This window comes from Corylus avellana, chromosome ca7, assembly GCF_901000735.1.
Source record: "Corylus avellana chromosome ca7, CavTom2PMs-1.0".
Taxonomy (NCBI): Eukaryota; Viridiplantae; Streptophyta; class Magnoliopsida; order Fagales; family Betulaceae; genus Corylus; species Corylus avellana.
Window position 1 is genome coordinate 6,096,709 of NC_081547.1, and position 71,727 is coordinate 6,168,435.

The following is a 71,727-nucleotide window of genomic DNA, read 5'->3' on the forward strand; positions in this document are numbered from 1 at the left end:
ATCCTTAAGAGTACTTTATCTTCTTAATGTAAATCCAAACCTTAATTAACCAAATAATTAATCCCTAGTAATTAAATTGACTTTCAAAGTTGTCCTAGAACATATTCGGTTGCTTAGATATGTTCTAGATATATATGTGCTATTCTTCTTCTTTTTTTTTTTTTAATATATATAATATAAAATACCATTAAAGAATAATCAAATTGATCTCTCGATTTCAAAAACTATCACGAATGATATAGGTTGGGTCATGGATCGGCCACTTAAGGCCCAACAAGCCTCTAGGCCCAATCTATTGAATGAACTTGCCAGACCAAGCCCAGGTCGAGACTTAGTTGACCCAGCCCGATGCATAGTCGGCCTACCAAGGGCATACTAGTCTTTTACCGAGGGTAGGTCGATCATTCCACATGAAGGGAGATCCACGATCCCTAGATGAATGTGGATAATCTGTACAGCATCCAAACAACCACCCACTTTCAACCGAAAGTGTCAAGTTGTCAGCGCCCAACCAATACACATATACCCGAGGACTACTCGGGTATCCACGTCCGACACCAGCAAGGCAAAACTGCCTATTCCATGATCTTAGGCTCCTAAGATTGTGAAACTGCCAACAACCCACATCCTTCGGCGATGCTGCACAGCAAATATTCAGGGATGTGGGAACTGAGATTCACGGGGTGATAACAACTATTTGATGCCTATAAAAATTGAAGTCGCAACTCATTTTGTTGGGTAATGACAACTTTCTCTCTACCTCTCATTGTGCTTATATATTCTCTCTAAACAGTTGACTGACTTAGGCATCGAAGCTATCTTCTGCCGGCACACTATCGGCAGCTCGGATCTCATAGTTTTCTTCTTTTGCAGTCCGACACATCCTTGGGTATCGTGCCGCATCACCCATCAAAAAACTGTGATCAACAATATATGTATACATCTAATAAACTCTTCGACCCTCATTCACCATTGCCTACTTGTTCTTGATGTTCTTGTTGGATGGTTTAATTTGAGGGGAAGGGAATGATTAGAAGTTCATATATGGGATTGCCCATGATTGTTTTCACATGTTTTAACATGAATTCGTACATGGATGCTGATTTGTTTATGCCTTTGGGGGTACCCAGATAAAATAAACAAACCCTAATGCTTATTCTTTAGTATATCAAATGTACTAAAGAAACCTTTTTGTGGGGGCAATAAGAAAATGAAGAAGGTAGAGTGGCCAAACCTAGAGAGAATGTGGGGTGCCTCATAATGTGAATGTTTTAGGGCAGCCAAGCAACACAAACTAAATTGGTCTCCACATGGGGCATGCGCTCAAAATCCCCCAGTCCCATTAATCATTTATTTTCCAACATTTTTTGTCAAAAAAGGAGGCACATAGTCCAGATGGATCATGGAGGTCAACCCCCGACAGTCCCCCTCTCTCCTTCTCTATCTCTCTCTCTCTTTCTTAATCACCAATCACCATTAAGCTTTACTAAGACCTATTGGGAAAATAAATTTCTACAAAAATCCAAAGTAATGGGAAGAATTCGGTAGATTCTTCCAATATACCAAATCTTCGTAAATATTTGTTTGCGAGGAATAGAATCAAAGGAAACACTTTGGTCAGGTCAAGAGCACAAAAGAAGCTATATGATCTTATTAGCTTTTCTCACCAAATTATTTAATATATATGTAATTTTTGTTAAGTTTTAGGGATCTAATCTCCAATCCTAATGGAATCTTCGAGATCAGATGGATAAGATTATACGATAAGATTATTTCAGCTTTATTTATAATTTACACATTAAAAAAATCTTTTTTTGTTTTTTTTGGGTAGTATTTATGAGAAATAGAGATTTTGACCCTTCGAAGAGCCAAGAGTCATTTCGATGCCCACTGACAATCTATAACATTAATTATGATTATAATGTTATAGATTATGTGGTTAAAAATAAATAGAATTAGCTTATAAAGAAAAAAAAAAGTTAATTTATGAAATATATCACCTAAAAATCTTGATCAACTTTCTTAGTCGGGCTTTGGGGAAGTTTAAATCAGAAGAAAAGCAATTTAATGGGTTTTATTTTATTTTATTTTATTTATATATGAAATTGTTATGTTTATTGATCTTGTTACCTACAAGGTTGTATCCAATCAGGATTTTTTTTTTTTGGAAAAATATGGAACTTTTATTGATGAAATTTTATGAGCATAAAGCTCTTACAACATACAGTATACAGCTCTGAAAAATCATAGCTAAAAGCTATAAAGGTTACAAAGTCATAAAAATGACTTCAAGCTTTCGCTAACGCATGTACAATTACATTTAAGGAACAGATCTGCTTCGTGCAGACTAGATATAGGACAAAGGTAGCCTAAATAAAAAAATAAAATAGAATAAAAAATAATAATAAAAAAAATTGAAAAAAAAAAAAAAAACTAGAAACTAAAAATCTGGCCGTGAAAGTTAAGCCCCAACACCGATCTACTGCATCCTCAACCTGAAGGTCATGACAACAAATCCATCCTCAACCTGAAGGCCAAAACAAACAAAATAAAAAACAAAAACCCCACAAGCAGCAACGGAGGAGCAAGGCATTGTACACATCCCTTTAGAAGACACGTATTGGCCGAAAAAGACGATCAGATCTAAGGTTGAAAATACTAGATCTGGATCTAAAGCAACAACGGAGACTAGTGGAACCTACAGAGAAGACACTGAGCTCAACTACCGTGAAAGGGGAGGAAGGAAGATCTTGATAGGGAAGATCTCGATTTAGAACTTCCCTCCTCTTAAAATTCTTCTTAGTGTTATCTAGAAGAAAAGTCGGATCAAGATCTTGAAACGAAGACTAATTATTTTCATATTTTATAAACCAGATTATAGTTTACAAACCTAATGGTATATCTGTTGCTATGCACTTAAAATTTTAAATGATGTGTCACTATATATGCCGCCATTTAAAAAGTAAAACAAAATCTTGATAATAAAATGGCTACTTTTCCCCCCTCATTGAGTTGTAATTTTAATTTAATTCAATGGGGTGTGACTAATTAATTAAGGGGTTAGCAGTAAATAAAATATAAAAAAGAAACGTCTTGTTAATTAGAAGTATTTCCGTCTTTCAGATAAAGGGATTCTGATTCCAACTTTTGCCTCTCTCTCCTCGTATAGCAGCTGGTAAAAATTGATAAATGAGTTAAGTTCAAAGGTATAAAGTTCCAGGAAGGTGTGATTAGTCAAAAGAGTTGCTTAATATCGAAAATATTCAAAGAATCGGATCCTCCTCTCCAAAAGCGAAGGTAAAGAAGCCTTCAATCCATTTTTAAATCCCATAATCACTCTATGATTGTACATAATGTAATATATATATATTAAAAAAAAAATACAAAAGATGAGGGTAGAGCACCCCACAAAGACTACAAATATTACCGTTTGAAAAAAAAAGAAAAAGAAAAAGAAAAAAGGAACGGGCCAAATACATAACTCAACCGAATAGTTTTTGACACAGGCCAATAAATAGGCCGCTAAAAACAACAACATTTAATGTAATCTAATTGACAGCTAATTGCTTGAAAAAACATTTATTAATTGAAAATGCCACATACTATACTTTCATCTCTTTAGACTGATGTGATAATACCCATTAGTTCTTGAATTAATTATTATTATTTAAAATAAAATAAAAATGGTAGTGAACAATGTCACATCAACTCAATAAAATAAGAGTGAATGGAGATGTATTAGCATAATACTTAGCATTTCTCTTGTTGATCATAAGGACTAACAGATGATTAGTCCAATTACAAAACTATGTAGTAAGGGCATATTAAATGTTGGAGTAATGCTATATACTACACTTCTATTTTTTTTTTTTTTTTTTTTTTTTTTGACATGTCCGCACAAGAGGGAGGAGGGGGGATTCGAACTAGTAACCTCCGCTTCATTAGGCGTGGTCCCAACCGATTAAGCTACCTCTTGGGGACTACACTTCTATTTTTCTGAACTAATGTGACAGTGCCCATCAACTTTTGGATCCGCCATTTATTTTATTTTTTAATAGCCAATGGGTATTGCCAAATCAGGTCGATAAAATGGGGTGAGAGATGAGAATATAATACATACTACTAGTATTGCGAAATAATAGTAAAATATTGAAGTGGCATATAGCATTACTCGTTCACTAAATAATGGTCAAATTATGGAGAAGAGGGTAGTGATGTAATAATGTAGGGGAAGAAAGGGTGGATTATTAGTTGATGTTAAAAGAGTTGTTTCCTGCCTGTGATTAGTGAAACATAGTAGCATAATAGAGGGGCATTTGGTGCTTTAATTAATTATAGTTAAGAATATGATTTGGATCCCACTCCACCACCAAAGCTTTTCTTAATATATCTGAAATTATTCTCCTCCGTGCTCGTATTTACAAATAGAATAATATTGTGAGCGTAGCCATTGGTAGCTTTCAAAGGAACGGTCCTAAATAAACTTCATATTTACATTAAATAAACAAAAATCAAATCATGAGGGGGATTCTCCTCCCCTTCCCTCTTTTCTATTGGTCAAAACAAAAATATAAATCTCACGCGTGCTTTTGTGTACCTAAATGCACACGTGTAAGCAATCGAGGTCATCTCATTACTATAACATTTCCTTCTCATTAAGGCATAATCTCACACTACGCTGGATCTCTTAAATCCCAGATTTCCGACTTGTCATTCATTTCTCCTCTAAATCCTTGAAAATAGGAGAAATTAGACTTTCCTCCTAAATTAAAGCAAACAAATTCATTAAAAAAACACGAACAAACATAGAAAAGAGAAGAAAAGCCAAAAAAAAAATGTCGTGACCCACGGCCAGCTACGGGTCTTGCCCTTTTTCATTTTTTTTTTCTAATTCTTTTTTGAATTTTGTGTTTTTTATTATTATTTTATTATCTTATAGAATGTAGTTTTGTCATTTGAGATGCACAAGGGAAACATTGCAATGCCTTTAGTAGTTAAGAAGGATGCATTTGAAAAATTGAAAAGAAAAAAAAAATTACAAATTGAGTCATAATTTAGGAAATAAATGTAATTTTCAAAAAATATTATTATTTTCAAGAGAAATGCTAGATGTCAATAACCTCCTCATATTTGGCCCATATTTTCCTACAAATTCAATAAATCAACCATTAAATTTGTGGGGTCTACTATAAACTTATGTGGGGTTCACATAAGTCCACAAATCTAATTGTTAGTTTATCAGATAAGATTGATCAAATATGAAAAAAATATTGACCTCTAACATGTCTCTATTTCTAATGACCCGTTAAGTATTCAGTCATCCGAAAGGACCAAAATCCATGGATTAATGTCTTTATAAAGGAAACAAGAAACCCGAAGAAGTAAATATATTTGGTCAACTGCAATGTTTTATGAAATGGAGATTGTTAATTCGACTGTTCTCATCTCTCTCCTTCAATCATTCACATATAAAAATAAAAGCATATATATATATATATGATGCCAAGGGAAAATAGCTTAGGATTTATTACTATAATTATCAATATATCTGACCTAACTTGTTTGGCATAAAAAAAAATTTTCGAAACTTCGAAAAAGAATATCTTTTATACAAATATTGGAATAATGCTATTATTTACACCTATTTATCTTGCTATTTATGTGCAAATGAAGTTGAAAACAAGTTGAATATGAGTTGCTTTGAGTTCACTGCCTCTTTGCAAAAGATGGAAGATTATGACTAATATTAATTCTCCACCCCTTAAAAAAAAAAAGAAAAAAAAGAAAAAGAGAAGAATAATATTCCATAAGATAATAAAATAAATATGCATTAGAAATAGCTCAGGGAATAAAGAGTATCTCATTGTCAAACTTAAATATGGTAATGCTCCTTTGGCATTTGCGAACTGATTAAGTGGTCTCAGATGCCATTTTGCTTTTTATGACATATTCTATTCTATTCTGCAATACCATTAATCACATATTACATTTTTTTTTTTTTTTTTTTATCTTAACCACTAGTATATCGTTTTGTTGGGAGACACATGAATATACTATTTTACCCAGTATATATTTTTCAAATTTTAAACATTATATATATATATATATATATATATATATATATATATATATATAATTTTATTATTATTTATCAACCATTTAATTTAAAAATAATAGTAAAATTTTGAATAAATTTAGCCTACAGAATACCCTGGAAATCGTGAGAGATCTTAATCCATCTTTATCATTTCTAAATAAGTGCTTTACAAATCTATAACAAATCATACATTCCTCTTTTGTTTGGTAATTTACTTTCGGCAATAACAGCACATAATCTCAAATTCTCTATTAAATAAGCGTTTACCTTTTTCATATTTTAGTAATATCCTTGGAATTGTTTTACTCAGCACTTTTGAAACTTCAACTCATTTATCCATATACAAAGGAAATTAGGGGGAATAATTCGAAATTTTGTGTCGGTTTCAGATTATAACGAAACATATGTATAAAATTATATAGGTCAACTTTAATTCAATAAATTTAATAAAACAGATTAGACCCGTCAACTATAATTCATTAATTTCGCGTTGGGTTTAGGTCGAATTAGTGAGTGGTGTCAAAAATTGTCAATTTTAAATATTGCGTGTCGGATTCGAATTATATCGAGACATGAATATAAGATTATAAATGCCGTATCTCTCAACTCTAACTTGTCAGTTTTGTGTTAAGTTTAAGTCAAATTTATTGATCGTATCGAAATTATCAGTTCTATATATGCTAAAATTATGAATCTTCTCTCACATATTAATGAGCTTATTTTTAAATAATCTGGCAATATGGAAAACACACATACGGTTAAATGTTAAAATTTAATCTTAACCATGAAATAATTGATCTAGTTCTTGTAAGATTGGATGGGTTTAGCTTAGTTAAATTTTGGTTCATTTTCTGCTCCGCTATGGGTAGAAACTTTTTGAAAACTTATCTTATTGATGGATAGGCATTTTGATTCTGAGGGAATAGTTAATTAATCGGAGAAAATTCAGTTAATTATTCTTAAAAAGTATTTATATTTTTGTAACAAAATATTTTCCTGTTCAAATATCTGATCCGAGGAAGTATATGTAAATCTTTTTACATTTATTAGACTGTTGTCTGTTGTAGTATAATTATGTTTCCGGTCTTCTTGGGTTGTTGATTTTGTTTAAGGAGCTGGGGAAGTTCATGTATACAAAAGTTGCGAACTTAGAATGTCCTACATTGGGAATTGGAAAACTAGTCGCGTAGGCAAGAAAAGGACCAAACCACGTGGCTAGGCTTAATGAGGTAGGCATTATGACGTGTACGGTAGGACCACAGCCAGATTTTTCTTTTTCTTATTTAATCTTTTTCCAAGACTAAGAGCTGGACCACCAAACAGACCGGAATGGTCAGAAGTACATACTAAGTGTTGTTGATGACTAAAACCCACGCGCTTCTACACAATCCCCGATCGGTTGCGTTAAAAAAAAATGTTAGATTTTTTTTTTTTTTTTTGTGTTTTTTTAATTTTGATTAAATTTTTAAAATTATCGTTAAATTATTTTTAATTTTTAATTTATTAATAATTTTAAAAGTTACATCATAATTGAGAAAACATTAAAGTATTTTCTAAAAAGAAAAGCAGAAGTGATATTTTTTTTTTTTACATGTTCACACAAGAAATAAGAAAAAAAATTTAAACTAATAACGTAATCTACTACTGATTAAACTACCATTTAAGGACAAATATGATATTTCTAAAAAAAACAGTAAAACACTTTGAAAATGTATTATTTTAAGATTTTTCTTTGTATTATTTTCATAAAATGTTAGGTAAGTTGTTTGAGCGCGTGTCTTGCACCCTTCCTCAAAAGCACGAAGAGAGAGTGGGGCACAGTCTGTGCAATTACACGAGTTCTCCCAGGTCAAAAGCCGACCACAAAATAAGTATAATTAAAAACCACCCCAAAAAAAAAAGAAAAAAAAGAAAAACAAAATGCTCTGCCGGATTTACACGAGCCAATACAATTGCCTGCCACGATGCAGACATGGAAAGAGATGGGTGTGTGTGTGAAAGAAAACGGAACGGAGATTTAACTCCGTTATTGTTGAGCCGTTACAGTTTCCGATGCGCATCAGCAATTAGGCTCATGACTGATGTGATGTGATAATTACAGGTAATGAATGCCCGCCGCCGTTACCCGACGGCTGCTTGGTGCTTTCCCAAGTATGTAGTACGGTAATCCCGTGATCCCTATTTTCAGGGTGATTACGATTAAACTAATCAAGAGAGAGAAATATTTTGATGGTGACGGATAAAAATAAAACACTATTCTATTTTTTTAAGAACATATTTCGTTTTGTATTTAGTAACAAATATCCTATTTGGTTGTGTTCATTCATTATTTGATTTATTTATTTTTTTAATAATAGTCGATCCAATAGTGAACTTACATGATCATATGAGTAGTTCCTTTTTTATTTTTTTTTGAAATAAAAACATTTCAATTTCATTGATAATAATCACGAGCATAAAGCTCTTAAATCGCAGGAGCACAAAGGCCTAAAAATGCAAATTATAGCCGAAGCTACAAAGATACAATCATCACTTAAAATCTCCGCTAACCTATGACTAGTTTTCAGTTGAGATAACAGATCTGTATAAGACAGACGCAATCCAATGCATAGGTAGCTCAAATTCCTCTTCGACCCAGAAGCCAAGATAAAGTTCACGTTCACAACTCAAAGGCCTTGACCAAAAATCACATCCACCACCCAAAGGTCTGAACTAAAGTTCAGTTCACATCCAAGCAGGCAGATCGAGGGGCCAAAGCCTTATTACAAACAGAAGCAAGAAAATCGAAATAAAACGTGAGTGAACAAAAGAGGCAGAGCCTTATTACAAGCAAATAACATGACATATGAGTAGTTCTTATAACACATTATTATCCCATGTCATATTATGTAACAATGTCTATCGTCAAAGGATAGGTGGATCGATTGTATTAAAAAATTTTAGAGCGGCAAGGGTGATTTTCATTAAATTATATTCTATGAGGCGAAAAATAAGGAGATATGAACCCCAAATACAAATGTACCAAAGTGGATGGTTCTCCCTTGTAAGTGATTAAAATTAATTAGGATACAGCTATTGATAAGACAAAAAAAAAAATATGAGTGTATACGTAACTCTTAGAGACCATGAGAAAAGGTCTTTGCAACCATATGTTTTGTCCATGCCTAATATAGTTAACCCAACTATTGTGAGTATTTTGTAGCATGGAAGGCAATGAAATTTAGCAAAGATCTAAGAATACAAAATATTATCTTGGAAGATGATGCCCGAAACTAGTACATGTATTCCAATTTTAGAGCAAGTATAGTAATTTTATTAATGATTTGAAGATAATAATGCATATCTCTTGTCATTGTACAATGATGCATATTATAAAGAAATCAAACATGACATTAGAAATAAAGTAAACATGAGAGCCTATAAAAGGGTGGAACTAGGATTTGTGGTGTTGGGGGACGGATTTTTTTGTTGGTTGGAGAAATAGACGAACTTATTTAAATATAAAAGCACATAAATACATATAATTTATTTATGTGTGTTTGTGCGTGTTTATATAAAATAAAAGCATATAAGTCTTAGTGTCTTACATTTAATCTCAAGGCATCACAAATACACAATAGTATAAATAACTATTAAAATAAAGTAAGCATGATCTATAAGGTTCAAGAAAAATGGTACAGTTAAGCGTGTACTTTTTTTTTAACAATCACCTGAAGCACAAAATAACAACAATGATAAAAGTCTAGCCAACCAATGGTAACTAATTGTTTGTTAAAAACCACTCAAAAAACTTAAATCATTTAACTTTTCATTTTATATATTTAATCAGAGTCCCAAACCAAATTGAGCTTATGGTTAGAAGATAGCTAGGATATGGAGAGAAACTAAATGAATTGGGTATTTTTGAGTTTTTATGTTGAGAGAGGGGGCAAAAAAGAAAAAGAATTAAAATGGGGCACAAATAGTATTTCGAGGGGACAAAAATATTATTTTAGGATGACAAATTTATAAAATGAGTATATTTTAAGCAAATTGTAAACATTTTGAAGGACGAATGTCCTCCCAACCTAGGCTTAGGGTGACCTAAGCCTATCATTTGACAATTGCGGCTGTCTAACAATCTTAAAAGCAAATATAGATGGAAAAATACCCTATTTGATAGAGTAGTGCTATAAGACTTCTTGCAGTCTTCAATAGCTAGTTCAGTCGGCTAGGACCACGTCTAATAAAGCGAAGATCACTAGTTCAAATTCCCCTTCTCCCTCTTGTGCGGATATGTCAAAAAAAAAAAAAAATGATGTGGCTTTTAAAATCACTAATATATCAAAATTCAATACATCACATCTCAAATTCAACGATAATTTTAAAAGCTATATTATGATATTATAGTTGAGAGGACCCTAGAATGACTTTAGGAAGACTTATAACATTACTCTATTCGATGATATAAATGAAAGCCTAAAATATTCACCCAAAACAAAAAAAGCCATTTCATGATTCCTCCGTTTTGTAAACATTTAATTGGCTTAAAAGTTTATATGTTACTTCATAATTACATCTTGAGATTTCCATGTGAGAAATATGTAAAGAATAAACTCACTTACAATATCACAGGCGTATTATGTATATTTTAGATTTTTTTTTTTTTTTTTTTGGGAAATAGATGAATTCTCATTGATGAAAAATTAGATGGATATTACTTGTTCCATCAAAATAATATCACGGATAACCCCTGAAATTGTAGAGTTCTAAGTCTTCCTTATGAGTCATTTACAAGCCTCTTGAGTCAAACCATGTGCAGCCATATTGAAAGTGCGACTGACATAACAACATTCCCAACATGGAAATTCACTTGACACATTCTTTATATCTCTCACCAGATGGCCATAGCGGGAGGGTGATCCTTCATTGTAGCACAATGCTATTTCATCTCGTTTGAGGAAAGAAATTCGTGAGAATTCATAAGATTAACGAGAAAAAAAAAAATACATACTTACAAAAAAATAAAATAAAATGCATATATTAATACTCAAAGGAAGTCTAAGGTAAAAGAGCTCAATTTATCTTACAGTGTAGCGTATATACGTTATTTTAAAGTATAAGAGTTCTATTTTTCTTTAATATATCTTTTCTTTTATTTTTTTTTTTCCCAATGATGAACACCATATCTAAAGAGGAAGTGGAAAAATGAGTTTGTAATTGATAAACCTCAAGCTTATGGATCAATAAAAGTAATAGATGGAACAAGTTCTTCACAAAGTATTTGTTAATGTGTTTTGAGAGTGTTTTTTTTTTTTTTTTTAATCGAGTTCGGTTTGTCTCAAGTAAAACATTGTTGAATTTATTTTATTTATCTAACCCAATTATGTTTACATTGGATTCGTCTCGACCGTTTATTTTTTCACAATAAAATGGCCAATAAATTTTTAAATGGGATCAATTTAAACCCTGCCATTTTTTAATCTCAAGCTCTCACGTGGATGGATGGATTAATTGTAAACGAATATGTTTAAAAAAATGTACCGCTTGGGTACATTGGTTCATAAAGCAAGTATTAATAATTATTTCTTTAACATGTTCCTTTCTTATCATATGTACATGTTTCTATTTTTATAGATTAAGATCGAAACACATATGCCTTCAACAGATGTGTTTCCACCATTCGTAGTGCAATCTCTGTTGTTCTTTTTCTATTGTTTTTCCTGGGCTTAGTGCAATATCTCTGTTGATTAGAAAAAAAGAAAAAAGAACTCCATTTATGCAAAGGTGGTACTTGTTCTATCAATTGGGTGAATAGAAAGTTACTAGTGACCACCTCCAAGCAAAATAACTTAGAAAAAAAACAAAAAACCCTTCTACTCTACGGAAATTCTACACAATGTGTATATACAAAAGATTATAATATTATATGCCATTATTATTCAATGCTAGGCTTAAAAATTGGAAAGTAAAAGTAAAAAATAGTTAAAAAGAAAGAAAGACAAATAATGAGATTTGAAAAAATAATATAAAAGAATCAATTTGGCTCGTGAACAGTAACAGCCGTACGATGGGATGGTGAGGAGTGTGAAAGACGGGGATGAGTAATTGGAGGCACTGGGAATCCAGAATCATTTTGATAAAATGAATTTTGTGGGCCAGTTTTGAGTGTTTATCCAGGGTCACTGGAGAAAGGGCAACAGGATGTGATGAAGCGCAGAGGCTAGGGAGGGAGACTAGTACTAGACTTTTTAAGAGATTATATAATACGACCAGAAAAAAACTACAAGTAGAAAGAGACTAGAGAGAGAGAGAGAGAGAGATCGGAGAGAGATAATACGACTCAGAGAGAAGGCAAATTTGGGGATTTGGTAACGTCGATTCAGCTGGCTCGGAAGGCGAAAAGAACCAAACCAACAACAAAGGACAGCATCAACGCCATACACACAAGAGCGAGAGAGGTTCAGAAAGCAAAAAAAAAAAAAAGAAAGGCGGTTTTGGTTTGGGGACCCCTTAGCAAAGACAAAGACAAAAGCAAACCCGGTTTTGTAACGGAAGCAGAGAGCCTCCCAGTCGTTACAGAACAACTGCAGCAGTAACAATAACAACAACAACTGATCATTATTATGATTGCTTGTGTAACCGTTGTTGTGTCTGCTTAGAGGCTTTTTTCTTTCTTTTTTTTTTCTTCTCCGTCTGGGCATTTTTTGCTCGTAAATGGGGTAGCCTATATTTCTGCTATAGCGCGTGAAGCGACGCACAGCTTGGCTTGACCTTCGGCTTGCTTTCTTTTCTTTACTGGGTTTTCTCCGTTTTTCCTTCCACCACGCCGTTTGTTCTCGCCCTTGAATGGCGCATCTGGAAGGTGGCCCGAGGAGCTCGTCGATTTCTCATGCGGAACCGGGTAAGGAAAGTTGGTGGGTAGCGTGGAAATGTCTGTTTGGTTGCCCAGAAAGTTTGGCATAGGGAGAAGAAATGAAGATGCGAATATTTTGCATTCTCTGTTTGGGTCCCGAGAAACGGAGGAAAATAAATTGAAATGAAGATTTCGATCTTTAAGCTTTCTACCATTCTGTCTCTCAAGGAAAAGTGCAAACTTGTACCTACTAAGCTAATTATCTGGTTTTCAAGTCGTAGCCTCCTTAATTGTCCTGCGTTTTCTGGGCAATCAAGCGGAGCAGAAGCTTTCTCAGCCACCAAATAGAGCTGAAGCTCAAGACCCTCTTTTATTTCTCTGATTCACTGTTTTTTTTTTTCTTTTTCGATTTCCTTCGCGTTTTGCAGGATTTGGAGGTGATGATCTGTACGCCGAACTGTGGAAGCTATGTGCAGGGCCTTTGGTGGATGTGCCACGCCCTGGGGAGAGGGTCTTCTACTTCCCTCAGGGTCACATGGAACAAGTACAGCACACTCTTCGGTTTCGCTGTTTTTGTTTTCAGTGTTTCCAAAAATAGATCAAAATCTGCTTTTTAATTTTGCGCGTGTTTTCAAATTTTTATGCCATATTGGGTTTTGTAGTTGGAAGCATCAACAAATCAGGAGCTGAATCAGCAAATCCCTCTGTTTAATCTTTCTTCTAAGATCCTTTGTCGTGTTCATAACGTTCGATTACTGGTATCATACTTCTGATCTTTGTTTCTACATCCATCTTTGTTTTCTGTTTTCTGAAAGTTGGTTTTTATTGTAATTGGTTAATTCATTTTATAGGCGGAGCAAGAAACAGATGAGGTTTATGCACAGATCACTTTGCAGCCGGAACTAGATGTGAGAATTTGTTTCACTTTTGTATTTCTTATATATTTACTTATTTTTTGCATTGTTTGGTTGCTGAGAAAACGTGGAGAAAAAAAGGTGGATGGATTCGAGAATCTTTCTTTTTTTTGGGTTCTCCCAATAAATGGAGAAACGACCTTATGACATAACTTGTTTTGATTCCCTTAAATTGGAAAGTTTAATCTTGTTTATTTATTTATTTAAAAAATAAATAAAAAAATCCAATCTTGTTTATTTACTAGATATTGTTAGTGAGGAAACATATAACGAAAATTCTTGTTCACTTAATTTTCTTTTGCACAATTTTCTGGGTAAATAATTGGTGCCTAAGAATAGAATGAATTTATGTGGTTATGGTGATATTACAGCGAAGTGAGCCTACTAGTCCTGATGGGTACTCACCTGAGCTTCCGAGGCAAACGGTGCATTCATTTTGCAAGATTTTGACTGCTTCTGACACAAGCACTCATGGAGGGTTCTCAGTTCTTCGAAAGCATGCCACTGAATGCCTGCCTCCGTTGGTAAGTACTCCCATTTTGATCGTTTAACGTAGAAGATGGTCTAGTGTTTGATCGAAAGCTTTTCACATGCACTGCTTGCTGTTTTTATATGATAGGATATGACCCAAGCAACACCAACTCAGGAGTTGGTTGCCAAAGATCTTCATGGGTTTGAGTGGAAGTTTAAGCATATATTTAGAGGTAACACATTTGTGCAGTCACAAGTTTACTTTGTGAACCAATGAAGTCCAAGTTTATTTCATTTGAACATACTTCTCTGAAGTACAAGTAGTATTAGATATGTTTCTAGGAACCAAATCCGTTTCCTTATTCTATTGCTGGAACTATGTTTCTCGTTTCTCCTGAATGTTTAGGCCAACCACGGAGGCATTTGCTTACGACGGGATGGAGTAACTTCGTCACTTCTAAGAGATTGGTTGCAGGAGACGCCTTTGTGTTTTTAAGGTAAATGAACTAGATGTACTCTACATGCTTTATTGTGTAGAGTCAGTTGTATGCATCTTGTGGTGGCTTAGCTCGATAACCTGCTGTGTGTAGGGGTGATAATGGGGAATTGCGAGTAGGTGTACGGCGTCTTGCCCGCCAGCAGATTTCCATGCCTTCATCTGTGATATCCAGCCAGAGCATGCATCTTGGAGTGCTTGCCACTGCTTCTCATGCTGTTATGACCCAAACCCTTTTTGTGGTTTATTACAAGCCAAGGTTTGATTGATGTGTACATTTATTTGTAAATTTGGATATGTATATTAGTTGATCATCTTGTTTATTATCTTTGATTTCTTTGGCTTCATGAATTTCTTCAGGACTAGCCAGTTCATTATCGGTGTAAACAAATATGTGGAGGCTGTTAATAATGGGTTTTCAGTTGGCATGCGCTTCAAGATGAGATTTGAGGGAGAAGACTCTCCCGAAAGAAGGTGACAACATAACAAATGTTTTGGGCATTGGGTCCTACCTCTTTTTAATCTTGATCGTTAATTTCAGTGTAAAATCTGTTTGGTCAGATTCACAGGCACCATAGTTGGGGTCGGGGATATATCTCCAGAGTGGTCAAAGTCTAAATGGCGATCATTGAAGGTTGAAAAATGTTTTTTATTTCTTATGTTTTGAAGAAAGTAAATTTATTCCACCAAGGGAAACTACAGTAGTACTGACAGAATAAGCATCTAAGCTGCAGTCTCAAGAACAAAATCTCAAAACTAAATAGAAACTAAATCTCTAATGAATACAGATAAAAGGAAAGGTTGAGAATGGTTATCATTTATGCAATTAAATGCTGATGCATTTATTATCTTGTTTGTCTCAACTACTTCGCCTTTCAGGTTCAATGGGATGAACCATCAACGATTCAAAGACCAGATAGGGTTTCCCCCTGGGAGATAGATCCTTTTGTTGCTTCTGCTTCCTTGAACCTTTCTCAACCAGCTGTTAAAAGCAAGAGGCCCCGACCTGTTGATATTCCATCTTCTGGTATGAGAAGCTATTTTGTTGAGTTCTTTTAATGAACTCTTGGTGTATTATATTTAATCTTTATTTACAATCTATTTGGAATGTAGAGATCACCACGGCGTCACCTTTTTGGTATCATGGATCAAACCAGTCCCACGAGTTAACTCAATTGAGTAGTGCTGCTGAAGTCCAAAGCCATGAAACCTGTGGTGGTGTCTGGCCTACTAGGCCTAAGGACATCAATACCAATGGCTCAAGGGTGAGAGCAGAAGGCATGTGGCCCGCTTCTCCACATATGAATGTCTCTCTAGATCTTTTCTCAGATTCAGCAGAGGATGACAAAACTGTAACAGCACAGTCTACACTTTCTGATTACATCTCTCCAGTTTCATCAAGACTAAGGAATGGTCTGATACATGACCATGTGGAAAAAGGGACAAAATCTGAGGCTACTCTCGGCTGCCGGTTATTCGGAATTGATTTGTTGCCAAAAAACTCTAAGACCAATGCTCCTCCAGACAGGGAACCAGAAATAATGATGCCCATTGGTAAAGGACCAAGTCCGACTGCAGCATCTGAATCTGATAGGGTGAATAATCTGGATGCTTCAAAGTCCTCAAAGGAACAGAAGCAAATTACCCCAGATGCATCAATGCGGGAGACACACAGCAAGCAGGGCTCCAGTCTTTCCATGAGAACTCGTACTAAGGTAAAAAGTATGGTCATTGCTGCTTCATATTGGATTGTTCTGCTACTTGCTAGTATTGATTCCTAATAACAATGAACCTTGTTGATCATTGAAAAGGTGCAAATGCAAGGGGTTGCTGTTGGACGAGCCGTCGACTTGACTGTCTTGAAAGGGTACAATGATCTAATAGATGAACTGGAGAAAATGTTTGAGATTAGAGGGGAGCTTCGTCCACAGAACAAATGGGCAGTTGTGTTTACTGACGATGAAAACGACATGATGCTCGTGGGCGATGATCCATGGCTGTAAGCAACATAAAAATTGGTGTACTCGTGTATTTCATTTCCCCCTCTATAGGGATTGGGTCTAAGTTGTGTTTTGTTTCTCATTGCAGGGAGTTCTGTAAGATGGTGAGGAAGATCTACATATATTCAAGTGAGGAAGTGAAGACGATGAGTACAATATGTAAGCTTACCAGTTCGTCGTTAGAAGGTGAAGGAACTACTATTCTTAGCTCAGACTCTGGAGCCTAGAGGTGATGAAACTTGATAGTTCAGTCTCCCTATTTTTACTTTTTTGGGTTTTGTTGTGTTTTGCTTTCTTTGCTTGCGGTTGGGGTGGATTGGCGGTGGTTTGGTTTGCGCAGAGTTGGACCTTCCACAAAGACAGCCAAAAGAAAAAAGTCTACTAAATGGATTGGGTTTTCATGTAAGGGGGGTAGTAGACTCATGTTGAATTGGAGCAACCAACTTAAAGCAGCGTTGTCTATGGGGGGTGGTTGGTCTACGTTAATCTGCCTGTAAGAGTACATATGTAATTGCATTTTGATGCCAGTTTACTCTGGTTTGTTGTTAGTGTGTTGCTTCATATTCTTGTCTTGTGTTCTGCTTATCATCCATTTTATTTGCCTTCATCTTCGCGACTCAGCACTGTTGTATCATGTCTGCTTGTGCACTAGGCGGCTAGAACTAGAAGCAAGCCGCCAAGGTGTGCTTGCATATTGCAAAAAAAGTATTTAGGGTATGTTTAGGATTGTGTTTGAGGGGTCTAAAAGTGTTTTTAACACTCAAAAAGTCGGTTTTGGTTTGGAAAAAAAAAGAGTGCTCGTTTAATAAAAGAATTAAAAGCGTTTTTAAGGGTTCAAAATGCTTAAAAATAGTCAAAATGCACTTTTGGCTAAGCTTTTGCTTAAAAGCGCTTTTTGACTTAAAAGTTTTATTTTTTAAACGCAATTTCAAGCAGGCTCTTAGTAAATTTGAGAGGAAACTTCACTTTAGCCTTTTGAATTTTTACGCAATTTGATAAATTTTTCTAAACTTTTAAATCTCTCAATTTAGACTCATAAATTTTCAGTTGTTCTCAATGTAGATAATTTCGTTAATTTTAGCCGTTAAAAATACTAAAAAAAGACTCGAATATTCTTGATTTTTGTTTTTTGTTTTTTGTTTTTTAAATAAAAAACGTTTTGAAATCAAAGGTAAAGTTCAAATTTTATATATAAGTCAGGGGTATACACGTTATATAACGTTTAAAATTTGACAGAGGAGTTTATATTGAGAGCAAATGAAAGTTTAGGGGTTTAAAGTAAGATTTGAAAGTTTGAAAGAGGGATTTGTTAAATTGCATGACACTTCATGGGACTAAATTGAAATTTTCTTTAAATTTTAATGGCAGCCCTGGCAAAAGAAAAGAAAAGAAAAGAAAAAAAAAGAAAAAGAAAAGTGTACCAAATAGCATTACATTTAATGAATCAAAGAGGGTTTTTTCCTTTGTAGTTTTGTTAAAAGAACACTAGGACGGAACTTGGTAAGCCAATTGTAAATATGTGGACAAGAAAATATTGGTTGGTGGGTTTCTTAGTACATTGAAGGGAGCAGCAGGTAACATGGTTTACTTGTTCTTTTCCTGAAAGAATATAACCCGAAAGATACTCTTTGAGGAGGCATGGCATGTTATGGAGCAGTTGTGGGCATCCTGACGTGTCAGAGAGAGAGAGAGAGAGTCAATTTCTCTTTTGCTTTCTATAATAAGTTGTCTAAAATGTGGAGGCAAGGGTTGTTTTCATGAAGATTACTACCTCTCGAGGAAGCATTTGTCAATAGGAGGGAGGATTAAAAAGAAAAAGAGAAAAGATCTTTGAAAAGGTGTAAAATCCATTGGACAGCGACACCAAGATATGGTGGCACTATCAAGTTTGCAGCTTCCAACCCTTCATTTAATTAAAAAGAGAAGACAAAATGATGGAACTTTTGCTTTACCAATTACGATTTACGACCATCAGTTTTGTACGCAAACCATATGATGTTATTGTTTGCCTTCAATTCAGACGTAGGGGGAAGCTATAGAAATAGGAGTTGAAAGTAACGTAACTCTTAAAGAAATCTTATATATATTAATTAGGACTCAATAATTTTATTGAAATATGACTAATAATTGATAACTACCGGATTTAGATTATAAATTGTTGAAGCAATTTTTCTGACCGGTGGATCTAGAAATTAAAGAAGATGGTTATCGAAGTCTTTTGATCCCTAGAGCCCGAGGACATGCGATTGAGAAAGCGTATGCGAGAGGTTATTATCTTAGAGTGTGTGTCCCCTTCTTTTAGGAGACTTTATGAAGATGCGGTTATTATCGAGCACAAACCTAGTCACATTTGCTCAACACAAGTTGTGTTTATCTCATGGACATTCAAATAAAGAGAGGATATTTTCAATCAAGTATCTTGTTTATCGCTGTGGGTTCCCATCATTTACAAATAAATAAATAAATAAAAGAGAAAAATATAGATATGGGCTTTTGGTAGACATAGTCAATATTTCAGATCTGTTTGTTGGTTGTGGGGGAATAGTGCCGGATTTGTGTTTATTATGCAGAAAACATATAGAGAGAGAGAGAGGGCCCCGGACCAATTCGGGCTACTTAATAATATACCACATATTATCTTTTGCTTCTTTGTAGGAGCGAATATTGAAAGGGAATTTAATCATATTTATTTTTTTCTCTTTTCTGCTATATTATTATTAACCAGCTGCTTCACTTAATGGCCCGACCACTTTTCTGCGTTCCGTACGGTTGCGAACTACTATTCATGGGTAGATTTGCGTCTTCTAGTTGTTGTCAGGTGCTTCTGTCACGATGTTCTGTCGCGTTCATTGGCTTTTGCCACGTATCCAGCTAGCTCTCTTTGGGTTTTTTCATGACTAAAAAAATGTGGCACTGAGTAATGCTAAAAATCTCATAATTATTATATAATATGTTAAATTTAATTAATTTATATTTTTTTATTATTATTTAAAATAATTATAAAATAAAAATGTAATTTGCAACTTTAATTAGGGTAGATGTAGCACATGGCCCACTTAAAAAAGATTGGCTCAAACACTTGCAACTTGTTAATTTTTTTTTTTTTTAAAAGAAAAATTTAGATAATTCTCATTCTAGAAAATCAAAGTGAGAGGGTTTGGAGTTCCCTCTCAATAATATCACAAATATAGCTGGGGGATTCACTCACCCAAGTTCTGTTTATGAAAGTGTTGACTGCCAATTTAGCCAACGTATGAACTGTCATATCTGCCATACCATTCACATGTTGACAACTCCAATCAGCTTGGTATTGATTGTAGCACCATCTTAGTATCCTCAATAATATGCCCAAACTTACTCCAATTCTTATTGGATGAATTTACCCCTTTCACTATAATGAAATCCTCCATCGCCTACATAGTTGCTCGAATCAGATCATTCGGGGTAATGAATTGTTCTCCATGAATCACTCCATTCCGCCTCATCCAAATACTCTTTCCCACCCTTTTCATATATCTTTTCCACTAACTGTATAAAGTCTTCTCCTGAGAAATTGTATTTCTTGAAAAATATTTATCTGACACTCCAGACATTAGTAGCTGACGGGCAAGACCACAAAATGTGAGTTTCTGTTTCGAACTCAATTCCATAGATTGGACATTTGGGATCCAAAATAATTTTCCTCTTCAACAAATTTTCACGTGTGGGAAGGTTGTTATGATACACTCTTCACAAAAAATTCTTGTCAGCATTTTGGCATATGCATAATTAAAGATTATGGGCCAACCATGGAAAAGGACCAAAACACCCTCACACAACTTAGTCTGAAACCCGAGTGGTTCTTTTCTCGCCGGCCCAAACTAATTTTGTAGATCACCAATTACAATGGGCTCCGCTTGGGTGAAGATAACGCAACATAAGACCGGACCGGAAGCAGCCAACCTTAGTTCTACTGTAGGCCAAATTCAATTTCTTGGATCATACAATGGTAGCGGGTGCTAGCCTGCTAGGGTTCAACTGTTCAAGTCTATTTTTTTTTTTTTTAATTAAAAAAATAAATAAGAAAGATTTCTTAGGCATTGGGGGCATAATAAGGGGGCCAATGCATGCTCGAGGGTAGACCCTTTGATCTCCACGTGGCTCTATCACTAATTATATTCATCTTTCATTTTTCTTATATTTCATTAAAAAAAAAAGAAAAAAAGAAAAAAAAGATGAGTTTGGTTGTAATTGTGCCAAACCAAGTACTACAAAATACAGGGTTATTTATTTAATTTTCATTTATTTTAATTAATGATAAATAAAGTAACATAAATTCAACGAAAATAAGAATAATGGGAAAGAAAGATTTTTCCTTTTGAGATGGGACAAAAGTCAAAGAAGAAATGGATGTTTAGGGTAACCAGCCCATTTTGTTTTTGATAGCTAGTGAAAATGACGGAATGCTGTCCAGTTTTGTCGTTTTGACTTTTTTCACATGTTGAATGAACAGAAGAAATATTAGCTGGATTGATTTATTAAAAGGGTTTCCTGATGATTGTTTGCAGATATGCGATATGCACACCCACATTAAAAGTTGGACTAATTTGGCTTCGCATTGGATTTTTGGGGTGTTATAATAATATAAAGTTATAGCATACGACAAAACACCAAACTATTTCTCTTCTTTTTCGTAAAATAAAATTATTATTTCTGCTCTTTTTTTTTTTTCTTCTTCTATTAATTGTACGCATCCATTGAATTTTGTGAGGGTCACAACTTTATAATTTATTTAATGCCCACTACAGAATCATGAAAGCCTTGGAGTTTTGGTAAATTCGTCAACTTTTAAGTCAATTTTTCTAAATCTTTTTATACATTATTTTATTTCAAACTTCTAGCACATGTTTTTTTTATTTTTTTATTTTTGCTTTACTTTCTAGCCCGGTATACCTAAATATAGGTGGGTGTCAGCCATTCTTACATCGGACTATGACAGTGCGTTTTTGACTTTAGCATTTTTTGTTGTTGTCTTATAATTGGTAGTTAATATAGCTGTATAGGTTTACTTTAATCTGTGTTCCTTTTTGTTTCTGTAACCATCTTGTCTAACTCTTTGAAACTACCGAGTCACTTGTTTAACCAATTTTCTAATTATTGTAATTATTTATGTACTGTTTTAGTTTATTTTTTATCTATTGTCGAGGAGTCCACCCCATTTTCAATTTTAGGATCATCCACTTCTTTAGAAGTGGGAAATATTTTTTCTTGTAACATTTTTCTTATTCAATTAAAAAAAAAAAGAGGATCTAAGCTACCCTACAATGGACCACAATCGTCCTATCTTCTAGTCCTAGACTTTGTTGAAGTGGGATAAATGAAGGTTTTATCCTTTCCTTTCCTTATTGCATTTAATAATAGTAAGGACGAAAATTTTCTCCAAACCGATATGAAAGAAATATTCTTCAACTCATGTAAAATAGTGGAAAGTGTCTATAAACATTTAAAACCCACATTAAATTCTTAATCTTATTAATAGCAGTTTATTAATTTAGACTAAATTTAATGTGTCTTTTAAATATTTATAGACACTTGGTACTATTTTACATGGGTTGGAGGATATTTTTTCTATACCGGCTTGGAGAAATTTTTTGTCCTAATAATAATAAGGGTTAATAACTTTTTTGGTACTTCAGTTTTAATGTTTTTATTTTTTCTCCATAGGTTTTAAAACATGACAAATCTGGTACCTCACCTATAGGAAAAGACGAAATTACTACCTCCGTTAATTTCCGTTAGTCCCAATTAACGAAAGTCTACGTCGTCTACATTTATATCGCAACACATGTCCTAAAAATTAAAAATAATAAAATAATAATTAAAAAAAATGAAAATTCTATAGGGTGGCCGGCCACCCCATTTTGGCCAATGGGGGTGGCTGAACCCCTTGGAGGTGGTTTGGCCACCCCTAGAGGGGCCAGACGGGGTGGCTTCGATTGTAATCAAATATTGGGAATATAATCAAATCAAGGAGATTTGATTACTATACTTGTATTTATACATTGCCCTATAAATATTAACCTTTGTATTGTAGACAAATTAATTCAATGAGCACAATGTAGCCCTTAGGAGTATTTCGAGTGGTAGACGTAGGTGTCTAACACCGAACTACTTGTAAGTTTTTTGAGTTGATTTATTTTTAAATAGAGATTATTTGATATCAGCATTATTATGGAATACACTAAAAATATTATATATTTTCTATATATTCTAACAATAATAATAATAATGAACCCCACTCTTCGGTCTTCACTAAATGTTTTCATGTATAATGAATTGAAATCCCATGGACATTATTGTTCTTTCAGTTTTTCGATTATTTTATTTAAAATTCTGTTTATTTTATACTAAGATATATAATTTAGATTTGGTGGTCGGGGATGTCAGCGCCCCATACCCTCATTTTCAAACTATATCCTTTTCAAGTTTAGAAAAAAAAAAAAGAAAAACGTTTTCATGGTTTATACTTTATATTGACATGAGGAACATATTTTATATCAAAGTTGAAATTGAAGTCTCAGAAAATTGCAAGAGCTTGAAAGAAACATCATATAACCATTAATTTTTTTTCTTCTAAAAGTGTCATTAGAAGGCAAATATCAAGTAGACCCTATATTATCATTAATTGTGGTCCAGTTGCGTAATATTATCATTTAATAATGTCCTTTATCTTTTAGTTAATGATAACAGATCAAGTGAGAATAACTTAGATCCTATATTCAACTTCCCTTTTGCTTAACGTGTTACCCAAAGCAATTTCAAACTAGGCCGTTAAATTATCGCTTATCTTAAAATTTTAATATTTAGTTAGAACCCTAAATTCTTGTTCAGAACTTCAGATATTATATTAAACTTTCATTTATTCTAAAAAATTAAATTCATAATAATTAAAAAATAATAAATTTAATCATTTAATTATTAATTAAGGTAAAACCCAGAAGAATCCAACCGGCTTTGAGTGCATGAATCTAGTTTGGAAGGAACGCCTTTTTTGGTTTTTTCTCTTTTTGTATTGACAAGAAGACCACACGTTTTACATCTAAGAAACAGGTGGCAATGATTAATGACTTGTTTGGAAAGTCATTTAGATTTGAGGGATCAAGTAAAGTCCGCGCTTGAAAAGGAGCTCACCCTCCATCTCTGGTCGGCATCCGATGCACGACGCAAGTAAAATCAGCTACGAGTGCGACCACTCTGGTGCTACCATGTGAAGCCGTACTATTGGTGGAGTAAAATAATTTATTGCCATGTGTTCTCATTTGATTGGGAGGAAAACCATGAACAGAGCTTATTGCTGAAGTAATATTCAGAATTATTATTATTATTTTTTTAATTTTCACCGTACGAAAGGAGATAAGATATTTGCTGCCCTGCCTCCGCCTGCTTCACTGCTTTCACTGTGCTACTGTAGTTCCATTTTTTAGAGAGTAGGTGTGAGGAGTTAGGATCGTGTGCTGTCATCTCCATTATATTTCTTCTGCACTCTATTGTCTGAGAATTCATTTATATTATTCTTTAATTATTTGTTAACCTGCTTTGGGAGAAGTTTGATTCGTTTTAATTAAATAGGTTAAGTTATTTATATAATTTTATATTCATATCTCAATACAACTCAAACTTAGCATTTATAGTTATTTATTTTTGAAATGACCCGCGAAACCAATATGAACTCAATATAAAATTTGCAAGTAGAGGTTGAAAGATCCGATCCTTTTAATTAAATGTGCCAAATTAAAATTAACTTATATAATCTTATATTTCTAACTCAGTACGACCACAATCCAATGCCAGCTGTCCTCCTGTGTGTGTGTGTGTGGGGAACCTCAAGATAAGCACATATGTTTGCTAATTCCCATTTTTCAACGGCAATATAGGAGAGCACATGATAACTACGATAGGGATGCTCTTTTTGGTAGCATTTCCTCCTCAACAAAGACAGTGATGAGTGATGACTGATGAGAGAAAACGGGCCAGCCTTTGCTTTTGAGGGCTTTCCTCCCTCTTCCTGATTGTCGCAAAGTCCTCAGCAGAAAGCAAAGTACCCAGAGACAATAATCTCAGAGAAAGAGAGAGGTATGGGAAGCGCGGCAGAGCCGGCGGGAAGCTTGACGCCAAAGCTACCGCTCTTCTCAGTCCCACTGATGCAGTCAACAGAGCCTTCTGGCATGCTAACCCCGCCATTCCACAGCTCAGCCGCAGTCCCATTTCGCTGGGAAGAAGAGCCGGGGAAGCCCAGGCCCTGCACCGCTCTAGCCAACATCAGTGACTTCGCTACAAAGTGCTTGGAACTCCCTCCTCGGCTGCTGTCGGAGACAAAACTGCCTTCCCCCACCACTGTCTTGGAGGGCCCATATGCGGGCACCAGGTCTAAATTTCAGTCCTCTTCGTTTAGACTTAGCAGGGAGTGCTATGGATCTTTCAGTCACGAGAGAGCCCAGCTTGGGGTGCCTGCGCCTCTCAGCAAGAGGGGTTGGCTTGGCTCTTGGGGCAGGAGGGCTTTCAAAAGCAAAAAAGAGGTTGGAGGGTTTAGCCATGTCTTCCCATCTTCCCTGGATAAAGAGAGTGATTGTGGTAGTACCGCCGGAGAGAGCAACAGTAAAAAGGGGAAGATGACAAGGATTAGAAGGGCAGGGAGCTTACCTAATCTCTCCCACGCCAGGTCTCATTTCTGGGTAAGGCTTTATTATATATATGAAATGCAAGACATAATGCTGCAATCAAATAAAGTTGATCCTTGAACAACTGCTTTATTTTATTTTTAAATCTTTTCTTATTTGCGATGTTTGGATGTTGCAGGCGACTATATACGAGGGCTTGAAGCAGGTGGTTCCATGGGGGAATAAGAAGCTGAAGAAAGATAGGGTTGTGATATAGACTAGCCATTGTCCATTGCTGCTCGCTTCTCTACGCTCTGCAAGCTTTTTTATCTTGTTTTTTTATTATGGAAAGATATTTGGGCTCTAGCAAATCAATTATGCATTGTTGAGCTATGAGAACTTACCAGTATTGGTGAATGTGGGAAGGAAGTTTGTAGTAGATTCTTATTTTCGTGAGAAAAAAACAAAGAAAAGAGAAGACAACAGCTCCCAAAGCACTTAAGTGCTCTTTATTGTATTAGTTTCCATCTTAATCTTATCCTATGAATTTTAGTTTGTTCTGTAATTATAATTGTATGGTTTTAGCTTGTGCATATATATATATATTCCAGCCCCAGTTTCTGGGCAGTTGCACTCATGCATATTCGAACATTAACGAATATGTAGAGCTTTAAGAGTCTTCCTACTCCAGTTTCTGAGCAGTTTCCACTCAAACAAGCAAAGCATAGATTTCAGTCTTCCTATTCAAGCCATGGTGGTAGTAAAACTCTTGCCGGACAAACAAGTCTTAACATTTTCTCTTCGAAATATGTATTGGGAGAATTTCTGCATGTGAGTGCGCACCCAAACACATGTATGTATGTATCATGTATGTATGTATTCCAATTCCAGTTACTGAGCAGTTTGCTACTCATACAGATTCCAATAAAAGCACTAATAACAGTCGACAAGCAAAATTCGATTCAACTAAAACAAGCGAAGTATAGATTTAATAGTCTTCCTATTCAAGCTATAATGGCACCAGAAAATAAGTCTTTTAACATTTTCTCTTCAAAAGATGTATTAGGAGAATTTTCCAATGAGCTAGCAGGAGCAATATGAGCATCACCTTGTAGCATTTAATAAATGGAACACAATTCATCTGGAATGAAACGAACTAGTGTTTAAAATCACTTGAAAGAAAACCATTCATATGGCAACACAAAAATGGGAAGATGTTTAATATGCAGTATCATTTAATTCTCCATAGAGTTATCTTAAAAGCCAGGCTTATTACATTGCTGATTTGCTGATGACAATAAAATTGAGAGGCTGGGCATGACACCATCATACTTATTTCTTACCGGTCATACCTGCAACCACCTGCAAAGATGCGCGACATTTTTAGTATTGCGGGAAAAAGAAAGGAGCAACAAAAAAATATGTTGTCAGTGTTAAAGACTTCTTGTCAGAATGTCGCATTGTGTCTCACACCAACAGCAGCGGTACGAATGGAGCCCACTTTCTTATTCAGTTGATCTAGCCCATCTAGGCATGATAATTACAGCAAATTTTTTCGATCAACTTCTTTTCCTCTCTCATTATTCTTTTATTTTTTAAATATAATAATAATATGCAACTTCTTATATCAAATTACAATGAGGCTGAATTGCATGGATGCGCGGTTGACCTATCAATCCTCAACCATTATGCAGAGGAACTAGTAAAATTTCTCTCTATCTTGGGATGTTCAGGACCATATGAGAAAAACATCCAAATTGAATGGACTTCGAGCAAGTTGAGAAAATGAGCACATAACAAAAAGAAAAGGTTGAGGCAGTAAATGGGTACGGTGTAAGGGTACACTATAAAGGACCATAGGCATCCCTTGCAGCAGATCAGTCCACCCCAAAGTATAATGCTAATCTTGATGCTTATCCTTTTCAAAAGAAGGTTCCTTGAAGCAGCCATACCATGAGCTGTTTCTAAGTGGGGCAGGTTGCCAGTGCAATGATGCTAAGGTCATTCCTTTCTAATCATAACTTCCTACGTACTAAGTATTAATTTTTTAAATACTAGATCATCAAAATGAAATAATTTCTAAGTCCATTAAAAAAAAGGGAGTTTAAATATGAAAGTAATTATCAAAAACTAGCTAAAATTCAAATACCCAGATAACAAGATGCAGGAAAAGAAAAGAAATTGAGATACAGGAATCAAAGAAACATATTACAAAACCAAAGACTTACATCACTTAAAACAGGCTGGGGAACTTGTTTAGATGCTTCGAAGGAGTCAAGAATGGGCCTTACAACAGCTGGAAGGAAGAGGCCTGAAATTTTAGCAAGATAATAACCGGTAAGTTGAAGAAATATTGATTTAAAACCCATGAAACGCCTGATCCTTCAGAGCATTAAAAATTTGATTTCTTTGCATATTACTGAAGAATATTTTCTCCGCATAAAGGCATCTTTCGTTACAGTAATGAAGACTATAAATCAGCGGCCCTTTAAGTCATTGTAAATTGATATATTATGAAAAACCCCATTTAAATAATTGAATTTAATTAAAATTATATCATGTAGCAATAGAACCTATGATCTACCTATATTCCTCCCATACAGCACGACAGAACAAAGTTTCTGCATGAATGCATCAGCTCCAGATGATCATGAAGGCTGTATCGATCAGGGGTCCACACAATGGAGCCAATCAGAAATATAAATTTAGCTGTGTAATAAGGTAGAGCTACTCAAGGTTGAATGACTTTCGACATGGTTATCCAAATCAAGTATTCCCACGGCCAACATAAACAAGCATTGCTGCAGATCCTTCCCGACCCTAAATGTTCCCTATTAACTTTCCTGGGCTCCACCTGTTTAACACACAGAGAGAACCCCAGTTTGAGAAATATTTTCCTAACATACTCCAACAAGCAGCTCAAGAGATGGTATTGTCATCCTCAGTTCAGTGTAATTGTTACTGCCATTCCAATCCTCCACCTCTAGAACCATCAACTCTTCTATTGATAAGGTATCATCATAAACCACTATTATGATGCAAAATAGTCCACAAATCTAATTTGTCTTCTCATCATTAAGCAGTCGAAACTGCTCACTATCTCTTCTAGTGAAAGCCACAAAGTCTGAATCAAGCCACAGAGCCTAATTTGCAGTACACAGCAGACAACTCTTTCTTCCCAGAAATCGTTTCTTATATGATCATCCAAATTTTTACATCCTTCCATTATGAATATATTTTGGAGGTTCAGTCACAACAGAACACTCAGTATCAAGAAACATTTATTGACGCCCTCTTTAGCTAAACAGCCATCTTGTCTGTGTTTTTATGGAGGTCCACTTCTGCCAAAAGACCCATTTGTTAATGCCTTTTTGAGGTGCTTTTTTTTTTTTTTTTAGTATTCTGATGCGTCATAAAGGAAAAACAATTTAGAGCATTTTGTCTTCTAGGTTGTTTGTTAATCTTCTTTTTTTGAAAACAGAAAACAAAAGTGAGAAAGAGAATAGTTTAGCATATAAAGCTAGTCTGGTTTCCGAGATCAAAGAATTCCATTTAACTCCTCTTTAGCTACAGTCAGCTACTAGTTGCTCACTGATTAAAAACGCTTTGTTTGGTTGAGCAGAAACCAAGACATACATTGCTCCTATATCCATAAAAGCACTCCCAAAATGCTAACCAAACGCATGCCCTAACCATTAACCATTCACAATAAAAGCCATTTTCAGTCTACCATTACCATTATCAGTTTCACTAGAGAGAAAAAAAAGAACTACATAAACTTGAAGTAAAATCTCACCGGAACAACTAATCATTGAGCAAAGTGCTAGCAATCATGAAGAAAGTATCCCCACGATTCCACCCAACTGTTGAAAAAACCCTAAAATTTGTCAAACTACGCACTTAAATTACCTACCCAGCTCATCATAAATTCCTAACTGCCCCTCCACACATAACGCATTATTATATTAATAAAAAAGGGGAGAAAAAAAAAAAAAAAAGGCCCAAAATTTAACATAATTTAATCACAGCATGAAACTCCAAAAGTTTGTAATAAGCACAACAGGAAAATTAGATGACCTGAAAGAGGATGAAAGCATGGAGGATTAGGGGAAGAAACGTTTTGGTAAAAGATTGGTGAAGGTCACAGAAGGGCTGCTACTATTTTCCGAGAAACCTTTTCCCCTTCCTTTGATGTAAGCCCACAGAAGGGGAAAAGTGTTCGTGACCTTCACTTGGAATTCCACAGCATGAGCTTTGAGCTTTGTGCATATTTGATCACATAAGCAAATTCGGTCATTGGAATATAAATCGATAATGGCATGCTTCTTCCTTTACATAGGAGGACTGTTTTAATTGATAAAAGCATCAACAAGCTCCACTTGACCCTTGCCGCTCCTCAAGGAACACCAATTAGTGAAACTGGTTGAGCAGAAACCAAATTTTGAAAAAGGAAACAGTTAAAATAGAAAGAGAAGAAAAAAAAAAAAAAAGAAGAAGCGATTTTTTAGCTAAAATGGAGAGACAATTTGCTGAGCGGATATGAATGCTCTAAGGAGGCATGGTTAACCTCGAATCTAACCAAACCCAAATTACAATCATTCATCCAAAATCTTTACATTGAAACCCGATTATTCCTACAAAAAGCTAGACATAGCACTCTAATCCTATGATGCATTAATTAAAAATTGATAATAAAAACCAAAGGCCAAAATCAAATTATGAACAAAACGCATATACTAATCAGAGATTCAGAAGGAAAGCGAAAATCAGATGCAGGTTAGGGATTTAGGAGAGAGAAAGTTACCAACTCCAGCGATGAGGCAAGAAGCTGCGACTACTGGCTCTTGCACTATGAACATCTTCAGCTTCTCCATCACCGCCATCTCTCTCTCTCTCTCTCTTAGGCTTTCTTCAACCTTCGTTCCCTGTCAGCTTGTCTGCGTCTTCGATTTTGCGTAGAAATGGATCTGCTTCTTTTCACTGCTTCTCCAAGCTAACGTACCGGCCCATGAGGAGTCGGGATTGGTTAATGTACTCGATTATGCGACTTCTCGATCCGACCCGCATCCAGATCTGTCTCTCTTAAGTCTAGCTCCGGTGACATGGCACGATATCACACGTACGATTGGGAATAGAGCTTTCTTCGATTTCAATTAAATGGAGACAATCGTTCCAATTACATTTGATAGATTTATCGGTGAATATATTGTCATAACATTTAAAATTTTTAAATGATATAATCTGTAAATCATTAAATATAACAAAATAATATTTTAACAGATAAAGATGATCATAATCTGTAGGTTTGATGACAGGAATAAAACTAAGAGTTCTTTTATTGAAGGGATCAAAGCATGAATAAGAAATATATTAAGATTTAAGATTAAATTAATATATAAAAAATTAAACTAGTATTCATTCAGTATTAACAAAATATATTTCTTTAATATATTTCAATTTTCAATTCAATCACCTATTAAAATGGAATGTAACGTTCTTTTAGATCCTAAAAAATCATCTACAATTGAATTTGTTGAATTTCACAACATTTTCTCTTTTTGATGTATAACATTAAAAAATCAATTGAAAATTCATCTTAATTTTGAAAATATTTATAGTTGAAAATGCTCGTTCTATTATTGCAGTAGAAACTAGAAGAGGAAGTATAAGTACGACAACTTGAAAAACAAGTCGATTCTCTCAATTTTTTTTTTTTCTCAATTTTTTCTTCTTTCTTTTGGTTATTTCTCATGAACTAAAAACCACTATATATATATATATATTATAGTAATCAAATAAAAAATATAAGATATTGTAGTTTGCAATTAAATAACTATAGTTATAAAATAAAAATCAAGTAACTATAGTTTCTCAAAAATACATTTCATTACAAATTGCAGTTTGCAATAAGCAAAAGAGATATAAAGTTTGTGCGAATCCATGATCTAAACAAGGATATTGGATTACTATAGCCAAAAAGGCTCCAAAAGCTTCAAACAATCACCTAAACAATGTGCACATTGTGTTTAGAGGATTCAAACAAGAAATCTTTACATCATGCAAACAATGCCATTTACAAATCAATGGTTTCAAAGGCGTTTGTTAATTGTTCCAAGGCCTACAATATGCTAGACGAAGCTAAAGAAGGTTACGCTAGACGAAGCTTAACAAGCTTTCTTTACGGTCACTTAAACAAGGTGTATGATGTGTTTAAAGGGTTCCAACAAAAAAATATTTACACCATAGAGACAATGCAATTCACAAAATTAATGGCTTCAAAGGTGTTTTACGAAGCTAAACAAGTTTTCTTTAGCGATATGGAATTAACGGAATCATCTCAAGAAAAACCTTATTTAAGCTGTTCAAGATGACACTCAAACTATTTTATATTCAATGATTCTTAAAAAAAAGTTGATTGCTCTTTTATAGAAGAATGTAAGACAAAAAATAAAAGAACAAAAGGTAGAGATAATTTCTCATACAAAATATCATCTTTAAAGAAAGCTACTTTTTTACTAGAGTAAACTTCTTTAATGAACTCTCTCTACTTGCTTCACTTTCGATTAAAGTGATTAAAGTAAAGTTCTTTTTATTGTTGTTAGCCGGCAAATTCCCCACTTTTTATTAAAGTGGTCCACCAAACTTCCCACAATGCCTAATCTCGTCTTTTAGTTGGTTGATAAGATTGTAATATTTTATGCCGTCTAATGAAGGTAAAGGAATGGGGCTTCGACTGTCATCAAGATGAGGTAGTGATTCTACGGCATTTGCTAATAAAAACAAATCGTACCACAAATCATAATTTTTTTTCGTTGCCATATCTTCTAGAAAATCTCCTTAGAGAAAAAAATAAACACTCGAGTGGGTAGGTTTGTGGGAGAGAGGCTACATAATCAATCCCCCCGCGAGTTTGTCTTTTTATCTAGCAGTTTTTCCCATTCGAATGGCATGAAGAAACAAAAGTCTCCCAAGGTTGCACTTCCAATTCATCAATGGAATTTCTTCCTCGCAATTCGTTGCAACTGGGCATCTCTTACCATATAAGGACACTACAAATTTGAAACAACATGGCATTTTAAAACCAAAAACTTGTCTGAGATTCTTTCTATTAGGGAAAAAAGAAAAAAAGAAAAGAAATAGTAATGTGAAACAATTAACTAATGACTAAGCAGAATAAACAGATTATCAAAGACAGTTTTTTCATGAGATGTTTCAGTCTCAGAACATTTCGCTCCATCATTCATATACACGCATGCCATCGTACTTTTGCACAGAAGGTACAAAGTACAACAGAGAAATCACATTAGAGAACCTAGAATCTACGAATATACATGCATACAACATAAATTCAAAGCAGCAACTTCCCCTGGTAAATCAATCTTCACAAGAAGCAGGGTTTTGGTCGAAACTCTGTACACTAGAAAGCAGGTAACATCCACCCTACAGTCCATCCTAGGAGCAAGCCAGCGCCAACAAGACTCAACCCTAATGCAAAAGCAACAGCATACTTTTTGATATCATGTCTGGGTCGCCCTCGCTTGACCCTTCTCCCCTTGGTAGCCTTCTGCCAGCTTTTCCGCTGTTTCCGACCTTTGTAAGACGTCCATGGAACGGCCACAGGGAATAGAGTGGAAATTGACTTGTCTTTATTTTTAATCTGAAAATAAAGGGTTTCTAGTTGCAGCAGTTGGAACCACTGCTTATAGGCAAAAAGATGTGAGGCTTGTCTGAAGAAGAGCTTAAGAATGTGCTCCTTCTCAGCATAGGCCTGCTTTGCTGCCTTCTCAGCTTCCCTAGCACGTGTTTGAGAATGGCAGAGCGCTTCCATCAGCTGAGCTTTGCCAAGGTCACCTTCAGAAACTTGTGGCATCTCTCTTATATCCTTGTGGTTTGTACTATAACTGCTTTTAAATTGCAAGTCCCAACAAAAATCTAAGCAATGTACACAATTTATATGCTATATAAGCTAAACTAAAAGATCAACATAATAAAATTACAAATATGCGTTTGGTCAGGTGAAACAACCAGATCTTATCATGCCAAAGTAAAATGATGGTAATCTAAAATAATACCTGAATGACTTGTCAGAACCACATTGTGAACACCGTTCATCAGATGAAGCCCTCTCGTTTCCATGTGTTTTTAAAGAATCAGGACAGACCTGTACGTGAGTCCTATTGGAAATACCACTAGTTTGGGCCTTCCTATCAAAAGATGATGACAATGCTTCATCATGGTCAAAGCACCCACTAGAAGCATATGGGTGTCTCCTAACATACATTTTCTGAGGTGGGGGAAGATCACAATTCTCGATATGGTTAAGTGAATTCTTCATGACCAACGAGGCCAATTCATCTTTATCTGATGTTCGCCACCATGGCTCGGTCTTGCCACTCCCAATCCATGAAGAATCTGGATCTAAGCAAAACTCATTGGCTTGCTTGGCAACACGATCCATACCCACAAATTCATAATTTCCCCTCATGTCCATTAGTTCGAGATATTCCTCGGGATTCTTACTACATAGAGCCTTTACCTCTTGCTTTCTTACTTCAGGAGCTGTATTCATACAAACAGTAGAGAGACGACCATATTGCATATCAAGAGAAGATTCGCTGTTCTTAGGATCGTCAACATAAATAGTGCCTCCTTTTTGTGGGTTGACCTCATCAAAAGTAGTTGTTGTTGAATTTACAGAGCCAGAGCTTAAGGTTTCCGCTTCAGCCTGCAATGCATTCAACTGTTCATAAGTTACACCCTTTTGGTACCCATAGCTAGGTTGCAATTGGAGCCACCATCTTGTGTCCGGTGATAGATTGGAAAATGAAGGATTCCTGTTAGGCATAAAACCTAAAGCAGGACGATCTGGGCCATCAGCTGTATTGTTAGGTCCAGCATCAACTTGTTCGGATGCTGAAGATGATGATTGGCAGCAAGCTAACTTGGGAGCCCTCTTGGCATCTTCTTGGACAAAGCACCGATTAGCTGTTCTCTGCCATACAACTCTTGCTTCTGCCGCTGCCATCACTCTCCTATTCTTTGAAACATTTTACTGCGTAAAACTAGATTCTGTTAAAATTTGATAAACAACAATTCAGACAAAACTTGTTTTGTGTTTTCAGTTGTAGCAGACAGAAATGATCCTCCTCCAATACCCCCAATCCCAGAAGACTTAAAAAAGAAGAATAATAATTAAGATGCAACAGAAATTATACAAGATGAGGTTCTAGACTTAAATGAAAAATGCGAGATTGTTAGCACATGGGACAAGTCATCAGATTATAAGTTAGAACTTTTGTCAAAGCACACCAGAATCAATTGCTCTTGTAAATGCCTTTCATCATATGCATTTTCATTTCAGCGTATATGATGAGTATTTTTTTTTGATAAGTAAGTAGTTGACTTTATTAAAAGCGTAGGCGCCCCGGAGTACACTGGAAGTATACAAGGAGGATCACCTAACTAGAAAGGGAAAAACGTACAAGGATATGATGAGTATTTAAGAATACAATGTGCCATTTTTCACATTTTCAACAACTTCTGGTCCTCTCAGAGGAGATTAAGTCTCTATGGTAACAGGGCAAAACTAAGAAAAAGGGAAAAAAAATCCATAAATTATTTATTATTGTTAGAAGAGTTAGGGTTTGAGTCATTAGGGTTTTGGGGGTATTTTAGTCTCTATGGTATTTCCCTAATCCTATATAATAGGATGCTTGTATTAGGTTAACATAAGTTGAATAATATAATAGCCTCCGCCTTTTGTGTCTAAAACGTTCATACAAACTATAACATGGTATCAAAGCTTGTTTCGATTCTTCGGTAGTTTAGTTTTCTTCTTGGTGGCAGCACTGCCCGTGTGGGCTAACCCACACGGGCAGTACCTTCAAAGAGCTCCGTAGAGCTGTTTTGTTCTTGTTTTAAGGTGACCGGAACTCCGTCCGGTGAGAAAAATATATATATATATATATATATGTTTGTTTTTTATGTTCTGTGATGCTGGCTGGATGGTTCTGTGGTGGTTTTCTATCTTGTCTGAAGTGGCCGGAGTATTCTGTGGTAGCCGGAAAAGTTGCAGCAGCCATCGAAAAAAAAAAAAAAAAAAAATTCCGACGATTTGATGTTTTTGGTGTTGAAACGTTACTGTGTGGCCCTCTATTGATTCTCTAGTTGCTGTTGTTGAAGTGGTCGGAGTGTTCTGTCTTCTCCGGCGATACTCCGGCGAAGGTCCGGCGAGCCTCCGGTGACTTTTTCTGTTCTGTTTTTCAGTGTTTTTCTTGTGTTTTTAAGTACTGCCGGCCAGTTCTGTGTGTTTCTGGCCAGTTTTGAAGCCCCGACGAAGTTCTGGCATATTTCCAGCAAAGCTCCGGCAAAGTTTTTTGTTTTTCCGGTATCTGTTTTCCGGCTAATCTTGTTGGTTAATCATGTGAAAATTTGTTGTTTGTGATTGATGTATCCGACCGGCCTTGGATTCTCCGGCGAGAACCGATCAAGTGATCGTTGCATCCGACCGGCCTTGGTGTTTTTCGGCGAGAACCAATCCCAAGATCGATGTATCCAACCAGCCTTGGATTCTCCGGCGAGAACCGATCAAGTGATCGTTGCATCCGACCGGCCTTGGTGTTTTTCGGCGAGAACCGATCAAATGGTTGTTCAAGTTACCAACGAGTTTTCGACCGGCGTTGAAGTTTTATTTAATTAACTTGTGTGGTCCAAGCAGTTCCAGCTTGAGGGGGAGTGTTAGAATATGTTTTCTAGTTGTTTTTCGTTTGCTTGTATCTTCCAAGCTGGATTCATATGATGTATATGCTCCAGCTTGAGGGGGAGTGTTAGAAGAGTTAGGGTTTGAGTCATTAGGGTTTTGGGGGTATTTTAGTCTCTATGGTATTTCCCTAATCCTATATAATAGGATGCTTGTATTAGGTTAACATAAGTTGAATAATATAATAGCCTCCGCCTTTTGTGTCTAAAACGTTCATACAAACTATAACAATTATCACCTTCAGAAACATGAGTTTCTCCAGTTCTCTATGTCCCTATTCTGTAGTCCTCAAGAAATATTTCCATATAACAAAATCGTTCACTCTACTTCCAGTAACTAATTCCAATCCTCCCCGTAAGTCATCACGTTGACTTCATAAGCAAGAGCAAATAGTCATGGAAATAATGCAAAGCTAGTAAGCTTTTATCAAATTAGTAACTTCTTTAAACGAACCAGATGGCATCCTTCATTGCAGAAGATGCTTCATCAGACTGTGGTGACGAAATTCTCAACTGTTCAAAGAAATTCACAAAAACAGAAGTAGAACCTAGAAAGATTGATCAGAGTGACTCAATAAAAGTTTAAAGCAGCTAAGCTCTCCCAATCAGTGACTTATAGCACTCGGCCTTAGAAAGCTGGCAATCCTTTGGCATCCTGGTAAGGCTGGCTTTTCTGGTGAACCAAGGCCAAGCCAGTGGAAGACCTTTAATTCCACCATCATATCCTTGTTATAAGTCTTTTGTAAAAACAGTGAATAAGAAAAACTCCTCCACAACTTTACCACATAAAACCCCTTCCTTTAAAAAGCTAATCTCTCTCATAAAGGAGAGCCAGGAGCATACTTCACTTGTAATACTCACAGTTCGTGGATCTTGTAATGAAAGCGAATAACTTTTTATGATAATTTAAATTGGTTCAAGTTAAAATTACATTTCCAAAGGCAAGGAGCCCTTCTGTCTACTGCACGGAAAGCATAACACTTTCTTCCTTAAGGAACCACCATTCTAAGTAAGATGGCTCAGAGCATACATAAATTGCGAAATGATCAACAAGGTTATTTACGTCTTAAAAGTTCATAGAAGATAAAAGTTTAATCAGAACAAATACTCACTAAAGCTGACACCAAACACATCCCATATCACCAGATAAAACTTAATAAAAAATAAATAAAAAACCGAAAAAAAGCAAAGACAAAAAGAAAAAGAAGATCAAATTGACAAAATTCATCCGGATCCTAGTGTCGAAGAAAGACTTATTGCTGCCTGAAAAGAAACCGAGCCAAAAACACTAACACCAAGAACAACGCAACGAAAAACTGATACACAGAATTAGAAATCACCCAAAAGTCAAGCACCCCAACAGCACAATCACACAGAGAAGCTGATATATAACACATGCCACGACCTGGTAAACTAAAACAATCCCGTAAAAGCTAAGAAATAAATCTACAATCAAACAAATATGAAAAAGAAAAGCAGAAAGTAACAAAGGGAAGACAATCAGACAAAGAAAGAAAGAGAACAAACCAGGAGCGAGCGAGTGAGATTTAATTGGGGAAGTCTGACGCAGGGGGAGCAAGTGGGTAGGCATGGATCTGGATGAGTTTAAAGCTACAGGGTGCAAAACGCACCGGTTTGGAGTGATTGAGATCCAGAAGACAATATAGGACCGAGAGAGAAGCTGAGTCGTATCGGAGAAGGCCTTGGCCTTGCTTTTTTTCCTCCGGTTTTCAGTTATCATTTCATTCTCAGCTGTCGGTTTATACACACAGCTTTTAATATTATATTTTATATATGGTAGCGAAAGAGAGAGAGACACAGTACGACGTCGCTTTACTCTGCATTTTTGGCGTTCTTCGTTCAAGTTTGATCGAGGGATGAATTGATTTAATCTTCGGTAGATCCTATATATATATATATTTTTTTTTTCCGGAGCTTATCCTATAGTATAATGTTTTTCTTTGTCTGTCCGTACACATAATGGTTGGAAACGTGGCAAGGGAGCCAAAAAAAAAAAAGATCGAAGGTAGAGGTGGGGTCCACCAAGTAGGTACTACAAGATACGAGCCCTTATCTTGTTTTATAGAAAAGCCACGTAGGAAAATCCTAGGTACTAAGCACGCCATTTATTTTCTTTCGGCTTCTCCTATGAATGAATGAATACAAATTGGAAGAGTAAACGCAAAAAATTACAAACGAAAGCCAGCATCTTTCGGTGGACCCATGATTGGATGCATCTGGTTTTTTTTTTGATCTTCTCACGGCAAATAATTATATAGCTTGAAAGAGAGATGCTTGATTTCTTCAATAATGGCCGTCCCACGATTCAGTGACAACATGTTGATCCGACGGTTCAGATCTCTAGTCTACAAAATCTTCTTTACCAAGATTCTCGTTGAAAACAGAGGCAACCAATAACCCACAGGCCAACAACTTAGACACCATCCACTATATATCCAGTGTGTACCCATTGTATTTGTTACCTGAATATGAATGGAAGTATTCGGATTTGGAATTTGAATTCTCAACAATTTGTTGATCAAAAGGTCGATTAAGTGTCTAGACTGTCCGAAACTTACTTAAATAGATGATTCATATACATTTAGAATTAGACAACGGACCAAATTGTTGACATTTTCTTTTTGATTAGGTTTTTTTCAGATTTGCAGTGAGTCGTGATCCGCATACTCGTACAATAAAATAGTGGGGACACATTCCAAGGGATTGGAGTTGGTTTAAACACTGTTCATTACCATTTTCCAAAAAAATTAACATCAAAATATTTTAATTTTTTTTCACTTTTTATATCACATCATTTACTTTTTATTATTATTCAAATAAAAAAATCACTATAAAACAAAATTTTTTCACTTTTTCATACTATTTTTTTACTTTTTTATATAAAACATTCTTACTTTTTTATATAAAACATTCTTACTTTTTTTTTTTTTTTTTTTTTTTTTCACATCAATCTATATCTACTACAGTATGATCTATAGGTCAAACCATTTACCAAACACCACCTATATTTCTCTATCCTTTTAAGTGCAAGTGGGTTTGATACCCACAGAATGTCTGTCCTGCTATGGTGACTAGGAAGGCTAAGTTTGGCTGTAGCTAATTGGTCCCAAAAATTTGGGGTTTGATTTGATTTGATTTAGCTTTTTTGACAAATTGTTTTGAGAAACGGTTTTAGACGAAGGAAGCAAAGGCGCCGCCACGTATCTCCAAAAAACTGACGCCACCATGGAACGGGTTGACGCGTGGAGATTGTTGGGGCTTGTGGCTATGGGCGGCTATTGACAAAATCCTTGTCGTATTTCCTTTAGACAAGATGAGAAGTATACTTATTTCAAATATTTATCGTTTGATTGATAGACCTAGAATCCTAAAAATCATTTAAATAATTTATTTTTCTTACATAATTTCCTCTTTCAGTACCCATATCACACCCATCACTCGTTCAATTATGCGAGTGCTAACACTAATCAAGGCTACATCCTGTTAAAAGTAATAAAAGATCCATGCTGAAATTAGATGGCTCAACTCAAACCCATTTAACCATCCATTTGGATGCTTAAATGAATGAACTTTTGACCCTCAAAGAAAACAGAAAAAATCTCTAGATTTTATTTTGGCAACTACGATTACCAATAATTAGTAAGTGGCATTAAAGAGAGAGGAGAAAGGAATAATCATTAAACAACTGCCTTTTGAGGCAATTACAAATGTACATTCAATCAACTGATTAAAGAATCCAACAAATTTGGACCACATGCAGAAGAAACAACCTTTTTATGTTTCTTCACACCTACCTATGCAAGCAAAAATTGTATACAAAAATTGGAACTTCTGTTCATGCTTGTTAGCTCGGTGACCACAACACGAAGAATCATAGAAGCAGTATATACTCGACAAAAAGCCTTCATTCCAGCCAAACAACCTGATTGGTTATCTTTCCTTATCACAGTCGATTGAATATTTATTCCATTCAGATTGGTCATTGAACAGGAAAGATATTTTTGTTGGATCCAGAAGGGGCTGCATGAATTACTATGTCCTCTGCTTTCTATCCAGGCAAAAACATTGAGCTGAGAGACATGGAAAGGTTGGTTTGCCAGAAAGGGCACAAGTTCTCCACTTCCTGATGGAAGGAACTTCACGAAAGGTCGGGTGCATTTGAGGCTCTCATAGCAACTCTTTTCAAAATTGAATTGTAGAAGATGTATGATAAATTGCTAATAATAAGCAGCAGAATGAGCAACGTGGAAAATTGCACCAACCTTTCCTTGTGCAAAAATGGTTCTCCATCAACAGTTTGTAAGTGACGTGTCTCACAGTGATTGCTACTATCTGAGCTCTACCATCTTTACAATGCCATCTCCACCGCATGTAAGAAAACCGTGAGAAAAAACTTGTATATCTGTAACAGCAGCCTGTTCAAAAATGAATGTATTTTGCTTTAGAACGGGCATACAACTAAAAGAAATTTCGTTCCAAAACAAAACCAGATTCTATGTTATGTTAACAAATTCAGATTTAATCCTAAAGTTTAACATGAGTGCAAGAGTGAAAGAGTACCCGAACAACTCCACCAAAGCTTCGAGAACTGGGTTGCAAAAAGGTATGTCTTTCATGTAATTTCGACCAGTGATGTACTAACCGGGCTCTTTTGGCATCCCAAAGTTTAACATCTCCATCTTTGCTTCCCGTTAAGAACAGACTAGTATTTGGGATGGTAGATATTTTGGTGATACTCCCTTCAGACCATTTGATTAAAAAAATTAGACCAAATTATCATGCATAGCAAATCACATAAAAAAAACAAAATGTCTGTACCTAAGTGAGCCTTCGGTATATACCAAAGCATCCCATTTCGATTCTGGTCTCCGACATTCTTAGCAACCCCTGTCTGCATGTCAGAACTTGAAGACAGGCTAATGCTTTGTTCACTATTATCAGTGTGCCTGTGCCTTTTAGTCCTACCAGTAGCAATGTACCGGAAGTCATGGAGTCCAACATCACCACCTTTACCGCCAGTCACAATAAGAGGAGAAACAGAACCACTTCCCATGTCATTATCAAACACAGAAAGGGAGCGGGCGCCACCTTCACAAGAATAGGGAGTGGTTGGCAACACAGTAGATGTGAGAAAATTACAGACTTAATGCATGTTTTAACTAATTTCACCACAGCTAAAATAGTCTACAAATACAATAAATATGGAAAGAGCACCTATAAGAGTTTTTTTTTGAGGGGGGGTGGGGTGTTGTTTAAAGTACCAATTCCTTGACTATCTTCAAACATCCACCAATGATGCTGCCAACAATATATGCAATTCCTTGACTATCTATTATATACAGGATAAATGCAATTGTATTTGATAGTAAAATGAAAAGGGAAAAAAGAAGAAGATGAGAGAGAGAGTATTCCAACTTCCAAGTCTAATTTCCTAAATAAAGTAAATTCAATATTCACTTTACAATAATCATAGTTAGTTGTCACTTAGAAAAAAAAAATAGCTGTCATCATAACCCGCACTAACTCACTGTTGGAATATTTTCTTGTGTTCATATTTTTTTGCAACGATTATGTCACCGCCAACAAAATCACCTAATTGTGAAGGAAAAAATTTCAACAGCCTCAATGTAAAAGTCTGCATTGCATGAGCATAGTCACTTAATGAGTTTGGTATGCATTTTCCTATTTTATATGTCAAAAATCCATAAAATTAGGTACACAAAATAGTGACGGGTATCCAAAATGCAGTTTCAAACTTAAAGGAAAACCTTCATGACAAATAATGGAAGCTCGAGAGGTTGAAGGTGGAGCCAACGTATCCCATATAACAACATTAACACCGTTGGAGCTATTCCCAGCAGCAGCAATGATTGATCCACTGGAAATATAAGCAACATCCCTGCAAATGTCATTCGCAGATTTAGTACCATTGAAAAGCACAAAAAAACACATGTAACATCTCAACAAATAGAAAAGTTAGCCGGAACTAGACCAAATCAAACCAATACCAAGTGAATGGTTAATTGTGATAATTAGAAATACCAAGTAAGCAGGAAATATAATAGTGATAGACAATCAATTGTTAGACAAATACTTTCTTCGATTATTCCCAGGTTTTGCTACCACTGAAAAATCAATGCAATGAGACAAATGGGGGGAAACCGCGACACTATAGGTAAAGAACTTCTACCGCAACATTGAGGAAATTACTTCCCTTAGATCCAGAGGGCTGAAGTTATTATTCTTGACCAAGTCAAAATAATGCTCAAACAAATTCCTAAATCTTCTATTTACTTCCCAAACATGGCTAACATGAAAAGAAGGGTGACTGGAACTGCCTCCTAAAACCAACAGGAATATAAAACATACGATGCATGGCTGTTGAAGCAGAGAGATGATTCTGTAGGCCGAATGTTACTTCTTCCTCCTACCTCCAGCTGCCATGTGCTTACAGTTCCGTCTACGGCAGCAGTAGCAAATCTTTGTCCACAGTAGTCAAACTGCAAAGCTGATATCGATGCAAGAGCATATGGTGGGGGTACGTTTGCAGCAGGCAAAACTCCATAAGTTGCAGTAGCTTTATCTTTACCGAACTGCAGTTATTACAATCCAAATCAGCCTTATCCTTATGCCCTAAAAGTGATAATGAGCTATAAACAATTCACAAACTTCATTTTAGATCAATATTCAGACATTTAATGTCAATACAAATTTACAATGTGTTTTTGTTCTTTCAGACTTTTACAGCTTCCTCTGGCTTTTTGGTAGCAATTTCTTGGAGAATAGAAGCCACAACAGAATAATGGAGTAGAACAGACTGCAAAATAATGCATTTCCAGATAAAAATTGCAAATATTACTATATTATAGAAGTTTCTTACCTTCCATAAGTAAATGTGTGTATTACTAGAACCCACCAAGAAGAAAGGCCTAGAGGGGTGACTTGAGAAAGCTCTTGTGCTTATATTCTCAATGGTAGGCGGTGGATCAACAAACTCCTCAAAGTCCTGTTGAATCTCCCAACCTAAGCCAGAGGCACCAATACCAGCATAACCTGGAATCCCAAATGCTCCATCACCTGTCAAGTCCCTGCCGGGCCTTGCCAAAGAGCCCACACCAACAGTTGCTCCACCCAACCCAAGGTGTAACTGTTTTTTGCTCCCCAGACCAACACCAGGAGATACACATGTTGGAACTGGGGTCGACTCAGAACCAGCCCACCCATTCTGTGGCCAATCAGCTTCTGACCAGATATAGTCTGACTGATCACTGAAAGACATCCCATCTTCCCAATTAAAGAATAGTATGCCCTGATTCAGATTGAATTTAATAAGTACTTGCTTATGCATAAAATTCTATGTTGGATATAAGATATATGTAAATGCTAAAATATAATCAAGGGGCAAAAAACTAATGTAGTTTTCTGTGAGCTGTCATGCAGCATAAATCAAGCAGACAAACACTGCCCCAGCCTCCTGCTTTTGATGAAATTGGTAATTTTTATAACTCAGAATGAAATACAATTCATTAACATTTTGAAAAGGAAAAAAAAAACCTCTCTAGGTATTACTTTTAAAAGTTTTTTCTTTCCTTGAAAATTTTGCAACACTATTATGCGCATGTCAATGTAATTAAGACATTCATGCACAGCATTAAGCTGATTATTAGAACAAGAGAGTAGTAAACTAAAATAACAAGATCAAGTTCAAAGATGATAGCGGGATGGCAGCTAATAAAAAAATTAGGGGGAAAATAAAGGAAGAAGAATAAAGAATTTATGAAAGGAAACCGGATTATGAGAGACTATAATAGCATTTACTATGTAGCATTGGAAAAACCAGCTTGATTGACCCATCCAAGCTGTACATACAATATTCTTTTTCCAAAAAGTGAATTTTACAAAGATATAGACAATAAGAGGTAGCAGATTGTGAGAATTCATTTACATTCTATTCCAAAAAGTTCAAACAAGTCATAAATTCAAATATGATTATTTCCCCAAAGAAGCAAGGTTTCAACCTCCCCCTTTTTTTTTTTGTAGAAACATGTATTGGTCAATTGGCAAGCCAGACACCGCAAGCTACATCCATAACTAGGCTTGTCATGTTCAACAAAAATAATATAACCAACTGAAAGTGTCCGCAGAATGTAAAAATATGTATAACAGACATAACTAAACGGTCAGAGACAGTCTGAAAACTTGAAAATATAACCTCGGCTTGGAACCTAAATATTATACAAAGACACAATGGAGCAATCTACAAACAACAAAAAGAGTTTTCACCAAACGCCTGCCAAATGAAATGCTTCCAAACATAAGCTAGAGTTTGTGTGCAGAGACTAACCTTTCGATTGCTAGCAAGTGCAGCTTGCCTTTGATCAATAGAGTTGATACACAAAGCCTGCTCAAGAAATAAGGTTTAGTTACCTTTTTTTTTTTTTTTTTTTGATAAATAGAAATAAGGTTTAGTTAGTGTAAAATGCAATATGAGAGCTATGAAATATGTTGATCTTCGGAACTAGATGCCATCTCCAGATGAAAGACAGAATAAAATAAAATAAATAAATTGTGAAAAAAGAAATATCACCTCCAAAAGCTCCCCATTTCTCTTATATATTTCTTTAGGCTGTTGGAAAGTTGAAATCTCCTTTGTATATGTTGTGTCTTTCCGCCAGGAACTTAGAAAAGCGGGTCCATTTCGAAACAGACTTCTAGCAGGTGATCCAGCTTCACTAGTGGCAAAACTACCATTGTGCATGGTGTCATATGTATAAGATTCCTCTGTTTCATGTACTCCCAGACCAATATATTTATCACTCCATGCTTTACAGGGTTTGTGATCGAAAAAATGTGACAAATTTACTTCTCCATTTGCAAAGCCTTCAGATATTATCTTAGAATCAGCACAGATATCCCAAAGTATTTCAGAAATTGAAGATTCGTCTTTGTTTTTCACATCGTCAATATTTACAGCACCCCGATAAGGGGCTCCAGGATGGGGCTGACTAGATTCTTTTAACCACAGAAGAGTCACTACCTGCAATCCATTCTCTACTTTCTGCCATAGAAATGACGCAAGTTGTTTTACATGATAAGAAGAAAGATGTGTAACTGTGGTCTTCAGTAACTTTGCCAAGCTCAATGAGACCAGCCTGATCTCCTGAGTTACACTGTTGCCATCAGATTCCAAATTTGTGGATCTAGATGCCGTGGAAGAGAGAATTCCGAGGGAAACACCTGGGAAACGTTCATCTTCAAACTTATCAGACACCAAATCTAACTTCTGTTTCATGAATCTGGACATGTGTTGCCACAAACAAGTGCCAATAATTTGCCATCTTTCATCTTCTGGTATTGAATGGATTACATCTCCACATTGTTTATTTTGCACATTATTTGAAGCCTGAAAACCCTCTCCTTTGTCATCTATTGAAAGATTTTGAGCCACCAACTCTGCAATCTGGGGAAGGAGTTTCTTCAAATCCATTATATCAACTTCATACGGAGTATGCCCATTGGTATGAGTGATCAAGAGGGGTTGTACCATCAGAAGGAGAACTCTTGAGTTTTTTTGAAGCAAAGCAGATGCAAAATGTACATAAAACTCAAATAAATCAAGAACAATAAGGAGTTTCATGATGAGATCTTCAGCGACGAAGTCACAAATAATTCTCAAAGTAGCTCTTAAATTCCACAATGACGGTAAAAGACCTTCAAAGAAGTACCCCAAAGCATCTAACTGCTTAGATCTACTACTTTCAGCAGACATGTCATTCTCAATGTAACATGACTTCGGCCGAGAGCAAGTTATACTGCAGGCAGCAATAAACCGTGAAAATAAAAGGGAAATTTCTTTGGTAGCCCTCAAAAGTGGCTCATGCAGAGGAGGGCCTAAGAAGAAACCATCAACTGTATTACTCTCATTTTGTGACTGAACTTGAGAAGTACAACCATGCAACATATCATATCCGATAAATAAGAACCCATGATTGCGTAGTGCGGTTAATACCTGTTGAAAGGGATTAAGAAAAAAAAATCAGTAGATGGGAAGCATCTGTCAGAAGTTTTATTGAGAAGTTAACACATATATTCTACAAACTACATACCATGCTAATCAGACAGGCAGGAACCAAGGAAAACCTCTGCTCAAACTGCGAGAGCCCTATACATAACTTATGCCGAAAGTTTTCGAGTAATTTCTTGTATTCATGAATGTTATTTTCCTTTGAGCAAGTACAAGCTCCAACAGATCCTACAATGGTGTCTGGCCAACTTGGATGCTCTCTCATCAATTTTGAGAAGTACGGAAATGCCAAATCCAATTTATCATGGTACTCCAGATGAAAAGCTACATCCCCAGAAAGCCAGTTAGAGGAATATCGTTGAGAAGGCTTTAGAATCCTATGTAGAATTTCAAAATGTCCAGCATCATCTGACCAGCTATCTTCATCTGTACTCCCAAGAATGCCCAGGGATGATGAAAGGCACTCCAAAGCCTCGAGCTACAATTAATGTGATAAGTATCAGTTAAAGTTTTGTATCAGAAACACGATAACAAACATAGAAAGAGCCTGAGGCTGGTCTAGTCACCAATAAAACAAAATATAAGCTATATCATAAGAATTTAAAAGTTTGGAGCTTAGGTTTGAGGTAGTAGCTAATTAGATAGAGGTTCTAAAAGGAAAACTTAACTCCAAAAGCTCTTCTATTTGTGAGGATAGAGAACCATTCTCACACTTTCCATTCTATAAAAGTAGGTATCACTTTCCACCATTATGGACAGAATCATCAAAGTAAAACATCTTGAGTGTACAATATAACATGTGATTAAACATATAATTACTATATGTGCATAGTACATATAAAGGACATCATAAATAGCATGAGTCAGAAACTATACAACAGCTTTTTCGTATGTCAACCTTTGATTGACTGATGTAGATTCAGAGTCACACAGCACAAGTGAGAGAATCCACGCATAAGTTCAAGTAAAACATTGTAAAATATGCCTAGATCCGAAGAAAAATTATTAAATAAAACACAATTGAAACAATAAATATTCATTCAGCATATATAAACCCATATTACAATAGCATGAACTGTAAAATAAACTTACAGGAAGCCCACATCGTTTTAAAGCAGTAGCTGTCATCACAGTTGCCCACCTACCCAGAACTGCAGTATTTTGCTCCCCTACGGCATTTCTCATGCTACTTTTGTTGGCTAGTGTTTGGCAACAAAGACCAATATTTGGCTCCAAAAAAGCAACATTTTTGGACGAAAGTGCAGATTTTTCAGTCGCAGGATCAACCTGGAAACCAAGGATGCTCAAAAATGATTGCAAGTGATTCCCCAGTTCCCACTGCAGATCAAGGACAGGTCCAAGTTATGACATCATCAAAACCAGGGGGATCTCATACATGCAGCTATTTACAAGAATGTCCTTTTGTAAAAAATAAGTTAAAAGTATTAATATCCCTCAAACCTCCATAAGGCTTGCTAGCCAGTAGTCGCCTTTCTCAATGGTGGATGGAAGCAAATACTTTGTTATTAGATAATGCTGTAATGGTCCACCACGCCCCTCAACAAGCAGAGAAATTACTAGTGCAAGCTGTTCATCTCCAAGGTTCTTTGCACAAACACTGAGGGCAGAATAAGTATCACCTCCAAGAAGAAAGAAAGCAATGGCCAGCTCTAGCTGATGTCTGCCCATTAAAACATAAGCATTCTTCAAAGCAGCTGCCTTATTTTTCTCTTCCTGTAGTAGTAATTATGCATAAATAATTCAGATCATAGTTCATCAAAATTTGATAAGCATCATAGTTCATCAAAATTGTCACACAATGATACGAATTAAGGAATAGGAGAAAGGGGTGGAAGGTTTAAGGAATCAACCTCTTCCAAGAAAGATTGTGGAAAAAGTGCTTCTGTAATTGTTTTCTCCAGATTCTAAGCAAAGTTGCGAAATTAAAAGATAAGTACCTTGAATTTTGCCCATATCAAATCATTCACTTGGTTCTCAATGTTTGTAATCAGGTCCATTAATCAAATAGATTATCCCGTTATATTTTCCATTAATATCCAAACAGAAACCATGTAAAATCTCCATTACACCCCTATTTTTTAAAAAAAAAATAAAAAAAAAATAAAAAGAAAAAGAAAAATTCTAAAAAATAAAAAAACAATGGGAGTGGTCTGTCCACCCCCTTGCCAGCTTTTGAGGGTGGTCCAAGCATCCCTCCAAGGCTCCAATTCAATGGTCCGACCACCCTCTCAAGGTGAGGGGGTGGTTGATGAGAGGATAGTTCAGCCAACTGCTTTGGCATTTTCTTTTATTCAATCCTTTTTCTTCTTTTTTCTTTTGGGTATTTTTTAGGAGTATAATAGAGAGATTTTACAAGCTTTTGCTAGAAAATTAACGGAAGCACCTATAGGAAAAACGGCTGAAACTCATGGAACTGATTGTAAAATTGGGAACCAAGAGAGATGTGATTTAATAGAGGCTCAAAACTCATGGTAGTGAGCTGTTAATTCCCAACAAAATAAATTAATGAGTTAACACCGTATCACTTAGAGAATACCTGAAAATTACGTGCAAGAAAACCCACCAACGGCTTATCCTTCTCATTCTTGCTGACTTTGAAAAGGGCAGCCAATACTTGAAGCCTATTCAATGCTATATATAACAGTGCACAATCCTTAGGATCTTTGTTCTTCAGATATTGTAATCTTGCCAGTTTCTCCATCTACAGTGGAAAAACAAGTGTTAAAACTTTTTAAAGAGTAAAGATACAGACTAGAACTCTGCTCACTACATTGTCTAGAGAGATAGGTGTCACCACAACTGTTCATAAAGACCTGTGGCTAAAAGAGAGGGGAGGACAGTACCATATATTTAACAATCAAAGATCATAAATAAAAAGAAATGACGTATTTTCTGTCATATTGGCTTAAGAAAAAAAAAAGAAAAAGAAAAAAGATACAACATTATTGCAGGATGGTAAGAGAACAATTAACAATCACCTTGTAGACATCAGCTCATAACTTACATGAAATAAACTTCTCTCCTTAAACAACTGAACAGATAGAATCAGAAATTGTCAGCCACGTGAAATATACTTGCTCAGAAAACCAAACTAGTCTACAAGAAGGATGTAAGACTCCTTTGGCAATAATATATCCATCTAACTAAACAACTCAGTTTAATTCAACTCGTTCACACTACTTTCCAAGAGTATAACATAGAAGGTTCTACTTCTATCAGCTGAGGCGTTAACAATGAAGGTGGGGTTACCCAGTGCCTTTGGTGTCAAAAATATCATAGACATTATGCACAAAATAACACTCTGGTAAAAAGGATCGAATCCTTTTCTGTTATTTTATTCAATGATCAAGTAATTTTCCCAATATAGTGTATAGACCAAGAATAATAATAGCTCAAAATATTACCCGTGCACGCAATTGTGTTGTATTAGTAAACCAAAATCCAACTCCCATAGCCCGCATTTCTTGCCAAGACAGTTCATTAGGTAAAACAGCACCATATAGATTTTCCTGACAATCAGAGTGGTAGGCCCATACAATCAACCTGGAGTCAACAACCAACTCATTTATTGATGCTGATCTACCAAACCTTCGGGAAAAATGTAACTGCTGAAACCTCAATGCCACCCAAAACCTGAAGGGGGAAAAGAGAACGAGATTGACATTAAAACCATTAAAAGACTACAATTCCATGAATAAAAATTGAACACAAAGCTGGTGTTACTTTAAGAAAGACAAATATGGAAAATAAAGTCAGCAATCAACCACACATTCTACATGCACAAAATTTAGAGCAAAGAAAGATATTTCAATACTCCACTATTAGATGATATTAACTAATAGAGGCACCAGTGTAAAAAGTCATAACTAAATATTAGTATCTTAATTCAAACAAAAAAACATTTAATTCACATATCTCTTATTGTCAACCGTTAAAGGACTTCTACATTTCGCAGAACCTTTTTTTTTTCCCTCATAAACGACTCCAAGTTCATGGATTTGTAAAATCCATCACATGCCTTCTACAACCTAGAAAAGTCAACAACGGGCATTGAACCACCCACCATGTTAGAGTGGCACATCATGGTTTTTGAGGGTCAAAATTCATGTAACAGCAACAACAACAACAACAAATTAGAAATTTCACATGTAAGCTAATAATCGCTACATACTTTAAATTTTCTAACATAATTTTATTTTTCTTTAAGAACACAGCTCTTAGTTTACTTTTAGGCTTTGTAGCCACGTGAGATTGGGAATGCATTATCTTCAATAGTCAATGATTATTAATAAATGGGTTTTACATTCTCTCAACAATTGTCATTTTAAAAATAGACTCTGTGAAAACATAAAATCTTATGGTAAGTAAATCTTGCAAAAAGGGTATCACAAAAGATCGTGTAAAGCACCATGTAAACAAAGAAATTCATCTGATTCAGATTCAGAATTACCTTCGCCCAGGTTCATCAAGACTTTCATAGGTAGAAATGTGTGGAATACTAACTTCCCCAAGAAGATCTATAATTGCAAGAATTTGCGTCTTCTCCATGTTGGTTAAAGCTGCTAATTGATACAACTTCTCAAGAGGCTCAACAAACCCACTAAGTTCAGATTTTGTGGAAGAGGAAGGGAACATTTCATTGGAAGCAATGGGCTCAGAATTCATGCTGCTCTGAAACTGTGACGATGTTTCGGTCAAATCTCCACTCCATTGAAATCCTTTATCAGTTGAATTTTTCAAGAGAATTCCATCAAAATAATTTGACAAAAGGATTTGTGGGATAATGTGGCTAGACTTGGCAGAGATATTTTCCATCTTAGAAGCAGAACTAGAAGTAAGACACTCAACAAGATGCCTCACAGCCGCATATGCACGTTTCCAATTGCCTAAACGCATAAGCGATAACATGCTTTAATTAACACATTGAAAGAAAAGCTCTACAACTGCAGAGTCCCATCCTAGAGAAGAAATATTTGGTCTACAAATTCCAAAACTAATTTGACAAGGGAACTGATGGTTAAAAAACAGTAGAAAAGGAAGAGCGCACACACACACACACATGTATATGCAGAATAAAAAATGTAGATTACCATGCTGAAGCTCCCATGAAGCATAATGCACCCACAACAAAACCACTTGTAAATACCTTCAATCTAAGAAAATCAGATGATACTTATAATTTTCATGGCAGGTTGTTCCAAATTCTACAACTTCAACAAACTAAAATGTATTGCAAGCAACGATTTGTTAATTGTCACGTCCAACATGAATAAGGACAGTCCATTTACACCATGCAATTGAAAAAGGGTATGAACACAGATATATTATAAGGGAAAGAAAGATTAGAAAAGAGGAGGGTAAGTCAGTATAAATTCTTTCAGGACAGAGCATTAATGTGAAGGAGATTCACAAACCCATATCTGCAAAATCCTTCATTCATGTAACAAGATGAAAATAATTTAGCATGTTTAGCCTTTTGTTTCAATCAAAATATATATTTATTTACTATAACAAATTTTTATTTAAGGGGTTCCATCATATTCATGCTAACAACATCCAAGAAAGTCTAGCCAAACACTTGCAGAAACTTTATTTTGCTTGTAACGGAATATGTAGCTGTAATGTGGCAGGGTAACATAGAAAGATAACTTCAGTTTAGAATAACCAGTCACTAGGTTCCCCTATAACGGAGGATCAAATGAAATCTATGAAGAGTACTTCAGATATTTGGAAAAGAAGCAAATAAACGGTTAGAATATTTTTACCACATGACAGACACAAGTTCCCAAATGCAGCCAACAAGTCTGTAAATCAATTTAATACTCTTGCCTTTGCAAATCTCACCAACAAAAATATTTCTAAATTCCTGAGGCTTGACAATGTTATAGCACTTAAATCAGAGTTTCAAACAAGTAATTACTAACTCATAATACCTGAATATATATTCATAAGTAGCACTTCAGGGTGATAGCTAGGCACACATCCGCTAAACCTCTCCACTACTTCTAGCAGGCTCCATAAACCAAGCTTGGAACCTGAATCGCATTTCCATTGAGCCCTTGCTACAAACAAACTGCTGGACAGGTAATCAATCTTCTTATTCATCTTTACCTGCAGCCCAGACTTGCATTCACCACTACCATCTTCAATTGATGATTCTCTGAGAATGCCAATGTCACAGTCAGTGAAAACTGCAGGAAGAATGTCCTCATTTGTTCCACCATCACAATAAAGGCAAATATCCTCGGTATAATTCGGATGTAACTTAGCCTTGTGTTTTTTACATACATGGAACAACCACTGACTAGATACACTGAAGTAATTATCATAAATAACCACAGCTGCAGCTCTGGGTCCCCAAATGAAGTCATGAATGGGACAGAAAGTATGAGCAAATGCAATGCAAACCCATATATCCATTTTCAAAGATTTTTCAAAGTTCAACAAAGTCTGACCACCACAAGGCCTTGGTGCATATACTTGCAACTCATTCTGCATGCAAACTCCAAGTAATAACTGACCATTTCCTAAAGCTAACCAATTTAAAGCAACAACATCTTTGTCAAGGAATAATGTATCTTCTAGCATAAAAGTCCCCGCAAATTTAAGGTGTACAGAATGCCATATATGAAGGGTGCTGACAGTATTTGAATGATGTTCCACACACACGGTTGCAATCTTCTGACCATAATCGGTCAAGCATATAGCACTAATGGGGCCTTGATGTGCAATAAACATACCCACAAGCTCCCATGGCACGTGAGGAGTTGATATTTTACTAGCAATACTTCTCCACAGTTTCAAACTACCATCAAAGCAGCCAGTGGCCATGATATATGCAGGATAACTACCACACAGATCATTGCTTGAAGCCAGCTTTTGTTGTTTGAGGGTCGGACTGCCTGGACAGACCACAGCAAAACTTGTAACCTGATCATGGGAGTGAGGATCTGGTAGATATGATGAGCAAGGAGTAACACCAAGACAATATCTTTTGCTACCAAAAGCACCTTCAAATTTCCACATGCACCCTGCTGCAGCATCTGTATTGTCAAAATTACATTCACAGCAGCTTACCAATGAATCATAAGAATGAAAGGTCACTTCCCATGATAAAGCCTGGAAGCCCTTCATCCATATCCCCAAAAGCAAAAATTTATTATACTTGAAGGTTTTATTACAAGTGGAAGACAAAGGAATTGAAAAGATATTTGTGGGACCGTCGTCATATGGACCCCAACCAGTGAAAGGTATGGTGAATAAGTAGTGACATAGTATATTTTCTTCTCCATTTTGGCAAATTCGAACTATGAAGCAATCAATTCCTCCAACATGTCCCATAAAGAGAACCAGTTCTTCATCCAATACTGAAGGAGCCCACCTTAAGCATGTGTATTTGGAACATGAATCTTGAGTTACAAATTTTCCAAAACGTTTCCATCTTGGAATCAGCGATGCACGACCCACAATGCAGTTGGAAATGGTGGAGAGTGACCAAAAAAGAAGCAATCCATTAGAATCCAAAGATGCAGCCAGTTCAACTTCACAGCTATAAGGATGCACAGCAACTTGTATGATTTTTCCAGCATGACCACCTAAATTCAAAACTCCAGTGGCAGAACATGATAAATAGTTATCTGTCCTGGATTTATTAAGTGATGAATCCTCTATATTATTTGATGTTTGAGTATATAACAATGACCAAACTAAAGAACCAGAAGGCAATAAGTGCATCAAAGAAAACATAATTGGTGGACCAGACAAGTGGTTCCTTGACATAACGAATTTATTAAGAAGTAATCTGTCTTTAAAATTTGAAAAACTATTCCTACGAAGTTCTCCCTCTTCGAGGTCCTGCAGTTCTAGTCTCTTCCATAACGTAACCCGGGGGAACCGCATTGGGGATATGTCATCAAGACAGTGGATAGCCCAAAAATGTACCAACTTTCCTGGACCAAACCCGACTAACCACTCACATCTGCCTGCCTTTTCATGCTCAGATCCTTCTGTCGAGAAAACCTGGTTAACTCCATCACCAGTTCTGAGAAGGCCCCCAATTTCTGTCGCCCACAACACATATAAATCCATGCCCAGTGTTCCATTTAAGGCCTGGTTAACCTCAATAACAGCAACCACACAAAAAGAACGCCCCGCGGTTTCGTGACTGTTGATGTCCTTGCGCATTTCTCTGATCTTTCCACTATCCACCTCACACCACAACCTTACTGTTCCATCTAAGCAGCACGTTAGCAGAACATCTCTAGGTGAACGTTTCGCATCTCTGATCAATTGTCTTCCTGTTGGCGGCCTCCATTGAAGCATTGACACGGGCAGAGGATGCCGCAGCTCAGATTTCACATACTCAGATTTTCCACTACTACGACATACCAACACGCATTTGCTTGCCGCATCAGCCATTGATCCTTCAATCTGCAGCTCACTAGGATAAGCTGCAGAGGCCAAAGGTCCCTCGATGGACCATGCCGCGGAAACAAGAGTCTGAGGACGCTCTGCTTTAAGCTTCCAAGCTATTTCCCATGACCTGTTGTTGTTTCTCCATAAAACCACCTCGATCCCACCGGAAATTATCCCATCCCCACTGCCCGTCCATTTGAGTGCCTCCACCTTTGTGGATTGTACAAGCACTGCACTCTGGCTCCAACAAAAAGAACCTGAATTAAGATTTCCAGATCAAAAATAAATTACAGTGAATCCAAAATGAGATTTACCACATTCTCATACTTTAGAAACTAAAAGCACAATCAATACAACAATGCTGGTTGTACTCCAACAACGTTAGCTTAAAACTTTCACTTTTCTTGCTCAATTCCCTCGGCAAACCAAACAGAAAATAACTATGAACATACCTTCGGACCTCGCAGAGTCATGCTCGAACAGCCAGACACAATTCTCCGCGGCGGCGGCGAGCTGGCCCGTGGAGGGCGTTTCCGGGGACCAAGAGACGGCGGCGACCTCGGAAGCGGAGGGTTCGAACACCTGGCGGAAGATGGGGCCGAGTAGGTTTTCTTCGGGGGAGAGAGGGGAGGGGAAATGGGAGATGACAAGGAGAGAGGAGGCCGAGTAGGCCACCCATGAGTAGCCTGAGAAGTCGGGCATGAAGTCGATGGTGGATCCTGGTGGTGAGGAACGGGTCGGGGCGGGAGGTATCGGGTCCGATGGGACGAGAGGGAGTGGGAGGTGCTCTATCGGATCCATGGTGGCGATTGGATTTGGGTCTGGCATTGGTTCGGGTCTTGATCAGAAAGAGAAGAAGAAAGGGAATGAAGAGGAGCAGTTTTATATGTACAAAACTGCAAGTAGAGAAGGGAACGTCGTCGTTTTCTTTCTGTAAGCCGTTTATATTCATTTCTTCAAAAAGTCGTTACCTTCTGCTTATTTGCTGTAGTGATTTCTTTCGTTACAGTCTTTCACTCTCAGATTTTTACTCTAATATTCCTAATTTGAATTGTAAAATTATTATTGAATTTTAATGCAATAATACTTTTAAAAGTCACGTAAAGTAAAGGTGTAAAAATTTATTTATGTTTTTTTTAATGGACTCTTACACTTATTTATTATAGAGAAGACATTGAATATGAATGAGCCTTAAAATGCCACTTTTACGGTCTCTACTCACAAACTGACACCTAAGTAAACACAAAATAAATCCACAAAAATATCATACACCCACACATACAATATTTTGAGCTTCATGGCTGGGTGGCGGGTCACTCCAGACCCATGGGTCTGGCTGTAAGTCATCTTCTCTGGTGCTTCTCGGGCGCCGGAGCAACTTTTTTCGGCCTTTAGGGAGATAAAATCTCTAAAGGGTTCACTTTTCACCTCTAGGTTTTAATTTTAAATCAAAAAACGAGTTTTGAGGTATTAGAAACGGGTTTTGAGGCATTAGAATCGGATTTTGAGGTGGGTCACGACGGTTTCAGGAGGTTCACAGCGAGACCCAAGGTGGCGTGGGTCTTGCCAGAACCAAGGTTGGGTCTGGAGGCAGGGTTTTTTGGTCTTTTTCTCACTTCGATTTGCTGTTTTTTTTTTTTCACTTTAGTTTTTTGGAATTTTCTTGAAATGATGATGTGTCAAAAGGGGATTGGAGGTTGCAAAATGCCCATTTGGCAATGGTTCGAACCTAAGGGGCTCTCTTTATTATAATATTTGGGTCATCGTATGGACAAGAAGATCATTAGAGACGTAACAGCGCCACCAAGGTTGAGAAATTATCCCTTATAACGGCGAGTAATTTTTTTTTTTTTTTTTTTGACATGAGCGGCAAGTAATTCTAGATGGCCTACTTGTGTCCCACTAAGAATGATGTGGCTATTAAAATTATCATTTAATCAAAATTCAATAATGATCAATTACAAGCTCAATAATAATTTTAATGGCCACTTTACTTTTAGTAAGACACAAATAGAATACCTAAAATTACTTTATAACGGCATCAAAATTGAGGTTGAAAGAGATTTATGGCAGAGATTTATCCAGGCATGGTTTGCCAAAACTTAACAGTTCGAATAAATGTAGCTGGCCATGGTTAGGACCGATCAATCCCAATGGGGGATGATGGGGATAAAATGATTTGATCCATTCATCCAAGGGCCTATATTGGGCAAACTTGAGAATATGTAACGGCTAGAAGGATTCTTTCTAAAAGAACTCCATACAAGTGGTGAGGAGAAAAATAAATGGTGATCCTGAAAATGAATATAGTAATCACTAAGAGCCTATTTTGGATTGCGGTGAAAAATAGAGCTTTTGAATATAGAGCTTTTGCCTGTGAGCTTTTGTCAAAAGTGCTATTACTGAAAAGCTGTTTACATGTTTAGAAACCGCATGTCTTAAGTGCTTTTTTGATGTTACTGATGTTTGGTAACAAAACAAAAAAAGTGTTTTTAGTTGAAAAAATGACAATAAAGGACATGTATATATATATATAGGCCGAAAAAAAAAATCATTATGTGACACCAAATATATGTCATTTTACGTAAAATCATTACATGTTTTTCAATAAAGGCCTAAGGTTGGTAATGATTTTTTTTTTTTTTTTTTTTTTATATCCCAACATTTTTATATAAAAATGGTTAATGTTAGCTTTCACAAGTAAAAATTATTTTTGTAATGGTTTATATAACAAAACGTCAACATATTCTTTTTTTTTTAAAAAAAAAAAAATTATTTAAATTATTTAACACTTCAAATTATTTAATACACTTTTTAACACCACAACACTTGAAAGTATTTAACACATAAAAAAGAACAACATTCAAGGAAATCCTTACAACATTTTAAGTAGTTTATAAAAATAAAATAAAAATAAATAAAAATAAAACATTAACGAGTCATAAGTAGATTAGCAATATGATCACGCTCAATGTTCATAGAATTTTCATATGATGTCTCTGATTGTTGTATGCTTAATTCATCTTGTGCTTCGCCATCGCCTATACTGTCGGTAGGTAGTAAATCCTTATCATCATCATATGGTTGGAACTCAGCATCCTTTATTGCATGCTTCCGAATGAAGTTATGAAAAGTCATAGACGCCACCACGATTTTCACTTGTTTATCATAAGGAAAACTCGGCATGCAATGCAATAACTTCCACTTATTTTTCCAAACTCCAAACGTTCTTTCAATAGTGCATCTAAGTGATGAATGTGCATGATTAAAAATTTCATGCATACCCCTCGGTTGGCTTCCGCGACGAAAGTTTGGTAGATGATACCGTTCTCCTTTGTATGGCCCCATGTATCCCTTCATATGAGGATATCCTGAGTCTACCAAGTAATACTTTCCTATAAAAAATATACAAATAACAGTCATATATATATATATATATTTTCATGTATAATTTATAATTGTTATTTTTATTAAATACAAACCTCTAGGTGGGTGTGAAAATCACAATTCTTCCTTTCGAATAGCTTTCAAAAAAATGCGTGTATCATGTGCAGTACCTTCCCATCCAGCCCAAACAAAGGTAAAACACATACGAAAATCACAAACAACCATAACATTCTGAGTAGGAGTCCCTTTTCGTCCAATATATGGTATTTGGTTTGATGGATAAATTTTAACTGGCACATGGGTTCCATCAATGGCTCCAATACAATCTTTGAAGTATGGCCAATACCGCTCATCATCGCGAATTTTTCTTGGAACATCTCTAAACTCTCTATCAATAGGATTAATAATGTCAACCGCCATTCTTGAAACAACCATTAAAACATGAGAAAAATGTCTACTAACTGTTTCTCCTGAATGTTGAAACCTTTCTTGCACTATCCTATTCCCAAATCCATGGCCTAAAGTAATCAAAAACATAGCTACCAACTTTTCAACAGTTAATTTCTTAGTACCTCTTAAATGATATTTTTCCTTCAACTCTTTACACAAGTAAATGAATACGTGTATTTCCATTCTGAAATTTTGTTTGCACTTATCAGGATTACCTTGTACAATCTTCATAACCCACTTATAACCTGTTTGAGAAGAGGTCCTACAAGGTTCCTTTGCAATATATGGCATATAATAGTTCTCAACAAATTCTACTGCTGCAGCTGCTAGAATAAATCATTTTCATTTTCCTCTTCACCATAATCACTATCACTTGTGTCATCTTGAGTGCTATAATCACTATTGTCCATGTCTGTAAGGAAAACAAATAAAGAAATAAACACAAAATAAATATATAAGCACCCATAAAAATAAGAAAAACATCATTCAAACATAGTTATGAAATATTATAATATACTCACCTTAGTACACAAATCAACACATAAAAAAATAAAAAATAACACTCAAATAAATCCTTACAGCTTCTCAAATAGTTCATAACAAAACAACATTAAAAAATAACAACATTAATCCATGTTACGACGATTAATTTCTCTATTTCCCATTCGCTTGATAAAATCAATCTACAACCATGGCTCTTTAATAGTCACAAACATCTCTCTATGTGATCTCTTAAGAAATACCTCTGTTGCAAACTTAAGGATATCAATGTCATTTTCTCTTTTAGCAATCCCCCGAACAACAGCCATGACCTCTTCAATATTACATCCAGGCTTATCGTAGCTCTTAGATGTCATTGTTTTCTTACTTTCTATTACTTAACAAATACGACTCAAATGTTGACTAACAATTTCAACTCCTTTCTTTCTTTTCTTACATTGAACTGCAAGACCAAACTTCTTATTTCCTTTATCCCTTGTATCTAAATCAGCAGGAATATCATCAATGCCATGTGTATTGAGATTTGGTTCATCATCCAAAACATCTAAACCTTCTACAACATTGTCATCTTCAGTAAGCATTACTTCTGCACTATCTATGAAACCAATATCATTAGGAACCAACCATATGGATGGTGCCCAAGATCCCTCCCCAGAGTCAGTTATATCTCTAAACAATATCTCCACCTTTATAGCATAAGCCAAACCTGTCGTGCGAAACTTGGTTGCTTCTGGAACTTCCTGTATTTAGGTATATGTAAAAATCAATAATAAACATTTGTGCAAATCATTTAAACAAAAAACAAACAAGTACAAATATAATACCTGCAATTTTTTTTCCCACCAATCATCGGGTGCATCAATTGTCTTTTTCACCGGATCTCATCCAAGGCCAGTTTCCTTGCTATCAATCTCTTCCAATTGTTCCACTTTTTTTTCAAACTATCCCACTTGTTCTTTAGTTGTTTATAGCAATATTGTTTTCCAGTTTTTTCATTAAATTTATCTATCACATTTTTTCATCCTATCTTATTGAAATGTGTTTCTAGGCGGTTACCAGCATGAATCTCAGTAATACATATGTCAAGATAATCTTCTAACATTTTTTCAGTCCAAACTACTTTCTTTATCTGAGTATCTGCAATAGCAGCAGCAACGTTGCTTTGACCTTTTTTACTCATTTTGTCACACAATAAATAAGCTGATAAAAATTATAAATGAAAAAGTATGTTAAACATTATTAAAAATTAATAATTTGTTTAAAGTGCTAGCTTTGATAAAATGCAAAAAAAAAAAAAAAATTAATTAACATATTGACATGAAAAACATGCATGTCCACACACAAAAGGGTACCAATAAGCAATATTATCTTAAAACAAGTAACTACTATTATTAACTAATATTACTTTTTGGAGAACTCAATTAAAAAAATATAAATCAAAAGAGTCAATATTAGTATAAAAATTCACAGTAAAAAAAAAAAAAAAGAAAAGAAAAGAAAAGAAAAACAAGTATATTCTAGAAACAATTAAAAAAAAAAAAGTTGAAGGAAAAAATGACAAATTCGGCACTAGTTCCTAGGCAAGAATACCACTAGAACCATCTAGCCCTCTTCTAGTGCTTTCGGTCCCAGCAACCATTAACACCCAAAGCCACCTTCTTTATCTTCTTCTCCCTTTATCCTCTGTTTTTTTTCTTCTCCGCAGGTCTCTCTTTTATTTTTTATTCTCTTTATTTTTTCTAATGCTCTTCTACGAAGGTCTTATTTCTTTCATCTTACATCTTGCGACTCCAAAGCCATCTTTTTTATCTTCTGTATTTTTTCTTCTCTGCTTTATTTGTTCTAATATTTTTCTCTGCAGGTCTCTCTCTTATGTTTAGCTCTTTCAATTTACATCTTGCAAACTTCTTTTATACATATCAAGATTGGAACAAAAGAGATGAAAATAATCAAAAATCAAACGAACTCACCAAAACGAGATGAACCTCTGCTTGATCCTCTCTCCCTGTAGCGGCTCTCAACTGCGGCATAATAATACCTTTGGTTCAAGGTGATGCTTATATATGGGTATGATTGTCATTTGTTGAAATTGGTATAGGTATTTTTGTCGGTTCATAAATTTCATTGAGTGCAAAGTGCGGCGCGCCTTTCGTTCTAGAAGTCCATTTCACTGAAGCCTCATTTTCGAGCTTCAGCCAAAACGTGATTTTGAGCGTTTCCATTCTCAAAAGCGATGGGGCAATATTTTACCAAACAGTCTATTTTTTCCTGAAATGGGCTTCTTAAGCCTCAAAAGTTCGTTTTTGGCTTTGCAACCGCAGAGCCAAACATGCTCTAAATCCAACTTAACGAACATTAGGGGTGAAAAGACAGTTGCAGTTAATGGTTAATGGCTAAAACCGCTAACCGCATCTACCTCCGCTAACCGCTATGCGGTTAACCGCCCGATTAGCGGATAAATAACCACCTTGCTTTCAACAAAGCCTGCAAACAGATTGATCAAGCTTTTTCAGTAAAAAAAAAAAAAAAAAAAACAATATTTTCAAGCTTTTTCAGCAGATCAATTTGAAAAACCAAAAAAAAAAAAAAAAATCATGCTTGAGAAATGTAACAAGGTATCTCACTATCTCGAATTCGTGCTCGAGTTCGAGGGAGAATGGCGATGGAGGTTGCGTCAGCGTGAAACTGAAAGAGAAGAAGAAAGAGGCGTCTCAGTGAGAAGAAGAATGAGGTGTTTTAGTGAGAAGAAGAAGGAGGCGGCGTCAAAGAGAAGAAGAAAGGAAGAAGGAGGAGGCAACGTTGAAGAGAAAGAAGAAGTTTTCCTAATAATATGACCTAGGATGATTGAGATAAGAATATGAAATGAGACTGGTTCAATCGATACCAGTAAAGTTCTATTCAAAATATATTTATAGATTTACTATTTGCAGTATATTAATTAAAGATAACTATACAAATGTAAAGATCAGATTTACAAGTTCAAAAGTGTTAATAAGATCTGATATGACATCATCTTCAACTGCCCTCATCTTCAATAACAACCTTATCTCTATGAGTTTGAACTCCACTATAACACTTTTGAATATCTGTTTCAACCGTGGCTTTATCCTTAGCTGCTAATATGGATATCATAGATATCATAGAATTTATTCTGTTAACATCCCCCTTCAAGTTGATAGGGAGAGAAAAGACCTTCAACTTGTCACGTAAGAGGATAAAGCGATCTTTAGACATGCCTTTGGTGAAAATATCAGATGGTTGATCATGAGTCGAAATATGTCGAGCAATGATATCTTTGTTAAAAATCTTCTCTATAATAAAGTGATAGTCGACTTCAATGTGTTTCGTACGGGCATGAAACACTGGAGTAGAAGATAAAGATAGAGCTCCAAGATTATCAACCCATAAGCATGGTCGATTAACAAGTGGAATGGTTAACTCTTTAAATAACATGCGAAGCCAATACATTTCAGCAACCGCAAGAGCCATAGACCGATACTCAGCTTCAGTTCTGGATTTTGCAACCACAGCTTGTTTCTTAGCAACCCAAGAAATAATACATGGACCAAGATATACTCCATAACCCGTAGTAGATTTTCGATCATCAGGACTTCTAGCCCAATCCGAGTTACAATATCCATTAAATTGCAAAGAACTTTTTGTATAATGCAATCCATAAGCAGTTGTACCTTTGAGATAGCGTAATACACGCTTGGTGGTAGTGAGATGAAGTGTAGTTGGTGCATGAAGAAACTGACATAATTGATTGACACTATAGGCAATGTTAGGCCTTGTAAGCGTACAATATTGTAAAGCACCCACCATATGCCTATAATCTGTAGGATCAGCCAAGGGGTCTCCATCAAATCGTGAGAGTTTGCCTCCTGATGCACATATGTAGAAGCTAGTTTTGCACCCTCTATTTTGGTCCTGTCTAACAAATCGGTAATATACTTTGTTTGAGATAAAAACAAGTCATGTGGACCTCTTGTAACGTGAATGCCAAGAAAGTATGTTAAAGGGCCTAAGTCCTTAACAACAAATTCACACTTCAACCGAGAGATAAGAGTCATAATAGTAGAAGATGAATTGTTTGTGACTAGTATATCATCCACATAAATGAGCACAAAAACATGAACCGATTTGTGGTGATAATGAAATAGGGAGGTATCAACTGCTGAGCCTGAAAAACCAAGGTCCAAGAGGGCTTGAGAAAGACGCATAAACCAAGCTCTTGGAGCTTGCTTCAAGCCATAAAGTGACTTATGAAGGTGGTACACATGATCAGGAAAGATAGCATCTTCAAATCCTTTGGGTTGCTCCATAAATACCTCTTCCTCAAGAAAGCCATGCAAAAAGGCATTAGAAATGTCTAATTGTTGAATAAACCAGCCAAAGTGAACCGCCAATGCTAAAACCAACCGAATTGTAGCTGGTTTAATGACAGGACTTAATGTTTCATTAAAGTTCGTACCCTCTTCTTGATCAAATCCTTTAGCCACAAGTCTGGCTTTATACCTATCAATGCTGCCATCTGATTTTTGCTTGAGTTTAAATACCCATTTGTTGCGAACTACTTTCTTAAGTGATGGCCTAGGACATAATGTCCATGTTTTATTGGAGAGTAATGCATCATATTCAGCACGCATAACATCAAGCCAACACTGGTTCTTCACGGCTTGTGTATAGGTTTTGGGTTCAAGTGGAAGAGTGATAGAGGTAAGTGCTTGAAGGGGATATTTAGTAGAAGAGTATAATTGAAAGTTGGGATAATTTTTCGGGGTTAAGGAGTTTGTTTGAGATCTAGTAACCATCCTAGAAGGTAGCAGCTGAGCTATTGGGCTAGAGGATAAGTGTGGAGAAATTGGTTGGGTTGTTAATAGGATCAAGTTAGATGTGGTAGGAGGAGATATATTATTTTCAACAACCAAATCAGAATTGATATGAGCATGAGATATGGGAGAATTCAAATTGCTATCAATAACAAACTCGGAAGGTGCAGTACTAGACGTACTATTCTCAACAACAATATCAGAATTTGTATGAGCAGGAGATAAAGTTGTATTTAAATGAGAAGAAGATAAGATACCTGGGAGAAGGAATTGCTATACCAATAGGAGTCTCCGTTGCAAGTTGGCGTGAAGCAGATGTGTCTTTTGCTGGAAATTGGAATTCATCAAAGATAACATGACGTGAAATGTAAACACGATTATCTTTGGGATCAAGACACCTATACCCTTTCTGACTACTACTATAACCAATAAAGATGCACTTTTTACTCCTAAAATCTAATTTATGAGATGTGTATGGCCGGAGTAAGGGATAGCAAATACACCCAAAATTTTTCAATACTGAGTAGTCAGGATGTTTTTGGAAGAGTTTGAAATAAGGGGAAACATTATCCAAAATAGGAGTAGGTATACGATTGATCAAATAAGTAGCCGTTAAAAATGCATCTACCTAATGAGAAGAAGGCAGATTGGACTGTGCTAAGAGGGATAGACTAGTCTCAGTGATGTGGCAGTGTTTTCTTTCTGAGATTCCATTTTGTTCAGATGTGTATGGACACGTCAGTCTATGTAAAATTCCATTCATGTTTGTAAAATTTTTAAACATAGTTGAGACATATTCTCCACCATTATCAGTTTGGAGTTGTTTGATTCGGCAAGAGAAAAAGTTCTCAACTAAGTTTTTAAATTTAATAAAACATGAAAGAGCTTCAGATTTTTTATGTAAAGGAAACAACCATGAGAAACGAGAATAGTCATCAATAAAAACAACATAATTTTTACAGCCACCAATTGATACAATAGGAGATGTCCACACATCTGAATGAATTAACTCAAGTGGATGTGTGGAGATCCGAGTAGAAGTAGGAAATGATAATTTTCTACTTTTAGACACTTGACATGAATCACATAACTTATTGAGTTTTACAGAACCAGAATAAGGTAATAAGGATTTCTGTAAGAGTTGATGAATAACCGATTTAGCTGGGTGTCCAAGTCAAGAGTGTCAAACATCAAGAGGTGCTGTGACTCCTAGGAATGCAGAAAAATGCAATAAAAATTGATTTGACGATAGGAAGGCAGCTTTGGACTTGACTTTATTGGACTGTAGCTGCTTCAAGTAGATAGGATAGAGACCTGCTTCACTCGGCCCTTACAGGAGGATGTCCTTGGTCAGCATATCCTTAATGATAAAACAAGTAGCAGTGAGTATAAAGAAGCAATCATTGTCTCTACAAGATTTTTGTATAGACAATAAATTAGATGAAGCATGTGGGTAATGAAGAATATTGTGTAAACAAAATTTAGATTTGGAAGTGGAGACTAAAGAAGAACCAGTGTTTGCTATTTGCAGGCCTCCTCCATTCCCCATTGTCATGTTCTCATCTCCTTTGTAAGGTTGTTGCAGGCTTAAGTTCTCAAGGTTTGAAGTTATGTGGTGATTAGCACCACTGTCAAGGTACCATGGTTGTTCGGGATCAACATCATCATGAGTGTGTGCGGCCAATGCTGCCAACTGAGGAGGATGACGACCCTGATATGAGTAATTCATCCTATGGTAGCAATCTAGGGCATTATGGCTTAGCTTTCCACAAATCTGGCAGGGAACTCTATTAGGAGGCATAAATGGATGAGTACCAGTGGATCGAGATTCCTGCTGCTGTCGAGATTGCTGCAGACGTTGGGATGATTGTTGAAATGATCGATTTGGCTGCTTGTTGTAAGATTGGAACTTTGACTTCTTGTTGGAATATTGCTGCGGGTATTGAGGTTTGCTCTTGTGTGTAAAGAAGGCAAGTTGACCTCCTTCTGGTTGAATAGCCTTCTGAGAAGTGTCAAGCAAGTGCTCATAATTTAGCAACTTTGTTTGGAAGTCATCAAAAGAAATAGGGGTGTTCCTTGTAAAGAAGCTCAGAGTGGTGATGAAAGGATGGTAGGATGAGGTAAGACCTCCAACCACATAGGAAATCAAATTCTCATCATCCACACACTTGCCAATTGCAGCAAGTTGATCTGCCAAGCTCTTGGCCTTGAGAAGAAAGTCTAAACAGCTTTGGGAACCTTGATGGAGTACTTGGAGTTCACGTTTCAGATGAGAAATACTGGTGCGTGAGTTGGGAACAAATCTTTTAGAAAGATAAGACCAAACTTGTTTAGCCGTATTCATGCCATATACGGTAGATAGGATCCTCTCAGTAAGAATGGAATTGATCTAGGCCAGTATGAATTGGTCCTTTTTTTGCCATTCTAGAAATTCTAGGTTGCGGACGGATGTTGGTTTGCCCTCTGCATCAATAGAATATTCAGGGGGACAAACTTATGTGCCATCCACGATGCTGACAAGGTCATGAGCACGTAGTGCAGGAAGAAACTGTGTGGACCAACTTAAGTAGTTAGAACCTTCGAGTTTGACAAGTCCTGAAGAATTAAGGCTAGGTAAGGAGAAAGCAGTAGAGCTTGCGGAAGCCATTGAAAAATGTTTCACAGAAACAAAGAAAAGATCGATAGAAAGGGGTTAGCCAATATGGCTTTGATACCAAGATAAGAATATGAAATGAGATTGGTTCAATCGATACTAGTAAAGTTCTATTCAAAATATATTTATAGATTTACAATTGCAGTATATTAATTAAAGATAACTATACAAATATAAAGATCAGATTTACAAGTTCAAAAGTGTTGATAAGATCTGATATAACACCATCTTCAACTACCCTCATCTTCAATAACAACCTTATCTCTATGAGTTTGAACTCCACTATAACACTTTTGAATATCTATTTCAACCGTGGCTAGAATTTATTCTGTTAACAGATTGAAACCACCTCGTTTCAAGTTAATATATATATAATAAAAATATAATATTATATATATATATAATAAAAATATATATTATATATATATATAATAAAAATATATATTATATTTTAAAAAAGCGGTTAGTGGTTAGTGCAGTTAACGGTTAATAATAAAAACTGTCTTTTTCACCCCTATACATCTTAAATTGCATACTAATCCATTTCAATGGCTAGAAAACTATTTTCTCTAAGCTCGCATATGAAACAGCCTAGCTTGGTGGACCGAGCTTCTCTCTTGAGCCTTATGCCGAGTCTCTAGGGTTTTTGTGCAAGGTAGCGATGCATCAAGATCAATCAACAAAGCCTTACTTCTCGTTCGACCAAAATTAGTCTTATTCAACTTTTAATTTCCAAAATAAATCAGTGCTCTTCACTTCGATTATTTCTCAGAGATAAATGTTTGGTTTCCAACTTTCGCCCATCTTTTGTTTATCTCCGTACAAGTCCAAGAAATTGATGTGTAACACTTCTCTTTCTCGGGCCATTGCAGAGTGTTTAGCTATGTTTGCCCTCAGCCAGGGCCAGCACTGTAGTTGGAATGGCACTGTTCCAGCTACAGTGCCATCTGACATGTACAGTGCCAAAAATTGACTTTGTAATATTAATTTTTTAAAAAAGCAAAATAAAAAAAATAAAAAAAATAAAAAAAAAAAGAGGAGAAAGATGGGGTGGTTCCAACCACCCCTTGGCCAAAAAAAAAAAAAAGGGATCTAGCGCATTTGGTGGTCCGGTCAGTTGGTTTCTACAATTCCATACTACCGCTGGTGAATAAAACCACTCACTCTCGGTGGTCCGCCACCCCCAAATGCACCCGTCCCTTTTATGGTCGGACGACCTCTATTATGGGGTATCGAACCACCCCCATATCGGCCTGGGGGGTGGCTCCAGCCACCCCATCTTTCTCCTTTTTTTTTTTTTTTTTTTTAATATTTTGCTTTAAAAAAAAATTTAATATTACAAAGTGAATTTTTTGCACTGTACATGTCAGATGGCACTGTAGCTGGAACAGTGCCGTTCCAGCTACAGTGCCGGCCCTGGCCGGGGGCAAACATAGCTTTTATGTCTACCCTGCTTTCCATTTTTAATTAGTCTATGGCGTTCTTTTTCTTTTTTTATAAAGAAAAAATCAAACTAGTTGTTCAAGATCTGGTTCAGTCTGTCTGGGGACTGGAATATTCTACTCCTACAAGCGCCTAGAAAGTACAGGCGCCGGTCTCACGACTCTCATCTGCGCCGTCTTTGTCTTCATGCACTGACTTCCCCTCATGACTTTGACTAGAAAATCGACCAACCATACTATACTGGCATTAGCATACTGCCGTGCCTTGCAAGTTTGAAACTTGAAGAAACCCATCTCTCATCTGCGAACCATTTACTGCTTACATGAATATTATAATATTCCAATCAAGAATTCTGGAAAAATGCTACCAAATATAGTTAGGCGCATGCAACGGCGGCATTCAGTCTCTTCAACCAGTTGCAGGAAAATTGCACCACCTTAAATCTTATCTTCCAACACTTATTTTTGTCTTCTTCCACAGAAGTCCCATAATTTATTGACCTTTATAAGCATATACAATGAAAAATCAAAACATTAGGAAACATAATTTTTTTCCAAGGCCTTTGAAGCTTTTCTTCATGTTTAAAATAATGTGCAAGTGATTGAGTAGAACGTTTTTATTGATAAAAGTCATACAAGTGTACAAAATAATGCAGCAAGTATACAGCAGATAATATATTAATCATGGAAAATAAATCGTTTATCCTAAAGATGATCTAATAATACATCAATTTGATATTTGTACTTCATCTGTCAGCTAACCCACTATAAAATCCAATCACATTCTACAGGAAATTGAAGAGGATCATATGCCATGGTTTCAGCATCCAAGGTGAAACTGTCACGATCAAGGAGAGGATCATTGATGGGAGAGACAAGATCAAGGTGATGAATATTCATAAGAATGTCCAACAGCTGATCTTTTTGTTTCTGCGAATCCGAAACTTGAGCCCTGATAGAATCCAATTGCACTTTGAGTTCCTCAACCATCTTTTGCAAATGGAAAATGGCTCCAACACTCCCATAAACAGGGTCTCTGAGCCTTGCTGTTGCTTCATAGACTATTGCCTTCACAGCATCCTCCCTCTTTGCCTCCTCCACCGTCTAAAAGACCAAAACAACACCCATATATATTAGTCCAATGTTCAAACATCTGATGTGAGTGACGAAGACGGTGTTCAAACTCATAATGTTTGTTCGGATATCATGTTAGATTATTCGTTATCCAGAAAACCTAAGCTAATAAGAAGAGATAAATCTAATAATACCCGAATAATCTTTTAAACGATAATTCAAAAATTATGGCACTCAGCGAAAAGAAATTAACAAGAAGAAAGGATTTCATGTACAAAAGTTTGTCACCTGTATCATTTTAGCAACATTGCTGGCACCAAACACTCTATGCACACCGGCAAACTTCTCCACATCATCACCGGGAAAGTAAGGCGCAAGCAAGCAATTGTTGTCACATTTCCGGCGGAGCATCCTACAAGCGGCACACGGTTGATGGGCCCTGCTGCCTGCTGCCATTGCCAGCACATGGAAGCCCATGATATTTTGGAGGGCAAAGTTGCAGTTTGGAGAAGTTTTATAAGCAGTTATATAAACAGGATGCATGAGAAGTTGCCGGGAGGATGAAAGCTACGGCTAGTTTGTTTGGGTGCTAAAATTTCAAAAGTCAAGCGCATGGAAGATGGGGGAGGCGGCCACTTAGATGATGAATTTGTTGAAAAACGTGATACCTACTGTAGTGGATATTGGAAAAAACAGTTGGTTTTTCTCCCAACCAAGAAATTTTCCACATTATGACATCCAAATTCTTCTTAAATTGCTGTCTAATTTGAAAAAGGGGTGCTGTTTAGTTTGGACTTGGAGAAGTACTTTTTGTTTCTTTAGAGAGCAGATTTAAAGCGTTTTTATTTTCAAAAGGGAGACGAAGTTTCCTTAATGTAACGTCGGCATGCAATTCTTTTATACAATTTACAAATTTAAGACGAATCTAATATTCAATTAGTGAATTAGAGTTGAAGAGTCTGATAACTCTGTCCCATTTTATTAAATGGATCGAGTTATGGTTGACATATATAGGGGTGAGTATCGGTTCAGTCGATGTCAGTAGGGGCATTTCGCCTACCGATTCATAAAAGTCGATTAATTAACCAACTTCATACCGACAAGGAATAGTTTCAACTTTTTCGGTTAATCAGTTAGTCGGTTAATAGGTGGTTGGTTAAGTCAGTTACAAGTTTTTATGTTAAAATTTATCAATTTCCTTATAGTTACTAAATATATAATATGTTTAATAAATGAAAAGAAAAAGTAAATTCAAAAAACATTGATCAAAATGACAACCACAAATCAGTTGGACAAACACAATAAGGAAAGTTAAGAGATAAAATTCAAAATTCACTTCAAAACTCGACTAAGTTGGTTAAGCGATTAAAAAAAATTTATATCGCCTACTGAACCAAACCAATGTCGAAACAGTATTTTTATTCCGCCTACCGACCAATAACGGAGGGAGTGGCCCTGGTCCCCCCAAATCACAAGAAAAAAATAAAATAACATAAAAAATTTAGGCAAAAAAAAAAAAAAAGTTTTTTTTTTTGTCAATTTGTCCCTCCCCAAAAAAATTTTGGTCCTTGATCCCTCCTCAAATTGAAACCTGGGTCCGTCCTTGCTACCGACTGTCGAAAGTTGGTTGTCGGTCGGTGACGTTTTGGTGACGGTCGATAAGCGGTCGGTAGGAGGTAAACGATTAATCTGCCTACCCTTAGACATATATAATATTATACCCATGTTTGAACATGATGTCTAACTTTCTTAATTAAATGGGTCGAATTATAATTAATTTATATAATTTTATACCCATATTTCGACAAGATCGGATTAGACACGCAAACAAGAATTAGGCCCTTAATACAACCATATAATGCTATTGGGGACCCCATCATCAAGTACATTTCAATCCTTGAGATAAGCTCTCCAGCTGAGGCCGTTGGTCAAACTTGTTTTAGGGAATTTGTCTCTTCCTTCTAATTCTTGATGTAGAAAAATCTTACCCGTTTTGATTTTCATGACGATCCTTTTGGTTCAACTCCCACGTGCTTTTACTATTTCGTCATTACTTGTACCGATAACTTGGACTGTGATTAGACTGCAGGCTGTCCATGAAATTTCCTTCGGATTGGGATTTTTTCTCATATGAAGCGAGAAGTAATATGAAAACTTGTCAAGCCGAGTCTCAACTTTACAACTTTGGATGGCAGCTTAAAAAGTAATTAACTTTTCACACTTACTTACCATATTTGTTTTATATATTTGTTTTATAGCGGTTGAGGTGACGTGCTTTAAGTAATTTTTTTTATGTTAATTATTAAAATAAATTACTTAAAATAAGCAACGTGGTAATAAAAATATGTAAAGAGTAACATTACTCATTTTGAATAGAATAATGTTAAAAATTACATTTTTTTCTTATATTTTTTTCATAATGCTGATATGACAGTGTAAACAAATCATTAGATTAGTTATTGTTAGAAAAACGTTTGGTACTCGCCTCAACAAGTCAATTGTCGCCACAACTGCTTTAACCAAAAAAAAAAAAAAATTAGCTTTTTACTCAATGAATTATTCATTGAGGTCTTCTGCAATTTCAAGTTGGAATTGGCTCCAAAAGAATAATAAGAATAATAATAATAATAAAAAGAGATGTGTACCCAACAGAATATAGCTTTTCATCAAGTGAACAAATTCGATATTTAATAAGAAAAA

General features: G+C 35.9%; 5 protein-coding genes across 7 annotated transcripts; 2 read left to right on the forward strand and 3 right to left on the reverse strand.

Annotated features, from left to right (window-relative positions):
• The first annotated feature begins 12,258 nt into the window (after positions 1–12,258).
• LOC132186192 (auxin response factor 18) lies at positions 12,259–17,380 on the forward strand. The gene is made up of 14 exons (XM_059600042.1): positions 12,259–12,980; positions 13,361–13,476; positions 13,595–13,690; positions 13,784–13,840; positions 14,218–14,370; positions 14,466–14,550; positions 14,724–14,814; positions 14,908–15,072; positions 15,174–15,287; positions 15,375–15,447; positions 15,693–15,840; positions 15,927–16,528; positions 16,625–16,812; positions 16,902–17,380. The coding sequence occupies exons 1-14, from the start codon at positions 12,926–12,928 to the stop codon at positions 17,038–17,040; spliced, it is 2,082 nt and encodes a 693-aa protein (XP_059456025.1). The 5' UTR covers positions 12,259–12,925; the 3' UTR covers positions 17,041–17,380.
• A 7,408-nt stretch (positions 17,381–24,788) lies between these two features.
• LOC132186198 (uncharacterized protein At4g00950) lies at positions 24,789–26,005 on the forward strand. The gene is made up of 2 exons (XM_059600051.1): positions 24,789–25,524; positions 25,649–26,005. Exons 1-2 carry the CDS (start codon positions 24,928–24,930, stop codon positions 25,724–25,726), a joined length of 675 nt encoding a protein of 224 aa, XP_059456034.1. The 5' UTR covers positions 24,789–24,927; the 3' UTR covers positions 25,727–26,005.
• Positions 26,006–32,607: 6,602 nt separating this feature from the next.
• LOC132186195 (uncharacterized) lies at positions 32,608–38,051 on the reverse strand. Of its 2 annotated transcripts, none has more exons than XM_059600047.1 (3): positions 37,735–38,051; positions 33,522–34,501; positions 32,608–33,350 (listed from the first exon to the last, which is right to left on the reverse strand). In XM_059600047.1, the coding sequence occupies exons 2-3, from the start codon at positions 34,472–34,474 to the stop codon at positions 32,867–32,869; spliced, it is 1,437 nt and encodes a 478-aa protein (XP_059456030.1). In that variant the 5' UTR covers positions 34,475–34,501; positions 37,735–38,051; the 3' UTR covers positions 32,608–32,866. The 2 variants fall into 2 exon arrangements, with proteins under 2 accessions (XP_059456030.1, XP_059456029.1); XM_059600046.1 differs by having other exon boundaries at positions 32,608–33,353.
• Positions 38,052–39,877: 1,826 nt separating this feature from the next.
• Positions 39,878–55,524, reverse strand: LOC132186191 (uncharacterized). Of its 2 annotated transcripts, none has more exons than XM_059600040.1 (16): positions 55,141–55,524; positions 52,207–54,945; positions 50,724–51,159; positions 49,678–49,906; positions 48,810–48,974; positions 47,714–47,986; positions 47,345–47,590; positions 46,335–46,730; positions 44,816–46,237; positions 44,573–44,629; positions 43,109–43,537; positions 42,598–42,821; positions 41,997–42,127; positions 41,047–41,316; positions 40,789–40,967; positions 39,878–40,643 (listed from the first exon to the last, which is right to left on the reverse strand). In XM_059600040.1, exons 1-16 carry the CDS (start codon positions 55,514–55,516, stop codon positions 40,557–40,559), a joined length of 7,659 nt encoding a protein of 2,552 aa, XP_059456023.1. In that variant the 5' UTR covers positions 55,517–55,524; the 3' UTR covers positions 39,878–40,556. The 2 variants fall into 2 exon arrangements, with proteins under 2 accessions (XP_059456023.1, XP_059456024.1); XM_059600041.1 differs by having other exon boundaries at positions 52,207–54,925; positions 55,141–55,251.
• A 13,091-nt stretch (positions 55,525–68,615) lies between these two features.
• On the reverse strand, positions 68,616–69,506 carry LOC132186200 (LOB domain-containing protein 1-like). Its single transcript, XM_059600053.1, has 2 exons — positions 69,316–69,506; positions 68,616–69,057 (listed from the first exon to the last, which is right to left on the reverse strand). Exons 1-2 carry the CDS (start codon positions 69,502–69,504, stop codon positions 68,719–68,721), a joined length of 528 nt encoding a protein of 175 aa, XP_059456036.1. The 5' UTR covers positions 69,505–69,506; the 3' UTR covers positions 68,616–68,718.
• Between the last annotated feature and the right edge of the window lie 2,221 nt (positions 69,507–71,727).

Excerpts from the sequence above, each read along its gene's own strand:
- LOC132186192 (XM_059600042.1), top strand. The coding sequence starts at position 12,926 with ATGGCGCATCTGGAAGGTGGCCCGAGGAGCTCGTCGATTTCTCATGCG. Across the intron at positions 14,371-14,465 it reads CTGAATGCCTGCCTCCGTTG|GATATGACCCAAGCAACACC; the intron begins GTAAGTACTCCC and ends TTTATATGATAG. Across the intron at positions 14,815-14,907 it reads GACGCCTTTGTGTTTTTAAG|GGGTGATAATGGGGAATTGC; the intron begins GTAAATGAACTA and ends TGCTGTGTGTAG.
- LOC132186198 (XM_059600051.1), top strand. The coding sequence starts at position 24,928 with ATGGGAAGCGCGGCAGAGCCGGCGGGAAGCTTGACGCCAAAGCTACCG. Across the intron at positions 25,525-25,648 it reads ACGCCAGGTCTCATTTCTGG|GCGACTATATACGAGGGCTT; the intron begins GTAAGGCTTTAT and ends TGGATGTTGCAG.
- LOC132186195 (XM_059600046.1), bottom strand. The coding sequence starts at position 34,474 with ATGGCAGCGGCAGAAGCAAGAGTTGTATGGCAGAGAACAGCTAATCGG. Across the intron at positions 33,354-33,521 it reads GGTTCTGACAAGTCATTCAG|CAGTTATAGTACAAACCACA; the intron begins GTATTATTTTAG and ends GCAATTTAAAAG.
- LOC132186191 (XM_059600040.1), bottom strand. The coding sequence starts at position 55,516 with ATGCCAGACCCAAATCCAATCGCCACCATGGATCCGATAGAGCACCTC. Across the intron at positions 44,630-44,815 it reads GAAATGGGGAGCTTTTGGAG|GCTTTGTGTATCAACTCTAT; the intron begins GTGATATTTCTT and ends TTTCTTGAGCAG. Across the intron at positions 41,317-41,996 it reads TTCCATTATTTGTCATGAAG|GTGGCGCCCGCTCCCTTTCT; the intron begins GTTTTCCTTTAA and ends ATTCTTGTGAAG.
- LOC132186200 (XM_059600053.1), bottom strand. The coding sequence starts at position 69,504 with ATGGGCTTCCATGTGCTGGCAATGGCAGCAGGCAGCAGGGCCCATCAA. Across the intron at positions 69,058-69,315 it reads ATGTTGCTAAAATGATACAG|ACGGTGGAGGAGGCAAAGAG; the intron begins GTGACAAACTTT and ends TTGGTCTTTTAG.